General features: G+C 32.2%; 3 protein-coding genes across 3 annotated transcripts; 2 read left to right on the top strand and 1 right to left on the bottom strand.

Moving 5' to 3' along the window:
- The first annotated feature begins 3665 nt into the window (after nt 1–3665).
- On the top strand, nt 3666–28949 carry LOC113848161 (CHD3-type chromatin-remodeling factor PICKLE). Its single transcript, XM_027477556.1, has 31 exons — nt 3666–3812; nt 6479–6616; nt 6699–6853; nt 7094–7246; nt 8428–8675; nt 8785–8880; nt 9013–9149; nt 9222–9431; nt 9566–9673; nt 14820–14870; nt 14981–15080; nt 15948–16090; nt 16215–16318; nt 16461–16599; nt 16915–17084; nt 17991–18057; nt 18141–18263; nt 19089–19198; nt 19279–19360; nt 20411–20611; nt 21154–21307; nt 21409–21514; nt 21634–21708; nt 22813–22874; nt 22996–23072; nt 24101–24231; nt 24555–24666; nt 24751–25014; nt 28071–28203; nt 28405–28478; nt 28623–28949. Exons 1-31 carry the CDS (start codon nt 3666–3668, stop codon nt 28947–28949), a joined length of 4197 nt encoding a protein of 1398 aa, XP_027333357.1.
- A 7217-nt stretch (nt 28950–36166) lies between these two features.
- On the top strand, nt 36167–40101 carry LOC113848157 (brassinosteroid-related acyltransferase 1). Its single transcript, XM_027477553.1, has 4 exons — nt 36167–36625; nt 37249–37429; nt 37469–37731; nt 39604–40101. Exons 1-4 carry the CDS (start codon nt 36167–36169, stop codon nt 40099–40101), a joined length of 1401 nt encoding a protein of 466 aa, XP_027333354.1.
- Nucleotides 40102–40805: 704 nt separating this feature from the next.
- LOC113846746 (two-component response regulator ARR12) lies at nt 40806–46145 on the bottom strand. Its single transcript, XM_027475344.1, has 6 exons — nt 45823–46145; nt 44939–45091; nt 44071–44469; nt 43682–43758; nt 42414–43592; nt 40806–41202 (listed from the first exon to the last, which is right to left on the bottom strand). Exons 1-6 carry the CDS (start codon nt 46010–46012, stop codon nt 41140–41142), a joined length of 2061 nt encoding a protein of 686 aa, XP_027331145.1. The 5' UTR covers nt 46013–46145; the 3' UTR covers nt 40806–41139.
- Nucleotides 46146–64319: the final 18174 nt, after the last annotated feature.

Here is a 64319-nt window from a genome sequence, read left to right as displayed (position 1 = left end):
AATTTTATAGTTTTTAATAAATTTTAGTTTAAAAATATATTACTAATATTATCCAACTAAGAAAATTTGTTCTTAATTTAAAAAAAAGTGATTATTTAATTACAATACAACTTAAATAAAAGAAATACTAATAAATATATTTGTAAATTAGATATGTAAACTACAACATAATTTTAATTTTTTTATTTTTATTTTATATTATAATTTTTGATTCAACATATTTTTTTATATATTTTATTATACTAATTTATTTTTTTTATATCTACCATATCTTACTTAAAAAATTGACTTGCAATTTGATATTAAATGTTTGGTGATAAATATTATACATACTTTAATAATATTTTAATTATTATTTATAACACGTTGACTAGATATGTAATTTTTAAATAATTTAACTAAAGTGTAAGTTACAATAAAAAGATAATTTATGATAAAATTTTAAATACATACTTCGATATATTATTTTATTTTTTAACTATAATGCTGTATGAATATTTGATATTATATAACAATCAATACTTTAACTCCCATGCACAAGCATCTAGAGTAGAATTTCAAGAATTCATAAAATCTGTTTTGATTTATGAATATTATGAGTTGCTTTGAGAAAAATAAAAGTTCAATGTAATATTTGACTAGCCATAAACAAATTTTCAATTAATTTAACTTGCTGGGGGATGACCTTTTTTTATAATTTTTTTTAAATTTGCACAGTACTGTACATGATACAAAAATATATATATATTTTTTATTAAAAATGATAAAACTTAATATAATTTAATATAATACTATTATTAAATGCAACAATTTTAATACAAAATATTATATGTTATTTAAATTAAAAAATAATAAATATATTAAAAAAACAAGATTTCATTATGATTATCGATGAAGTTGTACTTCAATTTGATTGAACAGAATGAATATGAAATTCAAGATAAAAAAAAATGTCAAACATATTTATATAAACAAGATAAATATGTTTTTAACCTTTATTTTCTAGCTGCATATTTGTCTTGAAATCTATTACTACTGTTACAATTAATAATAATAATAATTTTTGTGACAATTTTTTATTTATAAAAATAAATTCAAATTTTTCTACTTTTTCTAAAATTAATTTATATTAAATAAAAACATAAAAGTTTAAAAATAAATTACATTAATGTTTTAGATTTCTTTCCATAAACTACGTGGATGAATAAAAAACTTTAATGTGCATGTCTGATCACATCTGATGATAAATCGTGTCCAGTCATATAAAAATTGTTTTCATATGAAAACAATTTAAAATTAAACATTTAACTATTGAATATAAGTACTAACTAAAAGGCATGATCTGGACCCTCACACCATTTCAAGCTTCCTAGACTAGTCACTGTTCTACTACACTACTGCTACTAGCAGGAGTAACTGTGGCTCTTGCCATCCCTCTCTATCTTTCAGACCGCTTCTTTTAGATTCAATTTTCTTCCTTCTCCATTTTTGAAGCTCCAACTTCCTAACATTCTTATCCTCTACGGGTACATTATGTTTCTGTTCTCTCTTCAAATCGTTTCTTATTAGCTATAAAAATACCACCGGTTTTACCGCCTTATAAATTCTTCCGTTCTCGAAAAACTGTCATTGGAAACGGTGCATGGCCTCTGATTACGCTCTAGGGTTCCTTTCTCCATCGCTTCTGCGAAATAGGAACTGCAAAGCGTTCAGCGTCCATGCGTGTTCGTCAAGAATCAGCATCGTGATGGCTTTGTGGATGCATGCTTTTTGTTTTTTGTTTTGTTGTTTTTTAGTTTTACTTGAATCCTTGCTTTTTGTGTGGTTTAAAGAGGTTTTGCTTGCTTTGAATCGTTTTTAGTGTTTTGTCTCTCTTGTTTTGATCTTTTGTGATGGTATGAATGTACGTGGTGGGTGAGGTTTACCTGCACAAACTGTTTTATTTCAAGATTTGTTGCTAGGGTGATTTGAAATCAAAATGGAGATTTTTTTGTCTTGTTTATGTTAGTGAAAAGTATGGATATCTAATTGTGCATCCAGCCCATGTGTGTATTTTTGGTTACATGTGTTTACGTTTATGGTTGATTTGTGGTTTTATTTCTTCTGATTTGTGGTTTTACTTTCTGCGTGAACCATTGTGTTTCATCTCAGGCAGGTTACGTCATTTAATTTTCTTGAATGGATAGTCCATTTCCTTGTTGAGATGTTTAGAAATCCACCATACATGGACTGACCTGTGACATGGACAGCTTGAACCTGGTTATTGATCTAGATATGATACGAAAGTGTTGATTTAATTATATGTATGCTATTCTACTTTGTTTATTTGATTGGATATCCTAAATGATCTGTCCCTATTGTTTGCTTCTCCATCTGGATTATAATCTTATTGAGTGGAGATGGATTATAATCTTTTAGAAGGGAAAGAAAATAATTTCAGAACTCTATATGGAGATTGTTATGGAAAGCTGTAAAACTTGCAGTTTTTATAGTAAAAGGATTATTACTTAAGATTGTTGCACAGATGAAGGCTCATGTATCTGTTCGAAAAGATATGGTATGATACAGTATGATATATTGCTGGGGCAATTTTTTAAAATATAGTATATAGATAAATAAGATATTTTGATGAGGTATGGAAAACTATATTAAATCAAATATCCAAAATTATAGGTATAAAGATAAAATCTACTGGTAAATTATAGCCATTCCTAATGTTACAATTTAAATCACCTATATATTGCCATTCATTATTTCTCCATCCCTCAAAATTTCCTACCCCTTCACCAGAAATCCTTTCATCAGTTCGGCTGAAATTCACTAAGTCCTTCTTGATTTTTCCCTTTTGTTCTTCCTGCTGTCCCTCCATCCTTCAGCCAAGGATTAGCTCACTTTTTTCATATAAATGAACATGGGAAAAAACTATGAATTTTCCAGAAAATGGTAGCTGCCATATGATTTGTATATCTGCATATAAATATGCATATGATATGGGTATGACATCAATTTTGGAGTAAAAGGGCAAATCTTATGTTTTAGAAATAATGTACCTGATTTTGAGTTACAGGAATTCAAAGCACAAGAATTTCTTGACTGTCTGTGGATCTTAGAGATTTCTCAAGAATCATGCACAATTATTCAGCATCTTATTGGTCATTAAAATGCAATGCTTGAAAACATAAACTTTTAGGTTTTCACTAAATTGAACTAATTTTAAACCACGTTGCTTGTCCAAGGACTACAATTTTCTTTTTCTGCAAACTTTGGTCAATGGTTATTCCTCTCAAAATTTGTCGTTGACATTACCGCCATTCCTAGGATGCATTTATGGAATGCACAAACAGTTAAGCATGCATTTATTCAGTTTATAAATGTTGTAAGCAACAAACTTGTTGGTTTATCTATTTAAAGTGTTCTTTTGGTGAGAAAAGAATACTGTAAGATAATTATTTTATCTCTGGACCTGTGTCTCTGTGATTTTGATCTAATTGTTTCTGTTTATAAGATAATATCATAGTTAACTTGCTAGGCTAGTACCCTGTCTGCCATGATGGGTACTCATTGGTCGAATCTTGATTTCTATGGAGGGTTTTGGTTGATATTAAAAATTGATATAGTGTTCTTTTTTCTTGCTAATATGAAAATTTATTTCTTTTTAGCAGAACATGAGTAGCTTGGTTGAGAGGCTTCGTGTAAGATCTAATCGCAAACCAATTTATACTATAAATGAGTCAGATGATGATTCTGAGATGTTGCCTAGAAAACATGATAAACCTCAGGAAAAATTTGAGAGAATAGCTAGAAGTGATGCAGTAAGTTACCTTCTTTAATTTGATTGCTTTTTTAACATGTCCTTTTTAAAAAAATTGTGTTTACATCTTTGCTATTGTACTGTTGAGTGTTTAGAGCAATACTAAGTGGGTGATTGATAGTTAATGCTATTTTGCTGTGACTGAAGAACCCATATTTGACTTTTCAGTCAAACTTGATATGTTCTTGATAAATTTCAAAAAAATTGGACAATTCTTTTACATACTTTTTTCTCCCTTAAATAACACTGTGTAATTTGGTATGGAATCTATGATTTCTGATACATTTTATGTATCTAATAGTCCTAGTATAAAAACTTGTGTAGAATTGACTGTGATAGAGATCACTTGAAAATTATACATAATTATGCTACACCTCATTGAGTTATTATAAAGCAATGCTTGAAAACCTCCCTAGGTTGAACTTCTTTTAAACCTTTTGTTGCCTATCCAAGTATTACAAAATTTTATTTCTCTAAGCTTTACTCGTTTCTTTTAGAATTGACATTACTGTCATTCCTAGTATGCATTTAAGGAAGGCACAGGCATATGCATTTATCCAATTTATAAATGTTGCAAGCAACAGCCTCATTGGTTTTTTTATTCAAAATGTTCCTTTGGTGAGAAAAAAATACTATAGGATAACAATTTTATCACTGGACTTGGGTCTTTTTGATTTTGATCCCTTTGTTTCATACATTAATCTTACATCACAGTTAGCTTTCTAGGCTAGTACCCAACAGCCTCATTGGTTTGTTTATTCAAAATATTCCTTTGGTGGGAAAAAAAATACTATAGGATAACAATTTTATCTCTGGACTTGTGTCTTTTTGATTTTGATCCCTTTGTTTCATACATTAATCTTACATCACAGTTAGATTTCTAGGCTAGTACCTGGGTCTGCCATGATATTTGTTCCTAGGATAAACCTTGGTTTCTTTGGATAGTTTAAGATTAAAAACTGATAGTGTTCTTCATGTTTATATGAGAATTTCTATCTTTCCAGGAAAACAATGGTATGTTGGTTGAGAGGCGTTGTGTAAGATCCAATCGCAGGCCAATTTACAATATGGATGAGTCAGATGATAATGCTGATGATTTGCCTACAAAACATACGACAACTCATGAAAGTTTTAAGAGATTTGCTAGAAGTGATACCGTAAGTTATTTTCTTCCCGTTTTGCTTTAAGTATTTTCCATGTTTGTGCTAAATTTTCTTTACATCTTTGGTAGTTTAACTGTTCAGTGGATGACTGATGGTTAATGATATTTTGTTGTAATGCAAGAAACCCTTATCGAAATTTCCAGTCAAACTTGAGATGTTCTTGATAAGTTAATTAAGTTTTAGAGAGGTGGACAATTCTTTGCATGCTGTTTATTGGTGACGAGTGTAGTGGAGGAAATTTTTGCCTTAAACTTTTTCTTCTAACACTTAGTAATTTTAAATGGAATTTATAATTGCTGATACAAGAACTTTGATATAAAACATTTGCAACATAGATTTAGCCCTTTGAGAAAAAATTTGGAGGCTCTTTTTTTTTTTTTTTGTGTTTTATTTGTTTATTTGATGCTATGACTACTAGTCTCATATGTTTACTTTGTTCAACTGCTGATATTTGTAGTGCCAAACTTTTAGTATTTGTGCTGAATACAAATTTTGTCTGGAGAGTTTCAATATTTTTCTCCATATGCATATTTAGAGGATTGGAAAGAGTAGATGGGGCATGGTCTTTTCAAGTCTGCAATGTATGCTTTACTTTGGTGCTTATGATAAGAATGGTGGATGTGGATAACTCTTAATTGATATCTCATTTATGGTACAATTTGGTCTTAGCTTTTGATGCTTTGATAATGGCTACTTAAAATTACTTTGGTGCTTATGATAGGAATGGTGGATATGGATAACTCTTCACTAATATCTCATTCATGCTACAATATGGTCTTAGCTTCTGATGCTTTGATAATGACAACTTAAGATTACTTTGTTTTGTGTTTTCTTTGTTGTTTATTCTGATATTTAGCTTTTCAATTTCCCCAACAAGGTTATCATATCCTTTGTTCTTCTCTTTGGTAAAGTTTTTTATTTCTATTCTCTTATCATATTATTTATTCAATTCAATTTATTAAGATTGAAACGTTTTGTTCTAGAGCATCAGAAATATTATTCTCATTAATCCAAGTTGAAGTTAGTTACAAGTTTTTATTCATAAATGTTTGCTATCTGGCTTTAGGTTTTGTCTATACTTGTTTGATGTTGTATCTAGGGATGGGGATGGATTTAGGGGAAAAAGTTTTTACAAATTCTTTATATATATATATATATTGAATTTTTTAAAATGTAAAACTACATATAGTTATAAAATTTAGTAACGTAATTATGTACATTTATATGACCAACACAAATAATAGATAGTTAATTCTTTGAGTATATTGACTATAAATGAGATAATATTTATTTCAGTGATGTTTTGTCTTAAAAGATCTCTTTATTACATACCAAAAAAAAGTATAACATGCACATTGGAGTTATTTATTTTGCACCCCCCCACCCCCCCCCTTTTCATTTAAGTTCTGGATCTGTCCCTAGTTGTAGCTTCGTACTAGTAAATTTTTCACATCTTCTCTTTCTCATCCCTTGTTTTGATGTTTCTATTCCTTTCTAATAATAGAAAGAAAATTCATGTCAAGCTTGTGGAGAAAATGGAAATCTTTTGATCTGTGAAACATGCACTTATGCTTTTCATCCTAGCTGTTTACTCTCCCCACTTAAAAGACCTTTTCCAGACAACTGGAGGTGCCCGGAATGTGTAAGTCTTTGACGCTTTTAGCAGATGTTCTGCATGAGTGGCAGCTTTACAATTATACTTATAATATCTCCTTCTTTTGCAGGTTAGCCCGCTTAATGATATTGACAAGATATTAGATTGTGAGGTGAGTCCCACAGTAGCTGGTGCAAGTGATGTCACAAAATTGGAGTCAAAGCAAAACTTTGTGAAACAGTATCTTGTTAAGTGGAAGGGACTATCATATTTGCACTGCACATGGTAAATTTATTAAAAATTGTTTACTTTTGTTATGTCCTAGCTTCCCATGGTATCTTGTGAACCTCACATAGCTTTCTATTCCTGGCCCTGATTCTTGCTCTATCATTTACTGAATCACCACAAAGTACTATGTTTTTCAAGTTTTGCTTTAAAAGATTGCTTTTTAGGCTTTTATTTTGCATTTGATCTATTATCACTGTGGTTATTGTCCATTTACCAGATACAATTTCTTTTCTTTAGGGTGCCAAAGGAAGAGTTTCTGAAAGCTTTCAAGAGTTATCCACATATAAAAACCAAAGTAAACAACTTTCATCGTCATATGGCATCACGTGATGAAGATTTTGTTGCCATTCGACCTGAGTGGACTATGGTTGATCGCATACTTGCTTGCAGGTTCAGCTATAAGAAACTATATTTTCCACCTCCATTGTTTTAAACATAATTTGAGATGATATGTTCTGAATTATTGGACATGATTTTAAACATTAGATTGAGTTGAAAATCATTTATTTCAGAATGTTACAGGAGTTGTGGCAGAAGAGCAGTTGTTAGGTTTTATTCAAACTATCATTCTTGACTTTATGTTCAGTAATTGTTGACCTAGAAAGTGAGATTGTGTTGCTGAATGCTAGAAAAAAACTGCTTCTGGAGGTGGGGGAGTTGAATAGTTTTAAAATCGTTTTGTAAGTTGGGTTATGTTTTTAGGTAGAGGGTATTTTTTTGTCATCTTTATTTCACCACCATGTTTTTCCTCTAGTCCTCATTGTTTTGCGTTTTGATGAATATCCTTGTGATTGTTCAGTTTTTAAGATGTCAAAGTAAATTTTAAAAAGTGATGAATGTACAAGGTAAGTGATTTGACTTTTTAAAAAATTGACTGATCACAAGAAATGTGGTAAAGAGTGTATTTAAAAGAATGTTTTACTAACATTTCTCATTTCATATTTTGTCTTTCTTTTCTCGATAATGCTATCATCATAGGTCTTGAAATCCTACATCGACTATAGATGAGACTAAATAAGTGCTTATGAAGACTAAAGCAACCATAACTTTACACTAACTTTTGGAGTTGAGTTGGGCTTAAAACTCAAATTCAACATGGTATCAAAGCTAATTGTAGATCTGATATTGGGCCAACCTTGATTGAAAAAAAAATAAATCTGGCCTCACGAAGCTCTGTGGATTTCCAGTGCAACTTACCTAGTCTTGTGGCTTTTCCAGTGCCACCTACCTAGTCCCGTGACTTATCCAGTGTTATATTAAATAAAAAATAGTCCTGCAATTTTCACGCTCTTGATGTCCAAATCTTGAGTATGAGGGGGTGTGTTGAAGTCCCACGTCAACTATATATATGACTAAGTAAAAGCTTATAAAGACTAAAGAAATTCTCACCTTACGAGTAAGCTTTTGAGGTTGAGTTAGGCTTAAAGTCCAAATTTAACAATAGGTTTGTCATTGACTCTTAAGAGAATGGTGACCCTGAATTATGCTTTTCAATGACTGAGAATGTTTCAGAATTACTTTATGCTGCTATCTTCGACAAATTCAATGAATATGCTGTCTAAATGGTACAGGGGTGCTGATGATAAGAAGGAATATCTTGTGAAGTGGAAAGAGCTTCCATATGATGAATGCTACTGGGAGCTTGAGTCAGATATCTCTGCATTTCAGTCAGAAATAGAAAGATTCAATGTATTTCAGTTGAGGTCCAGGAAAATTTTTTCTGGAAAACAAAAAAGTGGTGTTAAGGGTGGGGCTAAATTGAATAAACAGAAGAAAGAATTTCAACAGTACGAACATAGCCCTCAGTTTCTTTCAGGGGGTATGTATTTTGACTTGTTTATTCTTCTGGCAATGGCATGCTTCATATTTATTTTGTTAGATTTGGATGATCTTGATCACTTGATTTCTTATTCATCATCTAAATGAAGGTACACTGCATTCATATCAACTTGAAGGATTGAACTTCCTACGATACTCTTGGTCTAAGCAAACCCATGTTATACTTGCTGATGAAATGGGACTTGGTACTTTGTCTCTGTTTCTCTCTCTTATCCTCAGTCTTTTTATTCCCACCTTTTTTATTTGTTTCCTCTCTCGTATTAATTTAGAGTTTCAAGTAGAAGCATCACCTTAATAGCTGAGTTTTTCCTCGTCAGGAAAAACCATACAAAGTATTGCTTTCTTAGCATCCCTTTTTGAAGAGGATGTTTCTCCACATCTGGTGGTTGCTCCACTTTCAACTTTGCGAAACTGGGAACGAGAATTTGCTACTTGGGCACCTCAAATGAATGTTGTATGTATACAAGACTTAGCTATATTTCCATTTTATGCATTCACGCTTCTAACTAGATGTTGGTTTCTGTAGGTCATGTATTTTGGATCTTCCCAAGCTCGTGCTTGTATTAGAGAGTATGAATTCTATTTTCCAAAAAATCAGACGATAAAAAAAAAGAGATCTAGACAGATAGTTAGTGGAAGCAAAGAAGAAAGGATAAAATTTGATATCCTGTTGACATCATATGAGATGATAAATTTTGATACAGCATCATTGAAACGAATAAAATGGGAATGCATGGTAAACTTCTACTCATCATTCTAGCACTAGAACCATAAAAATAAATTTGTCATTTGCCTCTAGTGCTTACCACTTGATTTCGTTCTCAAATTTACTTTTGTACATAATGCTGACAACTTGACATCTACATGCAGATAGTTGATGAGGGTCACCGTCTTAAAAACAAGGATTCTAAATTATTTTCTTCATTGATGCAATATTCTAGCAGACATCGTGTGCTTTTGACAGGAACTCCGCTTCAGGTTTATTTTAAATTATGCTACTATGCTATAGCTATAGCTGATTTAGGCCCAATTTAGATAAACTTCTAGAGAAGTTTTAGTAGGAGAGAAAAATCAGTATAAAAAATAAATAAAACTCCTTTTACAAGTTATATATATATTTTTAAAAAATTCTGAAAAATTCTCTTATTTAACTTCTCTAAAATTTGAAGAGAAAAGTTATTTTTAACTTATAAAGAGTTTATTAATTTTTTATAATGCTCTTTTTTCTTAAAAGGGTGTTACTGCATGATAATGTCTTAACATTTTTTAGCATTGGTTAATTTGATTGTGTTTGGTTTATTTAAAAAGATTTTACTGCTAAGAATTTATTTTCTCAAAATTGATTCATTCACTTAAAGGTTTTTTTTTTTTTTAATTTGGATTCATATATAAAGATAGACACGTTTTAAGGGTGTTTAATATATCCAACATAATTTTTTTGGTTACTTTAATGTTCTTTTTATAATATTGATATAATGTTAATGCTAGTTTATGGAGAGGTGGAGGGATAGATCTATGTAACAGAAGAGAAAATAACAAAAAGATTAATGCAAATAGAGTGTGTTATTTTAGCTATAAAAATTGGTATCCCAAAATAAATATATTGTTAGATGTTTCTATTGGTTAGGAATAAAGTCATAGTACTCCTTTAAGTGCTTAGATAGTTTTCTTCATATGAACTAGTTTTTGAGAGTGAGTTAGGCTTAAGTTTCTTAATATAGTATTAGAACTTATCCAGTTTGAATGTGAGACTGCCTATAAATGTTCAATCATGTTAGGTTACTTGCAGATGTTTAGTTCTGCAAACTTCATGCACCAGATGGAAATGTGTTAAGATGTTCTACATTGGTTAGAAATATAGCCAATATACTCTTTATAAGGGCTTGTATAGTCCTCTTATAAGTTAATTTTTAAGAGTGAGTTAAGCCCAAGTTTCTTAATAGATACAATTCCTCCTAAGTTATAACTCCTATTCTAGGGGTTTTACTATGTGCCACTAAGTCATGAAATACTTTCCTATCTTCTCTGTTTCCTATTCCCTTTTCTTATAGTAACCCCATACTACATAACAGACTTCTCACTCACTCTCTAACTACCTGCACGTTGGCATTATTTCTCCAAGAATAGACACGACATATAATGGGCCTGGTGGTACCCTCATCCATGATCCATTAGCTGACCCTCTTCCATATTTTCATGCAGAAGCCTAACATGGAGCTATCAAAAGTTGAGCCTTTTCATCATAACCCTAAACCCTAAACACTCCATTTATTAATCAACAATTAAACTAGAGAAGTTATTTGAAACTCAATTCTTTCAATGAGAGCTTAACCTTGAGAGCACAGCAACATAATTACAGAATTTTGCATTTTGAATGAATCTTTGTATGTATGATAGCTAGATTTCAGTATTTATGCAACACTACTTGGTTCTTTTCTCATAATGGTGTATTGGCACAATTTTTATTTTTTCATCATTTACATAAAAAGTATATTAAACTGTTAGAATTTATTAAAATCTTGTAAATATAGTAACTATATATTTTGTAATTATGTACTCTTCCTTATAAATTTGAATAACTCCATTTTGTCCTAAAACACACAGATTCAATATTTTCTCCCTCAACATGGTATCTAGAGCCTAGAGCGGCAATCCTAATCACTTTTTTTTTTCCCGCTGGACCCCTGTTCACCGGTGCCTTTTCTTTTCGGCATCGCCGCCACCGTTCACCACTATTCTGGTGCTGCCACCGCTGCTGTCTGACCTTCAATCACTATGGCAACCCCGCTGTGTGGTTGCTTTTATCAAATCAGCCGAACCCCGTTGACGGCGCCTTCATCAAAGTCCTCACGTGCCCCATGCACCACCTCTCCTCTGTTGGTTTTCTTATGTGCCACCTTCTCTCTCCGCGCATGACGGCGCGTCCGACGTCTTTTCTTGGTGCCGTCGACTGGGGTTTGCTTGCCCCTCTCTCCTTGACTTGTATCCGGTCTCTGTTAGTTGTTTGGACATCTATTCGACCTTGTTTTGTCCTTTTTCGCTGCTGTTTGGTCATTTTCTCTCTCTTCTCGCTGACTAATGGCTGCCTCTAGCACTTCCAAAGCCGACACTCAGTTTTTTATCAACTATGTCACTGCACCTCTCTCTTTTGAGTAGTTGGATGGTAAGCACTACTCCTCCTGGGCTTCTTACTTTGAACTTTGGCTTGTTAGACAAGATTATGAGACATATTTCACCCAAATAGCAGATGATGTCCCGGAAGTTGACTGTCCTATATGGAAAAAGGTTGACGCTCAGCTGTGCTGTATCATTTGAACCACCATTCACCTATCTCTTTGTGATGTCTTTCACACTCACAAAACCTGTAAAGCTGTTTGGATACAGGCCCAACAACTCTTTACAAATAGTTCTCGACAATTCTACCAAGTTTGTGAATACCTCATGACTATCCTTAGTGCCCATCAGATTAAGGATTCTATGTCGACCTATCTTGGCTCGGTATCTAGCCTTCTTTGTGAGTTCAACGAATTGCTTCCTCCCGCTGCCACTTCAGATGCAGAACTTGACAATCGTAAGAAGTTTTTCATGTCCTTGGCTCTATACAGTCTGTCCCCCGAATATTCTCATGTTTGTGATCAGATTTTGGAGAGCCTCACAGAAGCTACTATGGACAGTACTTGGGCGACCCTCCTTCGTGTCCCTCCCAAAACCTCCTCTAAACCTTTGCTCCTTACTCCTATTGACTCTTCGGCTTTGGTTTCTCGCAACACTAACCAACCTCTACAGCGAAAGGGCAGCAAAGGACGTCCCTAGTGTGATATTGCCACCGATCGGGACACACAGACTTTACATGGTCGACCTCCTCGCACTACCCAGGTGGCCCAAAGTTCTGTGTCTCCTTCATCTACTTCTGCTTTGCCGTTGGCTTCAGATCCACATGCATCACCTTCTTATGACGATCGTCAGGCCTCCGGTTCCACTGCTGCTGTTGTACACATTGGTAATTCCTTCATTGGTCTCTCTCACTCTTTAGGCCCTTGGGTCCTTGACTGTGGGGCCATCGATCACATTATTGATAATAAATTCTTTTTTTCTTCACTTTCTACTTTTGATTATTTACCTTTTGTTATCATTGCAAATGACTCTCAAATTCAGTCTCAAGGTGTTAGTGTTGTTCATCTTCTTACCTTTCTTCCTTATCTTCTATTTCTATTCCTAAGAATGTAGGTGATGCATTTGCCCATCCAAGATGGCAACAAGCTATGCTTGATGAGATGTGTGCATTACAGAACAGTGAAACTTGAGATCTTGTTCCTCTACCACCAGGGAAGTCAGTTGTTGGTTGTTGGTGGGTGTATATGGTCAAGGTTGGTCTAGACAGCAAGGTTGATCGGCTTAAGGCCCGTCTCGTCGCCAAAGGTTATACTTAAATTTTTGGATTGAATTATGGCGACACTTTCTCTTCCGTGACCAAATTGCCCTCTGTGCGACTATTTCTGTTCATTGCTGCCATTCGTCATTGGCCTTTCTATAAATTGGATATCAAGAATGTTTTCTTACTTGGTGATCTGCTCAAGGAAGTGTACATGGAACAACCTCCTTGTTTTGTTGCTCAGGGGAGGGGAGTCCTCTGGTCTTGTATGTCGACTACGGAAATCTTTATATGGCCTCAAGCAGTCACCTCGAGCATGGTTCAACATATTTAGTATTGTGATTCAACAGTTTGACATGACTCAGAGTGAGACTAACCATTCTGTCTTCTATCGTCACTCACCTACTAGTTGCATCTACCTAGTTGTTTATGTTAATGACATCATGGGTAGTGATCATCGTGACATCGCACAGGTAAAGTAGCATCTCTTCAAATATTTTCAGACAAAAAATCTTGGCAAACTCAAATATTTTTTAGGAATAGAAGTAGCACAGTCCAAAAATGGGATCATCGTTTCCCAAAGAAAGTATGCAATAGATATTTTGGAAGAAATAAGAATGTTAACTTCCAAGCCAGTCTACACTCTCATGGATCCCAATGTCAAGCTTCTGCCAAATCAGGAGGAGCCTCTTCTAGATTCTAAAAGGTACAGACGATTAGTAAGAAAGCTGAATTACCTCATTGTTACCCGTCTAGATATCTCATTCGCAATGAGCATAGTAAGTCAATTCCTCAATTCTCTATGTAAGGAACATTGGGATGTAGTGACTCACATTACATCAAAGGAGCTCCAGGAAAGGCTCTTTTGTATGAAGACAAAGGACACACTCAAGTTGTGGGGTATTTTGATGCAGAATGGGCATGATCTCCCATAGATAGAAGGTCCACTTCTGGATTTTGTATATTTGTCGGAGATAACCTTGTCTCTTGGAAAAGTAAGAAGTAGAATGTTGTAGTTTGGTCCAGTGCGAAAGCGGTGTATCGAGCTATGGCTATAGCGAGTCAGGAGCTTATATGGCTCAAACAGTTGCTTTAAGAACTAAAGTTCGGAGAGGTCACACATATGTCACTTATATGTTATAATCAAGCCGCCATGCACATTGCCTCAAATCCAGTATTACATGAAAGAATAAAACACATTGAAATTGATTGCCACTTTGTCAGAGAGAAAGTCATGTCCGGAGAAATATCTACTAGTTTTGTCAATTTCCATGATCAACTAGCAGACATATTTACTAAGTCACGAAGAGATCCTTGGATTAACTACATATGTAACAAGCTTGGTGCATATGACCTATATGTTCTACCTTGAGAGGGAGTGTTAGAATCTATTAGAATCTAATAAATATAGTAATTGTATATTTTGTAACTATGTACTTTTCTCTATAAATTTGAATAACTCCACTGTGCCCTAAAACACATGGATTCAATATTTTCTCTCTCAACATAAACTATTGTTCTTTCTATGGCGCATTTAATTTCTGTTCTAGTTCTGGATCAGCAACTCTTCTTATCTAAAGTGCATGGCTAGATTTTTCTAGTTTTCTATTGAAAGTTGCTTATGGTGACTTGTCTAATAGGACTTCATAACTTTTAGTGCATATTATTGATTTATATATCCTGGTAACATGTATTTCCTTTTTTCTATTGGAAATTGAAAACCTACTTGACAAATTGTTTGATGCATTTCAGAACAATCTGGATGAACTTTTTATGCTTATGCACTTCCTTGATGCTGGGAAGGTTGGTATGAGGACTAGTTTTTAAGACAAAGCATGATCATTAAGTTATATGATAAACTCATGAAAGTCAGGAGTATCTTATTCATATGGTCTTTGTTTGGCTTCTGGTAGTTTGGAAGTTTAGAGAAGTTCCAGGAAGAGTTTAAGGACATCAATCAAGAGGAGCAGATTTTGAGACTTCATAACATGTTGGCACCGCATCTCCTGCGAAGTATATATCTTTCTTTTTCTTGAATAAATCACATATTTCACCTGATTTGCACATCAGGATTACTGCTCATGCTCAGATTTGTTATATAGTACTGAGTCTATTGGTTGAGCTTATTTCTTATGTTAATTTTTTGTTGCATTCTGTGTTCCTTGCTTGGATGATGGTGAACGTGTTTTTCCAGCTAGTGGTGATCATCGGATTTTGTAATTTGTTCAATATGTCTAATTGATCAGATCTTTAAGTATAACTGAGAAAAAGGAATAAGTCTTTTTTCTCATATCTCTGACCCTTTTTAAGATTACTTCAAGAGAATATATAACATCAAACATCTTAGTAAGTGTTAAGAAAGTGACTGGCTGTTTGTTTGCTTAGGATGTAGATCACATTTCAAATTGTGGAGTATCCCATTTCATTCTGTGCACTCTCAAATAACCTTTTTCTTATAGAAATTTGTCTGTGATCACTTAGAAAGAAGTGGTAGATCATAGCAGAAGTTTTAGGTCTTATTGGAACTGTAGACCATTAGATCAACTTGAAGTAGAATGGTTGGCTGGCAGTTGTTGAAATGGTCTGTATAGGAACTGGCACAAGAAATTTTTTAAGATATTGATTTTATTGAAGAAAAAAATTGATGTTGAGTTACTGAAGGGATACTAATATTGTTTGGTTTCCCTTGTCCAAATGAAGTCCATTAGTTGCCGTAGATTCAGAAAATTTGATTTGATTTATGTAATTTTGTCATGGTAGAAGGCTGTTCCTTATTTGCTTCATCATTCTAAAGTTGTGATAATATACTTAGTAGTCAGTATTTTGCTTATATAAGATGAATATCTGAAATGTTGATTCAAACTTTTTATGCCACTGCAGGAATGAAGAAAGATGTCATGACGAAACTGCCTCCTAAAAAGGAACTTATTTTACGTGTTGAATTAAGTAGCAAACAGAAAACATACTATAAGGCAATTTTGACCCGTAATTATCAGATATTAACTCGCCGAGGTGGGGCACAAGTAAGATTCATGTTTTAGTAACTATACTTTTGAGTGGTCCATTCTTAACCTTAGCTTCAGAAGAAAAAACATCTTCACAGTATTGGTAATTTAGGATTACATATTTTGTGTGTTCTTGAATCAGATTTCTCTAATCAATGTTGTTATGGAACTGCGCAAGCTCTGTTGTCATCCCTACATGTTACAAGGAGTTCAACCTAATCTTGATGATGAAAAAGAATCATACAAGTAATCTCTTATGCTATTTCCTCTGAGTACCATTACAGTTTTCTGTTTGAAACACACATTACTCTGCTTTTAGCGCTAAATCCTATGTCTGTTTTTATATAGAATTGAAAATTGTTAACTTTTTTTCACATTTATTTTACAGGCAGCTGCTGGAATCATCTGGGAAGTTGCAGTTGTTGGACAAGATGATGGTGAAGCTTAAAGAGCAAGGACATAGAGTCCTGATATATTCCCAATTTCAGCACATGCTTGATTTGCTTGAAGATTATTGTTCTTATAAGGTAGTCATTTGATGATATTCTATGACCTAAGATCGAAGGTGATAAGGTTTCAAAGACTGATTGAGTGAAAATGAACTCAGCCTCAAGAAATTTATATCACATAATCAATACAGAATACAATTTACAGGAGAAAAATATTAAATTCTAACTCTACTTCCTTAGTTACAATGTATCTAGGCGACTTGGTAAGTGAAACAGTCATTATGTAATTTCCTACACTATGTTACTGAGCTTTTGGTTTTTTCAGAATCTGCACTAAGTTGAATTTTTTTGTGATATTGACTTTGCATTGTTTTTGTATTGTTTTTAAATTAGCACTGGCTGTATGAAAGGATAGATGGCAAAGTTGGTGGAGCTGAAAGACAAGTACGCATAGATCGGTTCAATGCTAAAAATTCTTCAAGATTTTGTTTTCTTCTTTCTACTAGAGCTGGGGGATTGGGGATAAACCTTACAACAGCTGACACAGTTATCCTATATGACAGGTGAACCATTAAATTTGGCAACTATTTTTCCTTTCATTTTCTTCTAAATCTATATTCTTTTATTGAAATAAATAGTTAACAAATTGGCCATGAAAAATTTGTGGTTTGAAGTTTTTTTTGTTTACTTTTTTTACGTTACAAATCTAAAGTTAGTTTATTATGTTAAGAATCTGATGGCCAGTTATTCACAGTCCTTGTTTCTTTTTCTGAGTGATTGCCATCTTATTGCTGTTGGTAATAAGCTGATAAATATTTTCTGCTGGACTCTGTGTTTAAACACACAAACTAGAAGATTTTATTGAAAGAATTTCAGAATTAACCTGAAATTGTAGTACGGAAAAGTAACACAGGCCTAGGCCCTGAGAAGGAGTTTCCTCCTTCAAACTGACTTCAGCAATTTAACACAATGAATCACAAATCTGTCATGCCTCCTACTTAGGAAACAAACACATAATGGCCATAATACAACCCTTCACGTAACTGTACTATATTTAAGAAGTGCACAAATAATTGCCGTACCACATCCTTATCTGTTCTATCATTTTGTTTCTTTCTTTTTGGCATTATATGTTAATATTATGAATATGACATGTGAACTGCAGCTGCTACGTTACCTTTTGCTCTATTACCCTCCTTGATAAGTGCAAGGAATGCTTGTATAAAATGCTTGACAATTGTTTTCTTTAGCTCATTTCTTTACGGTGGATCTTTACAAATTACAGTACTGCAGAGAAGTATACTCATATTCTTATAATTAACAGTTGGCACTCTGATTATAGTCCTTTTGATGCTGATAATCTGTATGATGCTGAAAGATTTATTTATTTATTTATGTATTTGTGTTTATTGTCTAATTTAGTCCAACTATTTTCGACTGTAATTTCTAATCCAACTGACACTCTACAGTGATTGGAATCCTCATGCTGATTTGCAAGCCATGGCCAGAGCTCATCGACTTGGACAAATTAACAAGGTTGTAGCTTGTTTTTCATTAATATGCAGTTGATAATATTTGACTTGAAATGTCACATACTAACAGTAGTTCTTGTGTTATAGGTGATGATTTATAGGCTTATAACAAGAGGAACAATTGAAGAAAGGATGATACAGATGACAAAGCAGAAAATGGTTTTAGAACACCTAGTTGTAGGGAGGCTAAAGGCTCAAAATATTAACCAGGTGAATAGTCAGTTTTTTAAAATGATGTCCCATGTTTTCAAAATTGATGACAACAGTTTTCGGTCCCATTGCCAAAGTCACATGTATGTAATTCATATTGCTTAGGTGCTATTTTCTTAGTTCTTTTTCTTATTATTTTTAAATAAAAAACAACGATATTGACAAAAATTACAGAAACTGGATGTAAATGGATGTGGACTGGTTGTTTAGCATTTGGTCTTCTGTCTTAGGAACAGAAATCTCTTCTTTTGTCAAATGAATATTCATATATGCTCTATTATAGCCATCATTCTAATTACCATTCACTGTCTTGTTTGTTTTATCTTCTAGTAAAAATATTGATAACATGTTGGTATTATCCTATTATTCATTATATTTGAACAGGAAATATCTGTGTTAGTAAATAGCTGCCACAGCAGATAGTGATAGTGGATATAAGGGAATCTGCTGTCAAAATGCAGTGGCGTGGTAGCAGTGCCATGGCAAGCCCGATGGTCATGATTTCAAATTTTTATTTCTCTTTAGGGGATATTTGGGAATTGGGAGGGATGGGAAGGGGAGTTACAAAAAGGAAATAAAAAAGGAGGGAAATAAAGAGTACCGGGGGGGGGGGGGGGGATAAGTAATGAGTTTTCTTTCTAGTTTTTGTGAGTTTGATTGAGTCTGAGATATGCATACCATTTTTCTAACATACCAATGTCAAATCTTGGTTAGGAAATTTGAGTTAGAAAATTTGAGTTCTTAATGATAAATTGAATTATATCCAATTATAAAGCTGTATGTATGAAGGTTTGATTGTAACTATTATCTGTTGATTGTTCTTAGGAAGAGTTAGATGATATTATAAGGTATGGCTCAGAAGAGCTATTTGCTGATGAAAATGATGAAGTGGGAAAATCTCGCCAAATTCATTATGATGCTGCTGCTATAGACAGGTAATCAGGGACTTTTTATCACTTGAGTAAAATATGATTAAACTTAAGAATTTTATTTCATGCGTATTTCTTCATAATAGATTGCTGGATCGTGATCAAGTTGGAGATGAAGATGCTACTTTGGATGATGAAGATGAAGATGGATTTCTGAAGGCCTTTAAGGTTGATTCTATCATATAATCCTGCATATGCCTTGTGCTCCTAATTTATATTGTACCTTAATTGCTTCATTTTGTTTGGTGGTGATTTGAGATTTAACTGATTTCTACTCCATCATTTGACATTTTAAATCTCTTGAAATCTTATTTTTCTGTTTTAATAAATACTTAAGCTTCATTATCTCACCATGACACGTTATATTTGGTGTTGGTACTTATTTTTATATATATGTTCTAGCCATATTCTAAAATCCATTGGTTCATCATCATTATTTGTTTTCCATGGGTAAATAAATGAGGTTTTCTATTTTCAATCATGTGTCTTATTGCCTTGGGGTCATGATTTGCTCAAAAGCACTAGTGCTTGCATTTCTTAGTTCATTGTCTTCTTTTATTTCTTGCTTTATTGGATACCTTTAAGATTCTTATTTCACACACACACACACACTCTCACACATATTATTATTTTTCCTCTTCTTTTGAAATTTCTTTCCTTCAGTTTTTGTAATGCCTTAATTGCAACATTTGTTTTGTATAACTTCTGAATTAGGACAACATTAGAACATGTTGGAAATAAGATATCCTTTTTTTACCGATCAATTCAAGTCTTTTTGACTGTTAAAGTGATAGTTTCTTCCCTTCTTTATTATATTTGTAAATGAAAATTTTCTTGGGCTTGAACTATGTAATAACTACTGCAAGTTGAAAATATTCCAAATAAAATAATGTTAAAGTTTGGAAATTTAGAAAATTGATAACTTGACATAAGTGTGAAAATGAATTTGAATAGTGTTAAATCCAGAAGCACCATTTTCTTCAATGTTTCTACGAAAGCAAATTGTTCCCAGTGGTACTGCTTCATACTTCAGGGGTCCAGGAAAAATTTATGTAGCTAGTAAAATGACTTCAATTTTTTGTTTGAAGAGAATTCACCCTATATTTAACTATAAACACCTATTTTGCTTTTATTATAATAACAAATAATTGCTCATAATCTCTTTGTTCTCATTTGGGTTCTTTGCTTTGCATTGACTAAATGGATTATATGTTCTAGGTGGCAAATTTTAAATATATTGATGAAGTTGAGAGTGCAGAGGAGGGGGCACAAAAAAGAGCAAAGGAGAATCAATCATATGAGAGCAATTCCGAAAGAACAAATTACTGGGAAGAGTTGTTAAGAGACAGATACGAAGAACATAGACTTGAAGAGTGTAATGCCTTTGGCAAAGGGAAGCGGAACCGCAACAAATTACCGGTATGTTGCATGGGTATTAATGCTGTATTAATCAATGAGAGAATTTTTTATAGGTAATTACTACGATGCCTTGTAAATTAAGATGACATTCTATGCCCTCTCACACATGGAAAAATTATTACCGTTGATTTTATGTTTAATATATATAACATATAGTGGGAGTTAGTGTTTTATTTGAAAAAGACAAAAATGTCCTTTAATTTTTGAGATATTAAAGGAATCACAATTGTTAATTTAAAGAGAGTATAAAATTCCCTCTCAAATTTATAGGCACTGTAGTAAACACTTTTTTTTTTTATATTTTTTTTTGTCTTTAATGAGTTTGTGCATGATACATTCAATTGTTCCATTAGTGTTTTAATGTTTGTTTCTATTTTATTAGTGTTATGGAACCTGTTTCTTTTTCTTTTCCTTGGCTGATTTTTTACAACTAAATATTGACATCTAGGATTTTGATACTTGAAATTGTGTGTGCACTTTTTTTCCTCATCTTTCAGTTGTGCTTTTGTTAAGGTTGTATCTGCAATTCCCTGACTTTCCAGATGGTTTCTTATGAGGAGGATGGTTTTAATGGTTTGGAAGACATGAGCTCTGATGATGAAGAGGACAAATATGAAGAGGATCTTACGAGTGATGACTCAAAATCAACTGGAACTACTACTACTACTAGAAGACCTCTCAAAAAGAAAGCTAGAGGTACATATCAGTATATACATATTGAGTATTTATTGATATTTGATAATGATGACTTAGATTACCTGTTCTTGACTGTTAATTTTTCCTTTACTCATTTACAGCAGATAGCACAGAGCCACTTCCTTTAATGGAAGGTGAAGGGAAATCTCTCAAAGTACTTGGTTTTAATCAAAATCAAAGAGCTGCTTTTGTTCAAATTTTGATGAGGTTATCACCTGATTGTTGGTTTATGGTTATGTCTAGTCTCTTTTTTAATCTTATGTATTGGAGAAAGGGTTTTGCACGGAAATATCTGTGGTTTATCTCATTTGGTGAATCAATTACAGGTTTGGGGTTGGTGATTTTGATTGGAAAGCGTTTACTTCCTGCATGAAACAGAAGACTTATGAAGAAATCAAAGAGTATTAATCTGATATTTTTCATTTATTTGTTTCATTTTATAATTTATAGTTTTACAGTTTTTTTTAACATATGCTCTACAACACACAATAAAAACCTGTATATCATATATTTTTATTGAAAATCACATGATATCATAAGATCCAATGTATTGATAGCATTAAATGCTAAAATTTTCAATAAAAACTTTTTATTCATTGATTTCTTATTGTGTGCCATTGAGCATGCATTAGAAAAACCAAGTATTATTTGGATTTATGCCATGGTTTTTTTATTGCTATAAAACTTGAAGATTTTTATGGTATATATTTATTTCTTTTTGTGAGGGGGTATTAGGTGACACTTGAGCCCGTGTATTCTCAACAGAAAAAGAAAATAGTAACAGATAGATACTGATAACAATAAATTTATGGATTTTAATTACACTGATCTTTTATATACATAAGTATCTTAATAGTGTTGTATATGCTCAGTCAGAAAATATGATGTTATTGGCTACAAATTGCGTGCCTCTACTACATACTAGACGTGGGTGAACTGCATATCTTCAATGCTATTTTGTTGTCATACAATTCGTAGCTAATTGTTTTTGTTAAAAACAATTTGGCTTAAATAGCAGTACTAAAAATGTAAGGGTAGAACAAGATGATAAAAGAGAGAAGATTTTTTTAAATCTAAGTACAATTCATCAAATTTGTGGCCTCCCAGATTATTATTTGATTTATCTTTTCATATATCACTTTTAAATTTTGAAAAATACTGGATATGTTATTTTACTGACAATTTACAATATGTATGTGCATAAATTTGAGGCATAAGCATTTTTTGTTCTTGGATGACTACATCAATGACCAGCATGCAGGTGCTGGATGTGTATTTGATTGGAAAAAAGCATTTGTAAACTTGCTCTGCACAATGGTTGAAATGGGCAGTTAGAAACTATTTACTATATAATCATTTTCATAGTACAGTATGATATAGCTTTTAAACATTGTTTAATAACTTGTTATTATGTGGTTTGTATCATGCCTTAAACATTCTATGTGAGTGAATGTGACTTGTATATATATATATATATATATATATATATACACAATATTGTACAGGTATGGAACACTTTTCTTGTCTCATATTGCTGAAGATATAACTGATTCCCCTACATTTGCAGGTAATAGATCCTTATTGCTGTAATATTTTGTCAGTTTTTTATTTTTACCCTTTGTTTTTTCTGAGTTTACTCATTCCACCACATCTCATCCCCCTTGGTGCTAATAATAATGTGTCTTTAGATGGTGTTCCAAAAGAAGGACTTCGAATACCAGATGTACTTGTAAGGATTGCTGTTCTGCTCTTGATAAGGGAAAAAGTAAGTTCAAATAAAATTTCTATATTTTGAAACTTAAAATTGCTTGTTTTTAGTTTATTATTTTTGGCATTATGCTCTCTTACTGGCCCCCTTACACCCAATATAAAATAATTTATGACAAGTTTCTAGAATGGAAATCTTGTTTAAAACTATTTACACTTTAGGACTGATTAACCTTGTTAGGAGGTGGGTAAAACGAGTAAATCACTGAATGGCTTAGGGCCCATGTGGTTTACTATCAAAATCAATGTTCCGCACTGACACATGTTCCAATGTAAAATCTGTAGCTGAAATTAATTTAGGCATACATTCCAATCATGTTCAGTAATTCAAAATCAATTGTATCAAATTAAATTCTCCCAACATCTAAGAAAATAGACACATAATCACTTAATTAACTACTTGTGTGTGTAATTGTTCTAAATTAGAAATCTTTTACCAAGAATTCCCTTCTTGTAATGATCCCAGAAAATTGTCATGCCTAAAGTATATTTCATGAGAATCTATATTTAGTTTGACCTTTATTCTATTTACATTCTTCTAGTTGTTCCCTTTAATATTTTGCTTTCCAGCCTTGTTCAAGTTGTTTATTTGTGGTTGTTTCCAGAAGAACCTAGGCTTAGGGATATTAAATAATTGGTGGCTTCATCGATTTATGTAATATATAAGGACCAAAGATCCATTGACATAAAGATATTTTATTTCTCTTCTTAAACTGGTGGAGAGGTAGAATAGAGTTAGTTTTATTATTTTTCCTTTTTTTATTGATCGTGAATTGTTGATCAATTATATGTGAAAAAAGTTATATATATATATATTGTCATTCATATATGGAAATCTGTGATTCTCATATTACTTCTATATGTATGTTGTATAGTTTTTTTTAGTGAAATTAAACTTTATGCATCTAATTTATTACTTTATTTGTTTTTCATTTTGTTGAAAGGAGTGGTGATATATAACTTCGAAGTTAATATTTCCTCTACCTGATGAATGTGTTTTCTTTTTCTTGGAATGTGGAATGACAGGTGAAGTTTGCATCAGAAAATTCTCAGACTCCACTTTTTTCAGATGACATCTTAATACGCTATGCAGGTTTGAAGGGTGCAAATATATGGAAGGAGGAGCATGATTTAATTTTACTGCATGCTGTGTTGAAGTATGTCTTTTAATAGATAATTTTCCCTGTCATTGGCCAACTGCATTGCATCTCTTTCTGAAATGTCTTTCTATCTCTCTCTGATTGTACATAGTTTAATGTAAAAGATGTTCTAGATGCTTGTTATTAACTCTTAAAATATTTAGGCTTAAATACCACAATTTTATTATACATTTCTACTTAAGTTGTGTTTGAATGTTACTATTTCTATTTCAATTTATGATTTGTGAAAAATTAATTTGAAGGATTTTGAGTTTACTGCCTCATAACCTTTAGGTATTTTAATTGATATAATTTTTTAACTTTAATTATTTTCAATAAAGGCATGGCTATGGAAGGTGGCATGCCATGGTTGATGATAAGGATCTGAAGATTCAGAAGGTTATCTGTCAGGAGTTGAATCTCCCCTATATAAATTTACCAGTTCAAGGACAAGTTGGTTCTCAAGTCTGCACCAGTGGACATATGTCAAATGTGGAATCCACACACAACCAATCTGGTGAAAATGGTAGGAATGAGTCAAATGACATAGCAGCTCATGGTGCAAATATGGAAAATGTGAAATTGACATGCAACCAATCTAGGGAGAGTGGCAGGAGGAGTGACATGGAAGCTGATGGTGCACACGGTTCTGGTGATGCTAGGAACCAAGCACAGTTAAATCCTGAGTCCTCCACATTGTATCAGTTTAAAGATATACAAAGAAGACAGATTGAGTTTATAAAAAAAAGGATACTCCTATTGGAAAAAGGTCTCAATGCTGAGTACCAGAAAAAATACTTTGTAAGTGAATTAATACTTTATGGCTCTCAAATTTGAAAATGCTGATTGATCATTTATGTTATACTTGTATCTGGAATTTCCTTGTGTGAGATATAGTCAATAATAAAAAAAAGCCAACAGCTTAGTTTTGCTAGGATCTAGCCTTGTAGCTTGGTTGAGATGAAATCATGAAACCGAAAAAAAATGAAGAAAAAGAGAACATTTCTGTTTTATTTTTGCTTATTATTTTTAAGGGTTGGGCTGGGGTGATGAAAAGTGATAGGAAAATGCAGGAATGGAGGACAAGGTTTTTGGATCAGAACAAAAATTACAAAACAATCATAAGAAAACATCAGCCCATTAGCGCCCTGCAATCCAACAAATTAGACCCCTAAAAGGACTATTAGCAGAAACTCGGAAGAATGGTAGTTAGGCAAGCCCATCCCAGATAAAATTTGATCACAAATTACTTTTCTTGGAAACTTGGGGAATCACAAGTCCAATGCACTGTAAGCAGGTTCCTAATACTTTATTTCTTCCAAAATCCCCAAAGTAAATAGTAGGGAAGTGCTCCAAAGAGTTTATGTTCGAGATGCTGACACACAGATCCCTAATTTGCAAAACTTATTCTTATGCAATTTGAAAATTTAATATAGATTAGAAGACTTAATCTTAGGATAGTAACAGATCTCTTTGCATGTATAACCAACTTGAGAATACCCAAGAACCTGTTCTCTGGGCATTGGTGCTCCATCCTTTAGATGAATAAGGTAGATAATACCTGAGTGCAATTGTCAATAACTTTTGTCTGTGTTCAAATACTCTTTTTTGTCTCATGGAAGGGGCAGGTCACGATTTGATTTATCTCTGTAGGTTTTAACAGCTTCGGATTAAAGTGGTGAGCTGCTTTTAATATTTTCTAAAAAGTTATTTCCCTCTGGTTAAGATGAGAGAAAACAAGAAGGCCTGAGAGGAATTTCATGTCTCAACTACACCACGAGATGTATATTTATATTGATAACAAGAATTGTAATCATAGTTGCAAAATTAAGGATAAATATACGGTTACCTAATAACTATAATTATATGGATACTATTTTCTTAAATAATATATTTTCATATATTTAACACTCCCCTCAAGTTGGAACATATAAATCATATACACCGAGCTTATCACATATGTAATGAATATGAGGACCTCTTAAAGAATTTGTGAACACATCTGCCACTTGATCATTTGAATTCACAAAATTTGTGGCGATAACTCCGGATAAGATCTTTTTACGAATGAAGTGACAATCAGTCTCAATATGCTTTGTTCGTTCGTGAAAGACTGGATTTGAGGCAATGTGTAAAGCTGCTTGATTATCACAAATGAGTGTCATTTGTGTATCTTCTCCAAATCTCAATTCTTTAAGTAGTTGTTCAGCCATATAAGTTCACATGTGACTGAAGTCATGACTCGATATTCTACTTCTGCACTAGAAAGAGAAACCACATTTTGCTTCTTGTTCTTCCAGAAAATTAGATTACCTCCAATTAAAACACAATAGTCAGAGATGGACCTCCTATTATGAGAGCTTGTATAACCTGCATCAGAATATCCAAAAATCTTATCATGACTCTTGTCCTCGTACAGGAGACCTTTTACTAGAGCACCTTTGATATACTTCAAGGTGCGAATCAATGCATCCCAATATCCTTCGCAAGGAGTGTTGAGGAACTGATTTACCATACTAACAGCAAAAGAAATGTCAAGTCAAGTAACTGTGAGGTAATTTAGTTTACTAACCAATCTTCTATACTTTTCTAAGTCAACAAGAGGCTCCTCTAACTTGGTAGAAGTTTAGAATTAGGATCCATAGGAGTATCAATAGATTTGGCCCCCATTAAACCTATTTCCTCCAATATATCCAATGCATATTTTCTTTGAAAAATTACAATACCATGCTTGGATTGTGCCACCTTTATTCCCAAGAAATATCGAAGTTTTCCAAAGTCTTTTATGTGAAAATAATGACATAAGTGGTTCATCAACTATGTAATGTCATGATAGTCACTGCCAGTAATAACAATATCGTCCACATACACAACCAAGTATATGCATCTTGTGATTGAATGGTGATAAAAAACTGAATGATCAGCTTCACTTCGAATCATCCCAAACTATTGGACAACGATGCTGAATCTACCAAACCAAACTCTTAGAAACTGTTTAAGACCATACAAGGATTGCCAAATACCACAAACTAATCCTAAAGACTCCCTCCTGAGCAATAAAATCAGGAGGTTGTTTTATATAAACTTCTTTAGCAAGGTCGTCATGAAGGAATGCATTTTTAACATCAAGTTGATGAAAGTTCCAGTGGCGGATGACAGCCATGGACAAGATCAAGCGCACAAAGTTCATTTTAGCAACCGAAGAAAATGTGTCACCATAATTCAAGTCAAAGATCTTAATATAGCCTTTTGCCACAAGATGAGTTTTAAGGCGATCCACTTGAACATCAGGACCCACTTTGACAGTGTATATCTATCTACCTGCAACCAATAATAGATTTACCTTAAGGAAGAAGAACGAGGTCCAAGTGCCACTGCTGTGAAGCGCACACATCTCATCAAACAAGAAGGCATGAGAAGAATTTCGTGTCTCAACTACACCACAGGATGTATATTTATATTGATAACGAGAATTGTAATCATAGCTACAAAATTAAGGACAAGTATATGGTTACTTAATTACTATAATTATATGAATAATATTTTTTTAAATAATATATTTAAATATATTTAAAAGATACTATTTCCCTAGATAATATATTTACATATATTTAACACCTCCAACACCCCCCATGTGTTAATTTTATGATTTTAGATTGAATTACATGTTTTATTTTCAACTATTACCATCATTTGTTATGTTAATTTAAATCCTTAGTCATAGCTATGGTAATGCTTTAACTGCGAAGGTTCCTTCTTTACCTAGTGTAGATCACACATTACTGTATAATGCATGGTTTGTCTTAAGAGTTTTGCTCCACTTGCTAGTTAACTGACTACCTTATGAACTTCTGCAGGGTGATTTGAAATCAATTGAGGTGGCAAATGAAGAATTTAAAGGTAAACCAATGGTTACAAATGTACCAAGTTATACATTTGGGGAGACTGGTACGCAAATGATTGATCAAGTGCCTCAAGTCAAAGCAATAGGTATTATACTATGTTATTAGCTTCGTCTCATGGTCAGACCGTACATTTGATAATTTTGCATCAGACAATGTATTAACGTGTTCTCTATATCTGTCATTTTGTGCTTCGGTATTTTTCTTTGAGGAACTTTTCTACAAATTTTCTGTGGCTAGTTGCATTCCCAAATGGAAGACTCATTTTCGTTCTTCCATTTTTCTGCAGGTTCAGAAGAAATTTCTGTTTCTGCATGTAATAATGATCCACATCGATTGGAATTAGTTCATCTTTACAATGAGGTAAAATTAAAAATACGTTTGTATCACCAGTCTTAATCATTGTTGCTTTCTTTATGAGGTATCACTGCATGATGTAACAAAAGGTGGGAAACAGTTTTATGCTGATTTTCTATATCAACTATCTTTCCCTCTCTATATTGGCAGATGTGCAAGACTATGGAGGAAAACACCATAGATTTAAATCGAACACCTTTGACAAGTGAATTGACAGAAGTCACTGTTATTAAGAACTTGCATCAACTAGAAATCATTTGTGAAGATGTCAACAGAATTCTAAATCAACAAAATCAACCTTCTGAAGTGCCTATGCTAAATTCTGACAACAAATCGGATATTTTATCAGAGACTGGAGTTGTGGGCTTTGAATTGCTTTCTACTCCTCAAGATGAATGCAAACCTAAACATGTGGAAATGGAATCTGAACCTAAAAAAGAAAACAAGCAGGTCCAGCCTCGTACAAGAGATGTATAAACTACCTAGTATTCCAAAGATGGGGAGCAGTTATCTAAAAGGATGGACGAAAACAGAATGAAACAAAGTTGAACGGCACAAGAGAAATCTGTTGAGATAATTTAATGGGATGACTATACGCAATAGACAGATCTTTGTCCTACCTTTTGGCGTAATAGTCTCAATTTTTTAACTCATATAGGAATATATAAAAAGGAAAGGCACCATAACCATATGGTGTTATATATCCCTTGCTTCAGAATTCATTGGAAATTGTTTATGTAGTAGCTTGTAAGAGGTCCCTTTTTTTATGAATTCCGACAGTTTGATCCATTGTATGGTTATTTACCTAAACTTATATTTGAAAATGTTGTGTTTATCAGTATTAGAGTATAGTCAGCTAAGCTTGAGATCTGTCTTAGTCATACTAGTTAGTCCCGTTAGTTGCAGATGGCTATTACAATTCAGTTAATAGCTCTTGTTACAGCTCTCAGTTACTTGTAACTATGTAATTAGTCATCTGTGTATGTGTGTATGTCACAGAAACTAGAATGGATCCTCTTCATTTCCTATAGGAAATTGACAAAATCTTAGCCATGAATTTTTTAAAAATATTAATTTTTAAACAAAATTTGTATTGTAATAATGTTAATTGTTAGATAAGGAAATAAACAAGGAAATAGAGAGAATCTCAACAGATTATTTTTATCAATGATAATAATTTAGATTTTCATTTCTTTTCAAATTAAAGCTTATTTCAATTCAAAACCACGGTAGATGTTCAAGTCAAGAGAATAATAATAATAAAAAAAAGATCTTGCTAACCAGAGCACTTAATGAATTAAAAATAAGTTTTTATTAAATTTTATGTTGAATTGCATTGAAAATTATAGATAGGTATATACATTATGTTTTTTGACAAGATTTTTTTTTTATTCTTTGATGAATTATCCAAAGACAATTGCCAGCATTTGCCTAAAAAAAGAGTATCTTCCAATCATAATCTTAACATTTGTACCCTCTATGAAATAAAATAGCCGAAGTTTACATAATTGAAGCCGTGAACTTTCTTGTCAAGGATTTGTTGAACAATTTAGTGTAAGTAATTCCATGTTAGAAGCATCTGCAGGTACTCTGTTTATCAGATAAGAAAGCATGGTCCTAGAGCTTGAGTGACATGTTGGCCTAAGCAAGGAGGGTAGCTCATAGTTTCGTTTAGACTTTGACGTCATGAATGTTTGTATTATCAGTTTTTTTAATGAGTATTTAAGGACATACAATAAAAAATAAATAAATTATTAAATTTTATTGAATATTGTAACATTTTGTAGTATTGTACAGTTTTCAATGTTTTGAATCTTGTGATTTTCTTAAAACTTACATTCTTATTGTATATTTTGAGAATATGTTAGAAAAATTGTGTAATTTAACGAGTCCAGATTTCCGTACAAGAACCCTTCTCTTCCTTAGTTTTGCCGCTTCACTTAACTTGTTGGGCTTCATCTGTCATCATTCATTCTCATTTCTAACCAATTGCCAGTTACACTCAATGCATGAATAAAAAATGGGTCCAAGTTTGGAATTTATACACCTTTGTTGCAGCCCACTTCACTTCTCACTTAATTGGAATCGAGTACTATCCAACGAACTCTAGCAGACATGCAATGGCATGCAGTCATACAATCTAATTGCATGTGATGCACTTCTTTGCAAAAATATTGGGTCCCCAATGCCACTTCCACCTCATAGAAGTGCTATTCGTTGAAATTGGATGTATTGGGTAAAGGAAATCCAATTGGAAGCGTAAATAAATGAATATATAAAGAGATACCAGATATGTTTCGGAACATTAAATTTCAACATGTAATTGTTGTATCATCTTCGCAATTACGTATATTAAATTTTATATAATTTAGTTATTCAAAGTTTGGTATATTTTAAGAATATATTATCTATTAAAATAAAATAATAAAATAAAACATTTATTAATGTTATTTTGTATAAAATTTTGTAAAATTGATTTAGTTAATAAAAATATTTAAACTTATAGTTGGTTGAAGAGGTAGCATATATGCATTCCTAAGTGTTCTCACTCACAAGTGGTTAATACAATAGCTAAATGTGAACAATGCGTTCCGAGAACCTATGGATATACTCTACTTAATTGAAAGTTCCAATCACCACTTCAAGGATTCGTTGTGACAATTTAACCATTGTAGCTTTATCGCATATATAATCCAGTACTTAATCTAACTAGATTAAGTGTATTGAACTCGACATAAAAGTGCTAAACAAAACCCTCATTGTTTCTTACGTTTTTTATATGATCAATTTATTTGTTACAGTAATAATCAATCTTTACATTTGTTATACTTTTTTCATATCCTATTTTTACTATGTCAAGCACAGGACTTGAGAAGTATTGCAGAGTTTATTTGAGGCTTGGTTAGATAAAAATGTAGTTAAAAAACTTTCATTCTTTTCAACGATCTTGAGATCAAGTTCTTCAAATGATTTGGCCTTGTATTGGAAAATTTGTGCTTTAGACTTATCTTAAGATGCTGCATCCAGATAACATACAAGACGATTATTAAATATAATTTTTGCCTCATCACCTTTCACCGTTAATGTGCACTCTATTAATTAAAACATGGGATTAGCGCTTCATTTATTTCCTTTAATCATAGATTATTTGTTGTTATCCAAACTTGAGGTCAAGAAGATCTTAGTTCTAACACCATTGTTATGATTTAGTGTCATTTGACATCATGGTAAGGATATTGTATTTAGAGAAGAGAGACAAGGTAGCATGACATGGACATTAAATTGTTATAAACTTGTTAAATTAATTATATCGATTGAAAAAATAACATGACTTTCTTAGAATTAAATGAAATAAGTACATTGATTATTAAAAATCTTTTCATCAACTCACTAATTCACAAGTGTAATGAAGTTGTAGAATTTATATAATTTTTAAACATGTAAAATTTCATTTATAATATTTTATTGAAGCATAAAACAATAAGCAAATGGAAAAAGAATTATGAAATAGAAAGTCATATATAAACATGCATTAGAATATTATTAATGAAAAAAATAGAATAATTACTAAAAAATTAAGAAAGTAAGAAAAAAATTCAACCAAATGATTTGAAAGACATTGAAAATATCAAGTTAGAACAAGAAATAAATGTATACTCAATAGTTTTATAAGTGTGACAATATAATTATGCCTCGTGGAAGTAAAAAATCATGTTTTAAATATCTTAGTTTGATTTTAGAGGGTGATATATAAATAAAAGTGTTGATATGGTATAAGGAAAAATAAACCGTTAAAATAGTAACATAATTGTTCACCCACTTCGAAAACAACAATAATATCTTACACAATATCTGTAACTTTTTTTTTTCCTTTTTATTATATATATCTTTTACTTCTTTTTTATCTTTCTCTTCCTTTCATCTCGATATCTCTAAACGAAATGTACATAGAAAAAAAATATTCCTTCCAAAATTACATATTATAACTAGATTACTTTGATACCTACGGTTCAATTTATTTGTCATTATATGACTCCTAACTCTCAAGTAATTAATATCCTTTTGGGAATTAAAATAAGTGCATCATGATTTCACAATGACAAATGGAGCAATCGGAAATTAATAATGTTCAAAAATCAAATCTAAGCTGATTTGGCATGGATTGTATATGATGATCTCGCCTTGCAAATGGAAGAGTGCTCACAGAAGACTTTTATGTGTCTCTTTCACCATTCCACGTATTACAAATTGGCAAATGTGCATATCATCAATGCCTCACTTGAGAGCCAAGTTGTGGAATATTCAATATGTAGTTTTATTGTATGAGTGTGTTTGGCAGATGAGTTGTTACGGGGCTTAAGAAAAAATGCATTCTATGTTTTATGTAAAAAGAAAACAAAACAAGATAGAATATTAAAAAAATGGTACATCTTGATTTTAGTGAAAAAAGAATAAAATTAAAAAGGATAAGTTAGCAAACTTTTGGTTTCATTCTAAATATTGTATTTCATATTATCTACATGTTAAACGTTAACTGAGGGTTGGTCCAATCAACAGAATCTTCAAGAATGTAAGGTAACAAAATATTATTATATTTTTAAAAAGTAAGCAATTTATAAAATTAATTATTTTAACTTTTTAAAAAATTAAACTAATTACAAATGTTATTAAACACTATATCTATAAGAGTACGTTATTATTGTTTTTTTTTTTTCATGTAAAATAACAAAATTGATATCAACCTTTTGCTTCTTTGATTGACATGATGATATTGATATTTGGTCGGTGGTCATTAATATCTTTCATTTTAAACACTAAGATATCTAATCGTGTCCCTTGTTATATTGTTTTTTAATTAATTAATTAATATATATATATATATATGCTTGACAATCCTTTACATCAACGCATAAAGTAGATAGAGTTACATAATGAATGAAGTCTCTGCATTATTAATATTAAGGTTAATAATTTAATATACCATAATATTGTATGCCATATGATGATACATTCATAAGTGATCATATATTGATGTACACATTCGTATGTAGGCTGGCATCATGTACGTTAGACGCTCATATATTGCAAAAGATATATAGAGAATAAATTCGTAGCATATGTTTGATTAATTTAGATTTAGGAATCATGATCGTTTCAACTTAGTGCAAGAATGAAAACTTACTCCTCTAGCTTGGCATCTTTTTGAAATAATAAGGATACTAAAATGCATGATGAGAATATAGGAGAAAAAAACTACAATATTCCTAATTTTTATATGATTTTTTATTATGAGAATAACTAATTAAAGAAATATATATAGTCGATTTAGGCATCAAGACCGTACGATTTGATTCAATGGTTTTGGACTTGGGGGATAAAAAATGTGGCCATGGTAAGATCTATGACTGCTTTAGGGTATGAGACTCCATTTTGTGGTTCCCGTAGTTTTTAGTTCCACTTCCGCTGAATTCTTTCAACATATAACAAAAGCTCAAATTGATATATATATATATATATATATATATATATATTTCCTTGTGTTTTGCATGCATGTTAACTGTGTATATGAACATGTACATAAGCTCCTAGTGCTATACAAGTAAAGTAACATCAGGCTATAATAATTATTACTGCCACTAATATTAGTTTTGAACTTTCAACACACTTCATTCAAGGAGTTATGTTAATTTGATAACCGTTAAGTAAAATTTTGGTTTCAAATTTTAATTTTATGTATATATAATTCACTAATTCTTATCTTATGGTACTTAATGTAGAAAAATAAAATAAAATAAAATAAAGTTGAAGGTGCAAGCATAGGAAAAAGAAGGGTTAGGGTTTTAGACTAAACAATTAATATAGAAAGCCAAGAAATTAAAGGGTGGATGATAGAAGAAGAGGGGGAAAAAGAAAGTGAAAAGCTAAACCTGGAAATGAGGCAAATGCTGGTAAAGTTAGGGACAAGAAGACAAGGCCTGGGCTTGAAATGCACGCATGCTTTGCCTACTAACAGCAATATCCCTACTCACCTCTCCCTAACCTCTCACTCTCACTCTCTTATCTCAGACACGCCAACCTGTTTTTCCAACAAGCCTTCAACCCCACTTCCCTTTGCTTTCTTTCAACTCAGCAGCTATCTTTTCACCCTCAAAGAAAACAAAAACAAAGTTTTGTTTCCTTTTTCTTTAATGCCTTTGTTGGTCGCTATTAATTGTTTCCCGTGAGCTTTATCAATGTTAGTGTACGCATTACATAACCTCGTTCATCTTGCAATCAACCAACTAAAGTGCCTTACTACTCAACTAATGAAAGCCTTAGAAAAAGCAGTTATTCATCCACAGTAATATTCTTCAATTTGCACCATTATTATAGTGCAATCATGCGTGCATTGTTTTGGAATCATTATCGTTATTAATTGGAAAAGGTTACTTTCAATTATTAAGATAGGAATAAGAAACTAAAAATACCAAGATTTTATTGAATAATGTATTTATTATATAAAATATAAAAAATATTTTAAATACTTAAAATTATCTCCAAGAGTTGACATTAACAAAACTATTATTATTTTATTGACGAAATTCCTGAACAGGATTGTTACATACATGATTATATAAAATTTATCATTTCGGAATTCATGTTATGTAGTCTATTTATGGAGGCATTTCAGTAACAAAGAAAAAAGAATGTTATTTGTTAACATACGTATAAAAAATGTCAAGTGTTAAAACTATTTTTGTTAGCATAATTAATCTTCATCAAATAAAAATTAGATTATTTATGATAGATATTATAAGTCTACATTGACATTATAATACATTATTCTAATAATTTATATACTGAATATATATTAATACTTTGTACCAAAAATTTGTTCATTAATGAGATATATCATATTGTTAATATAAATTTACGATGATTAAATATTTTTGTAAACGTTTTTAACTTAATTTGTTAAGTTTAATGCGATCAAAGTTACTTATTATATTACCCAATTTCGTAGAATATCTGTGTACCATGATCATTTTCCAAACTGATGAAACCGATGAAATCACCTGTGAAAAGTAGGAGACTCTTGGACTGCATTTTTCTTACATCTGATCAAATTCTAAATTTGGCCTTTACTTCCTTTTTCTGTAGCCGTTTTATTAGTAAGACTTTAATAAATGCTCCACTTTCTGATGATAGAAAAGCAAAATTGAAACAAAAAATTAACCATGGTTGGGTATGTTGGAGCGTCCATTAAGGTCCCACTTGAAAGACAATCAATCATCTTGAAGTTAGCATCATATATGTACAGGTAGAAGGTCATTTTCAATCTGCAGTGGGAGCCAGATCATATAGTCGGCTACACACTAGAACTCCTCCTTTTGCACACACACTACAGTACCATGCAAAATATTGAGTAGTCAGAAAGAAGATATGCATCTAGCTATATCACTAAATTAACATTAACATTATTCTCATTAATGAATAATAAAATAAACACCTTCAACAAGCTTAACAAGAAACTATATCAATTAGTTCTCTCGTATAATATAAGAATCTAGCTACCTATAATTATCTCTTCTATCTCCCTCTATAAATGTAACCCTTTGCCTTCTATATATTTCATCACTCATCACTTGTTTGAAATAAACCAAGTAGTTGCACATAAATTTACAGCAATAGTATCCCATTTATTTCAATTAATCATGGCTGCACGACATGAAAATGATCCTAGCAGCATAGTTTCCATTTTAAGGATTGTGTCTGTGCATCCCAAACTTGTGCAACCTCAAAGGGTTTTGACTCTTTCAAATTTGGATAGGCAGTGTCCAAAGCTCATGCACTTGGTCTTCTTTTATAATAACTTACCTCACCAAACTTTGAAGGACTTGTCCCTCAATTCAGTGTTCTCCAACTTGAAATCTGGCTTGGAAGAGACCTTGACTCTATGGTATCCAGGTGCAGGTAGACTCAGGCCAAACCAAAGTGATGGCAAGCTCAACCTTTGGTGTAGCAACCAGGGTGCAGTTCTGGCAGAGGCTGAAACCCCCCTTAAAATCTCACAACTTGGAAACCTCTCTGAGTACAATGAATTCTTTGAAAAGCTGGTTTATGAGCCAGCTTGTGATGGGAATTTCTCCAACATGCCCTTGATTGTTGCTCAGGTGAGAAACATATGTGTACACAATCTATGTAAAATATGATCTCTAATAGCTACTACAGTTACATATGTAATTGCAAAGTTGATGACACACAAGAAAATTAACCTGTTTAGGGTTTTGTGGTTTTTTCCTGTCCATATTACCTAATTGATTTCTGGCTGTTCTAATTTGTATACCACTAGGTCCCGGGAATCTCTCTTCTCCCCAGAAATAGTTATAAAGAAATCTTGGGATTTTTTTTTTCTTTTTCGCATTATATATAAGTATGACAGAAGCTAGGGTTTGTCCTTGTGGTTCCATAAAAACATGGGACATGTTCCCTTCACACAGGACAATAAGGCAGGTCGCAAAATCTTCTTGTTTCTGTAATTTATTAGCTTACAACTATATTAATTCTTATCTTTCTTATCATTTTTATGACGGGCTCTTTTGTGCCCTAAGTATCTTAATTATGCAGCCAAATCACGCAACTTAAGTAGTATATATATTTATCACAAGAAAGTTGTGAGAAAAACAAAATATGAAAAGATGATTGATTAGCTTCTTTCATATATTTTTTTTTATCAGCAATTAGACTCTTTCATTTATCAAAACAAAAAACTAAATCATCGTTTTGATCAACACAGGTTACGAAATTTGGTTGTGGAGGGTATTCAATTGGTATTGGTACAAGCCACTCTTTATTTGATGGGCCAGCAACCTATGACTTCTTGTATGCATGGGCTTCAAATTCTGAAATTGTGAAAAGAAGGAGAAATGGTGAGCTTCCAAAACCAGTGCATGAGAGAGGAATACTACAAATTAGTAGTCTCCAAACCCCACGAGGGACTATGAACATTCCTTTAGACTCAAGTTTAAATGCTCAAAAAGGAAGGGCGATGGCAATAGATCACTTATATCAACTAATAATGCAAGCAACCAGCGGACAAAAGGGCTTTCCAATGCAAATTGGAGTTGGAGGAGGACTCTCTAATCAAAACAAGTGTGTTCTTAAAACCTATCATCTTTCTGGTGTAATGATAGATGACTTGAAAAGGAAACACTTCTCCATGCAGAGAGGTTCTATTCCCTTCTCAACCTTTGAGGTTCTTGCGGCTCACCTTTGGAAGGTAAGTAAATTTCTCAAATCAAAAGGTCTGTGATGTATGTTTGTTTTGAGTTCATTATATGACAGATATCTGACAGCTTGAGACACATGTTTATTTCTCGCCTGATTTATGTAATTGAATAACTACTAAAAAGTATGATATATCATTATTTTCCCCCAAAAACACATTTCAAATACAAAGGACACATCCAAAAACATTCCTCCAGTGGTATAAAATATATTACTAATATATAAATAAGGATAGTATGTAGGCCTCGTTGAAACTAAAACAAAATAATGGCCTAAATATATTTTTAATTCTTACAAATATAGTTAAATTTAGTTTTAATTTTTTATTTTTTTATTAATTTTAGTCCTCGTAAATTTTAAACATTTTATAAATGATCTTTGCTATCATGTTGTAAGGATATGATCTAGGTATATGTCACGTTTATAATTATCTGAGGTAAATATGACATATTTAAATGCACGTTTTATAATCAATAAATAATATAATAATTTTAAAAAATTTATAAAAATTAAAACTAATAAAAAATATTTTGGAAGATTAAAGTTATTTTTTATTATTTATAAAAATAAAAATCACTCTTAAGAAAAAAATAATAATAAGGGGTAGTATTATGTTTCAATTGATTTGTATTTTGCAAATTGTAGAAAAAAAAACAGGATAACATCTCTCTCTATATATATAATATTAAAATATTACATTTTATTAATTCAATTATTAAATTATGTTGTATTATTTTAGATTATTTAAATATCATATTATACACACGTTAAAAAATAATGTGATTTCAAGCGAAAAAAAAATAATGTGATTAATTAATAAGTAATTTTAAATATATAAAATTTTAATAGTAACAAAAGTTATTAAAAATTAATTTTGCTTCCATACACATACAAAATTAATATATATATATATATATATATATATATATATATATTATAATAACATTCACTACAATATTTTGAAGGTGCAGACAACATTTTTTTTACCCACAACAAAAAAATTGTTTCCAAACGCACTAGATCAAGTCTTATTTATTTAATATCTCAAAAACTGCTGTCATTTATTCTATTTAGATAATAATTTTACAATTAGCTAGCGTGGTGAAAAATTATGGTCAAAATAAATAAATAACAATTGTTTAACTTTTAAATAACAAATTTTTACAATTAAAAAAATTTATTATTGTAATCAAAACAGGAAAAAAAATATTATATTTATTAGATCATTCATATTATCCTAACATTAAATAAGTTTAATTATAGGATAAAAATTATGCTCACCTTCCTAAAAATATGTAAATTACACCGCTTTTTTTTTTTATATGAAAACTACACTTAATTCAAATGAAAAATTAATATATACATTTTAGTCTATTTTAAAGTGAATGATCCTTTTTTATCATTTTTTGTGACACTTAAGCATTATCGACAGTTAGATTAATTTAAACTTTAAGACTTTAAAAACTGAAATGAAAATTTAAGTGAAATTTCAAAATCAATAAAATCAATATTTAAAACACCATTTTGTTTACTGAGTCGTAAAATCGATAATAAGATACTTAAAACTAGCTTTCAATAACATTGGAAATTGCAAGGAGAAGGAAAATATCTTTTAGAGGACACGATCGGTTCATAACACTGACAGAGACTCATTCACATTAAAATAGATTAACAGTATAATTTACTAATCTTTTAGGAAAAGATAATATGATTTAAGCATCTTTCAACAACAACAAAAAGTATTTATAATTTACTCCTTAGCTATAATAACATGATATGAAACACTACATATTAAAGTTTTATTTTGCTAATAATCCAACCATTCAAGAGTAGTACAAACTATGGTGTTCATTTTGAATAATAGGCAAGGACCAAAGCCTTAGGGGTGAGGAAAGAAAAGCTAGTATGCCTGCAATTCGCTGTGGACATAAGGAGCAAGATGATACCCTCATTGCCAAACGGTTTCAGTGGAAATGCTTATGTTCTTGCCTCCATTATGATGTCAGTAGGAGAATTGGAACAAGCAAGCCATGAAAGCATCATTGAGAAAATAAGAGAAGCCAAGAACAATGTTAATCATGGCTATGTTAAAGCCTACATTGATGCACTTGAAGGACCACAAGCTTCTTCTCTCCCCCCACTGAAGGAGCTAACTCTGGTTTCGGATTGGACTAGGATGCCATTTCACAACATTGAGTTCTTTCATGGAAAAGCAACCTCTGCATGTCCGCTAGCCACTCCTATTCCACAGGTTGCATACTTCATGCAGAGTCCTATTGATAACTTTGGGGTTGATGTGAGAATTGGTTTGGAAGCAGAAACCTTAAGTGCTTTTACTCAAGGCTTTTTAAGCAGAGGGTGATAAAATTTCTTATGGATATATTTCATCATAATATTGGTGTTGTTGAGGGCTCCTAGGATAACTTTTAAATTGTCTTATGAAAAGATAAATAGTAAAAGCTATAGGATACACATTGTAAGAAATGTTAGTAACACTGCACCTTTTAAATATACTCTTCATTGTACTTTTTTTGTTAAAGAGTTATTTTTTAAGAAGTTAAAACACTTACTTCGAAAGAAAATTATTTTTAAAATCATTTTAACTTTTTAAAAAAAGACCATTCATAAATTGTATTGAAGAGTGTATTTAAAATACTAAATAAGTTACTGACATTTTTTTATACACTATTATATAATTAGAATAAATCCTCAGAGTACTCTTAATATTGTATGTCTCAGTTATTTTACTCCCTTATTAACTTCTTTAAATTTTACTTTTTTTTTTCTCTATATTAATGATATTAAGCATTAGCACAAATGGTGTTTATCAATTTTTTTTACTTTAGTTGTTAATGTCATTCACAATAGTCCTTAATATTAAAGTACAAAAAAGTAAATGTATTTTTTTTTTTTCAAAATGAAATGCTGAGGAATAATGATAACTTTTCTTATCATAAAGGATTGTTCAAATATGCAAAGGTCAGAGGCAAAATGTCATTCTATAAGCAACCATGCAAGGAAGCGTTTATTGCGGAACAAAAAATGAATTCTATTTCGTGTGGGCAATTATTTGCATTCATAAAGGGAAAAGCCCGTGTTTATTGTCAACATTAACATTTTATTCTTGCTTATATGGACCACTAACCTTTGCTAGAAAAGCATGTCTGAGCAAAACTAAACATGGCTAACTCCATAATTCGCTATAGGGCCCATAAACAATAAAGCATTGTCACAAAGTGAGATAGCCCTTGTTGAAAGTAACAATCTAGAGAATCAAAATCTATAGAAAACTATGCAGAGGACAAAATTGGGAGAAGAGGGTAAACAATGAAGACTTATCACACTTCAAAATTCCTCAACAAGCATGACATGATGCACCAATATAATGCCAAAGTTTGTGTCACATAGATATCCCGGCAGAATAATTATTGTACCCATCCAATAATTCCACCTTGTCTTGTTTCTGCATCACATGACAATGTTATTAGTAGATATGGGCATGGACTGAAAGGTCATGTACAAAATACAACACCCCAAGGAACATCAGACAAAGAAAAATTGATCACAGGTTAAATAGTAAGACAACTTTAATGATCACCTTATTTTTTAAATCATGGATGTGCATGTAAGATCGTATGATACAAGAGAAATAGACAAGTTCATTAAAGCATAGCTTGCATAGCTTATTTGAAGTACATATAACAATATTCCCTAAGTTCTGTTTAATTCTTAGCTAAAAGGGCAATTGAACTGATGGATCTATATCTAGCATCTCGCCAAATATCCTTCAGCATTAAGGGAAAGAAAAACAAAATTTGCAGATCCAATTTCCACAAGTGTACTTATTAGATGCTTTAGAAAATTCAATGTCTATACTAAAGACAATCAGAAAATTTAATAAAACAACATTCAATTTTGACATGGATGTGGATCCACTTAATTAGCAGAGTTTCAACTAGGAATTCCTTGTAGGAGGAAAATAAAATTCAATCAGACTTCATCATAGTGAAGCCTGCTAATATGAATTATTTATTCTTCAAGTCAGCTTTGATGTAGTAAAAAATTTCCAGAGAGTTATTAGTTAACATCCCTAAATATGGCATTGTGAGCACCCCCTTGAACATATAAGGGAGCATCATAAATAGTTCATTTAGAATAAGTTTTTAAAAGAAATGAAAAACAGACCAATATATCCAAAGCATCAATTTCTACAATATAAAATCCCGAATTGGCAGCCAACTATCATGTAAGCATTGCCCTTTCTTTAATCCCACTAATTACATAATATTCAATCAGATAGTAACAACAGAGTTTAGCAGGACCTACATACAAACCATTACCTGTGTTATGACAGTAACGTATATATTGATGCTATTAGAAGTCATGTATAAATTGTAAAACTTTGAAGTTAGAGAAAAACAAGGTCAAATAGATATCTTTCTATCATTTTGCCCGTGTTGGGATCAACTAAAATCAAAATATCGATACATGCTCAAATCAATGGGAAAACAACGAAAAAGTTTTGCGATCACACGTAAACAGAAACAACCAAAATATCTTGCCCATGTTTTTAAGTCACTATGTGACAATTGATTGTAGTTACCATCTTAAAAACAATAATCATACCAAGATATCTCTAGTAAAACCTCATCAAATTGCATAAAAAATGATTACCTGTTTCATCATTGCACTGGCCAAGTCTTCCAGTGAACCGAGATTACAAGTGGTAGGAATGTTTTGGGACTTCTGCTGGTTCATGATGCACCCCTGATGTGGTTTCAATGAGGCTTCTTCAGTCAATTCCATAACTCCGCTATGCTTCACTTGTAAGGGACCACAAAAATTGAAGTCCAAGTTTCCATTGAAGGTTGAGTTTGTAGAAGTATGGCCTTCTGGACCAACATTACCATTCACTGAAATCATAGAGTCTACTGAATTACCAATAGCATGTGAATGATAACTACTATCTTGATTATGATCATTCCACCCTTGAAATGGCACATTATTGCTTATTTGTCCTGGACTACTTGTAAAAAGGACTCCTTGGGAGTGCATAGCAGGGAGTGAATCATAAGATTGACTCGACATTGAAGTAATGGATGAAGTAGCACTCAGATTCCCTCCATGCAAGGTTGTAGAAGACATGTTATCTATAGAAGACATAGAAGCCTGTCTAAAATGTTCCCTTGGAGGGTAAAAATTTGTCCCAGATGACTGCATAGAACTTGACCAAATATCACTACACCTGCCATTATCCAGCAAAGGGAGAGAAAAATGTTGAGAGGCTACTGAATATATTCCATTCCCTAGTGTGTTTTGAGGATTTGCTTTCAACATCATGCCATTGTTTGAGATATCCAAAATTGGAGAAAGTGAGCAACCCGTTGTTACTTTTGATATTTGATCTGGAAGTTTATTTGTGATGGCAAAAGTTGGGTTAGCATCAATAAGTGGGATCAAGTTTTGAATAGGACTAAGACTAACATCCTTATTGTGTCGCATTGGATCAATCCCTACAGACATTGGCATTGCCTGAATAGGATGGAAATTAAGTGGATCATTTATGGAGTTGTTTAAACTTTGTGCATGCCCCAACTGAAGAGTTTCTGAAGTAGGCAACCCATTCACATTCAGACCAACGGAAGTGTTCATTCTACCAATCATCCCAACAGGTGAAAAGGGCCTGAAAGCATTGTTATAAAACTGTTGTGGGCCACTCAATGTCTGCAAATGTCCAACACCACTCAAAGAACCCATTCTCAAATAGGATGTATCTGCACTACCTAAGGCTGCAACCATATTAGCCTGTTGGTTTGCCACGCAGCTAATTCTTTTCAGGTAAAGTCTATATTTCTGCAGCCATTGCCAAAAAAAAGGTGAGATTCACTAAATGAAAGAGATTATGTTATATTAAACTATGGCAGAAAGGATAAGAAAAATGCCTGGAGGTGGCTTGCCACATTCTCTCTTGTAAGCTTTTCAACATTCATCAAATCGAGAATCTTTTTAGGTACAGCCTCTGAAAGCAAAATAATATTATCATGAGCTACACAATTCATGATGGAACACTTCATGGCATGGTCTAAAACATGAGTAATTATCATGTTTGTGGCATGATATTTTTACCCCAATGGGACTTATGACAACGAAGAGTTCAAAACAATGCTGAACAGAATTTTCATACCATAATATTCTGAATATGGAATTACTATGATCTACCTATATATTAATAACAGGATAATAAGAAAAATGAAACAAGAATTGGTTTGCCTCTAGTAGAAATTGATAAAAATTATGTTTGGTATTAACATAGAGAGATTGAAGAACATACTGTCAACGCCTAATTGATTAACAGCAGCAACAAACTTGCGGTGCAGCTCCACGGACCAAACAACACGAGGCTTCTTTTGGGTTGATGATTCCTCATTGTCATGATCACTTTCATCATCCTCATCATCATCTTCATCCTGATCCTTCCTTTTCTTGGAAGGGTTTCCCTTTTGATCAGAATTTCCTGTTGCTGCTGACCCTCTTTCATTGCAGCTATCAGAATTGGGTCTGTCTTGGTTGATAATATTATTCAACTCCTTTGAGACAATCTTCTTCCTCCTGATTACATGTTGCCAAATGTTCTGTAGCTCCTCAATTCTAACAGGTTTCAGCAGATAATCACAAGCTCCATGAGTAATTCCCTTCATCACCATCTTTGGATCATCATTCTCAGACAACACTGAAACCAAACATTTAATAATGTCAGAAGTTCAAACAACCAAATGAAGCTGCAATACATAACAACTAAAGAAAATCTTCCTAAGTTTACTCTAAATTTATGTACCAAAGTTTCATATCAATCAATGATGAACATAGTTGTTAAAATCGCATGATTCACTAGGCTAAAGATTTGTATCATGTGATGAATCGCATGAATTGCAGACGATACATGAATGACTAGGTGCAGTGAAATTCTATATCAAACACCATTCCAAACACTTCCTTTTATGCTCCATGAAACAAAACTCAAATCTTACAAATATCACATAGGTAAAACCTATTCAAAGAGCATATCATAACCAAAAGCTCAATACTTGAAAAATCTAAACATATTAACTATCTAACTTCATTAATAATTATAACATTGAGGGCAACACTTGAAAAAAATAGAACAACAATTGAAAATTGAATATAAGACTACTGCTTACTTATGACAGGTAGGTCCATCTCAAGCCCCACGAGCTCAAGCAGCTTAAATCCATCCATGTCTGGCATGTGGACATCACTGATAACCAGGTCAAACTTGTCTTTGTTTTCTCTCAACAATTCCAGTGCCGTTATTGCATTTAAAGTTACGGTTACTGCAAAATCCATAACAAAATTAAATATCACTCTGGCAAAGCAAAATGGCAAAATACGGATAAAACCAAGACACAAAATCTAAGGAATGGTAATTAGAAAAAGGGGGAAAATCCAATGACAGGAAAAGTGTTGCATCCTGCATCCAATGAAACCATTAATTCTATGATACCAAAGAAGCAACAAAAGATCAACAAAAGACTAAACACAGAGAAATAGATAATGATGAAATTCAAAGTGAAAATTCTGCCACCGTAAGAACATGCTGTTAATCTAGAGTAATTTAATTGATCTCCACGTTTCAGAAACAATATCATATAAAATGAAAAAAAAAACAATTTAATTGATTCATACAAGTATATGTGATCGAAAAAGAAGAGTCAACGCCTTTGACATTAATTTCTCATATATACACGTAAACATACATACATCCCTGAAACTTATGGAATATCCTACGATAACATTTCTTACATAACATCAAACTAAAAAACATAAATATACAAATATCTCCAAAACTTATGGAAATATCCTATGATACGATTTGTTACATGAAATCAAACTAAAAAAACTTAAAGACACTCAATTAGACAAATTCAAGTTTAGAAAACAAGATAAAATAAAATCCTTTAGTATTCCAATAATAATATCCAGGCCAAAAGAAAACATAAAAGAGAATTGCCACATCCTTAACAACATAAAAATAATTAAAAAAAAAAGAACAGAAGAAGCAGACCATTGTATTGACACCTTCGGAGCAGAGACTCCAAAACCTTGAGACATGTTGAATTATCATCAACAGCAAGAACACGCATTCCCACAGGAAACTGGTCATTGAGGTCGTCCATTGTATGATCGTCATCCACCATCATTTTCTTGCAAAAGGGTGTTAACGTGCAACTATTAGAGTCTCCCTTTCTTTTCATGGCTCTAAAGCCAAAACCCAGAACAGAATCTATGAAACAAAGGACCTTAAAAAAAAGACAAGATTTTAAGGAATAATATCGTTGACAGAGAGAAAAAGAAGGAGTGATGAAGGGAAAGAAAGAATAATTAAAAAGTGGGTGTGCATGTTTGTGAGGTTTATATATTGAATGAATTTTATGAATCCACAACATAGAAAATCAGAATCTTTATCTTTATAGATGAGTTTTGGTGGCAAAATTTGTAACGAGTTTTGGAGGTAATTTTTCTTCACTCTTTAACATAATAATCTTTTTTTTTTTAAATAACTAATATTTTTATTAATAATAATATTAATATATTTTAATTAATTTTAAACTTTCAAATAATTTAAATATTATTATAAAAATTTTATAAAATTATTCTTATCATAATATTTGTTTATATTTTATATGTGACTCATAAATTTTATATTATATCAACATGTATAATTTTAATTAAAATATAAATTTATTTTTGTATTCAATAAAATTATTCTTCTCTTTTATTTTTTATTTAAATCTTAATTAAAATTTTAAAATATATAAAATATATAAAATTTGTATATAACAATTTATTTATCTTATTTTTTAATCTATTTATATTTAATATTATTTAATATAATATAATTTTATTATTATATATTTTTTACATTTAAATTATAATTTATAATATTAATATATACTAATATACAATATAAAAAAATTTCTGTGACATATAAACATATTTATTAATTTATAATTAAATTATTATTAATAATATTTATAATATTTAAAGTCACATATAAATTATTTTTAACTGTTATATTTATTTTTATAGATAATTTATTTTTAAAAATAATTAAAATTTTTATTTAGTATTTTTATCTTTTTATTATATTAAAAATAATTAATTTTATATTTAAATTATAATTATTTTAAAATTAAATTATATATATTTAAATAATAAATATATGATTTAATAATAAGAGTTTAAATTATAATATTTGACAGTAGTTTCAGAAATATAAAATAGACTTATTTAATAAAAGAATTAATATTTTTTATCTTTAAATTGTGTGTTATATAATTTTGTAAGATAAGATATATAATTTTATTCCTTCAATAATTTTTATCTTAAAAAATTTTAAATATATTAAAATTTATTTATTTTTATTATGATCATTATGTTGTGGTATGTATGTATACATGTTAAATTATTACAAATTAATTATAAAAGTATTTTTAAACTTTATAGAATTAAATTTATAATTTTATAAATTAAAATAAATTTGAATTTAATTCTTTTACTTTTAAAGTTAATTTATAAATATTTAAAAGTATATTATAAATCTTAATAAAATATATGAAATAATTTTATTAGTAATAATATTAATAAAATATATGAAATATTTTATATAATTATTTTTTATTTTATAATTATTAATTATAATATTATATTATAACATAATAATTTATAAAACTATTTATAAAAATTATTAAATTAATATTAATATTTTATTTTCAAATTTAAAGGCCACCCATTCTTTTATAATTACTTAATTACAAAGATATTTTTTTAAAAAAAAATTACCTTATATAAAATTAGATCAGAATTTGCTTTCAAAACTATGTTAATTATAAAATTGCCTTATATTTTATAATTATTAATTATAATATTATAATATAACATAATAATTATACTATAGCAGTTGAAAGAGAAAGATATAGAATCTTGAACTATATGGTTGGAGTTGTAGCATGGAATATGGACAGTGAAAGATGATTTAACAACGTGAATATTGGTTGAATTATGGAAAAGATGGGGATGGACCTTCCTTTTTATCCTTAGATACCACAAAGAAGAGAAGAATCGCCAATTCAAGATTTTCATCGAAAATTGAAGTCCACGCGCTCAGAAGAGAAACATTTGATTCTTTACTATTTATTGTTAGCATGTATTAAGGATTTTTTATGGCCGTTGTGTTAGGTTACCTTAGTTTTCTTGTTTTTCCTCCGAGTATCTCTTCATTTATGTTTCTTGATTCTTGTCGTAAATATTTCAAGTTCATAAAGTATTCGAATTTTCCTTATTACCCATCAATCAAGCTTTATGACATAAATCCGAATCTTTATTTTAAACATTATAAATTAAATTAGTTTTTACAGATTTTAAAAATTAAAAGTTTTTTATATTTTTAATATAAAATAAAAATAATCATCATCGTTTTACAAAACAAACTTTGCTAGTATTTATGTTTTTTTAGTAAATATGAATCATACGAGATGTAGTGTTTCTGAAATATTAATTTTCTTGTCTAAAAGTTTATTCAATATTTTCTGTACTACATATTATATAAATTCTTATTCTGTATATTACAGTAATTTATTTATTACACTTTATGACAGATTAATTTACTTTTATGGTAATTAATTAAAAATTTTAAATCTGATTCAAACATAATTACTTTTTAGGAAACATATTTGTTGTCTAAAAAAAGAATTTATTTTTTTAAAGTATTTAATTATGTTAAAGTAATTTATTAAAAGTTTAAAATTAATTAAGATATGTTAATATTATTATTAATAAAAATATTAGTTATTTAAAAAAAAGAAATAAAATATTTAAATTAATTTTAAATTTTTCTTTTAATGCATGCAGTAAAAAAAAATTTAATTAATTTTATATGAACTAGTTTTGTTACGTAACAAATATAGTAATATCAAAAGTTAAAATAATAATAAAATTTATTCATTTAATCTATTATTTATTATTAATTAAATTTCAATTAGTAGTTTCTAATAATAAAATTTAAAATAAACTATTAATATGAAAATTTAAAACTATGGTAAACTTTACAAGAATAAATGCATTAATATATTAATATTAAAGTTACAAATATTAAATTAATATTAATTCTTATTATTTCATTGTTATATGACCTTTTAAATATATAAAATAATTAATTATAATTTATTCATTCTATTATTCTTCATGAATGATCCTATATATTAATATTAAAATTAAAAAAAACGTACAAATATGTTAATATATATACACACTAAATAAAATATAATTTCTTTATCTTTATTAAATATTTTACATCTGATCATATAACTCTTATTTTTATTATTTTTATAAGCAAAAACATATTATTAAGAAAAATGAGTATAAGGGATACTTCATCATGTATACAAAGTTAAGGCAACTGCTTAATATACATCAACAGCTCATTTAATCAATTTATATACACTACTTGCCCCTTATTCAAACCATTTTCGGGACCTATATTTGGTAGCATCTATAATCTCTCTAACATCTAACACATTATTATTAAAGATAATATTACTTCTATGTAACCAAATGCTCTATGCCACAACTACCCAAATAGTTGCTACATACCTCTCACCTTCATTCAAAGTCTTCATGCATCAAACATAATATAAATTTTTTTTAGAGATTTAACAATAAATAAATTTATCAATTGAAATTTCTTTTCAATTTGAAGATGATTAAATTTATTCAAAACAAATTACAACTTTCATATTGTCTTCATCACAGACTAGTGGACGAATCTCTAGACCTAAAAGCAGTTATGTTATAAAAGGCACTGATGCCATGTCCTTTGCTACTGGCTGATTTTAGTCCTAAAGTTAATCAAGAGGCTAAACTTGATCTATCTTTCCGACTTAGCCGAACTTCTCTCACCTGGAGTGACCAAAGGATATTAGGATTCAAGCTCTGAACCAAAGCTAATTGTTTTCTCTTTGGTTGACATCGATAAGGTAATGCGTCCTTGGCTTCTACTTAATAGTAGGGCCAAGCAGCATTTTGAGTTGACAAAGTGTCTTTCAAATCTCTATTTGTGTATAGTGGTTCACATTTCTTTTCAAGAGTAATTACCATAAAATATTTCATGATATACACATTGTCTTTATGAAGTAGTTTTTCATAATGTGATATAATATCTAACAATACAATGAATCCTTAAATTCTGAAATAATGAGAGAACATGAAGGAATTAAATAAGTTAAATAAAAAGAAAATTTTATGCACTTTGACTAAAGAAATCTAAAAGCTTTACTTTTTCATTGACTAAAATTATGTCCATGCTATTGACTTGAGTTTTGTTTGGTGGTTTTTACAACAGAATCAGTCTTTTTAGAGGATTCTTTTGGAGTTCCAGATTGCTGAGTTGATGACTCAACAATTTGGATTGCCTTTTGAGTCGATGACTCAATGGGGGTAGATGACCCAGAAGAAGAGGTATTTGGGTCTGCCGAAGCAGATTGTGATTTTGATTTGTTTAAAGTCAGAGCTAATCTGACTTTGCCGCCTTTAGTGGTTCCTCCCCTAGAAAGAGAGATTTAAGAGAGAGAAGCTCTGAGAGAAAATCTTATTGTAAGCCTTCTTCCTCTTTGAGATCTTTCAATAAAATTTGCTGTTTCAAATTAAAAAAAAAAAAAAATAAAAAAAATAAAAAATAAAAAATAACCAGATCCAGTTGAATAAGTTATAAATAATTAACAGATGTATTGTTACGGAACCAAATGAGGGTGATGAGCCAGATGTTTTTATATCATGTCTAGACTCTTACGCTCTTTCTCTCGTATTTCTTTTCGTTCTGGCTCCAGTTCCTCCTCCTCCTCTCCAACTAAAACAAATCTCTTTAATGACCAGGAGAACCATTCTCCTGAAATCACACCCAAACACAACCTCTTCGACGAAGAAGTTCGTTTTGAAGAGATCAATCAAAGTATGGATGACTGGACTATTCCAGTCATTCCTCAGGATACATTATATGTTCCTGAAGACCAACCCAAGAAAAACAGTTCTGATTATATTATCAAGACTGTTGAAAATAATATCCCTTTAGGGAAAGGCATAGGAGAAGAATTTCATCTCCTGTCCAAATCCTCCCTCTATGACCATAAAAGAAAGTACAAATACCTTCACATAGGATGTGTTCAGGTAGCAATTAAACCTTTGATAGACATAGGCATAGATGCTGCTGTCTTAATTTGTCTGAGAGATACTCGTCATAATAAGTTTGATGATTCTCTTATAGGAACAGTTGAAACCAGCCTCGGTCAAGGTCCGATTTATTTCAACTGTTTTCCCAACAAAACTGTGAGTCTTATGGATGAACACATCCTAGACTCCTTGTTTCTCAATATTTGCTTTCATGGGTTAGACATGAAAGAGGGATCTATTCCCGCCGCTTTGATCTATAGGATTCAGTATAAGATCATGAATTCTTGTGCTTCTAGAGTCCTCCTCAAGCCTCAAAAGGGAGAAACTACTTTGTTTATCACTGATATGACAAAGGCTAATGTTTCTCTACCTAGAGTTATCAAATGGGATGAGGTTACTCTCCCAGAAAAATGGGTGATGGATAAAGCCTCACCCAGTGTTCCTCGTCCTGCTCCTCAAATTCAGGATATCTCACAGGACAATTCTGGAAAGGTTGAAATAACCTTTGATAGGAGAAACTCTTTCTCCTCAAGGATTGATGCTTATAGTAATCGATCTGACTTTGTTTCTGCTAGAAGATCTTTCTCTTCTAGATCTTATGTTAGACCCGATATTCCTAGGTCTGTTAACCATGACCCATCGCTAAATCTTCAAGGTTTAGACACTTCTTCTAGGATTCCTAGAAATGTTTATCAGACTTCTGAAAAAGAAGACGAAAATCAGAGTATCCAATCTCCAACTTACTCTTCCCTTAATGAGTCTTATGATGTTATCTCATAAATTCATTATAGATAAGGAAACCCTTAGGAAAGATTTTTACTCTGAGGAATGGAAACCTCAAAGAGAGTGGTTCTTTCAAAATTATAGGGGAAAAGACAGGTCTGCTATCCAAGAGAAATTCTATCAATTTCTCGAAAAGGTCAAACAAAATATTCCATTCTTTGATTGGTATCATGCTTATACCATTCGAAATAATATTAATTATCCCTGGCAAGAAGATGTTATTAGCACCTCCTCTGCTAATGTTATAACCTGGCAAATTAAAGATGGACAAATAATCCAAAGTGATTTACCGCCCACATCTCAATACCAATTACCCAATTTAAAAGACAAAGGCGGTAACCCTGTTACTGCTACCCCTTTTAAGTCTAAAAATCCTGACGAGTCTATCACTCCTCATGACATCCAAGGTCTCATGGAACAGGCCAACTATACCAATAAATATCTCCAGGTAATAGGTGAAAAAATCTCTATTAATCCTGTTAAACCTAAGGTTGAAGAAATGGCTTCTTCTTCTTCTCAACTTCAATTAGAAAAACCCTTGTTTAAACCTTTTAAAATTAGTGCCAAAGCTAAGCAAAAAATCTTAGAACTCAGGCAAAAAGAAAAGGCCAAGGTAAATGAAGAAAACCAAAATGAGTTGCTTAGTAAAATAACTAGCCTCCTCACTACCATTCCTGACACTCCTCAACCTTCTGAAGAGTCTAGCGCTAAACCAAGGACTAGGTCTCTTACTAAAACTGTCAATACCATTTCTAAGGCTGATTCAGAACATTATTCTGAAACAGATTCTGTCTTAGCCATCAATCCAATTAACAATTGGAAAAATTCTTCCAAGCTTTATTATAATAGGGCTACTGCTCCTGATCTTGTTTTAGAAGAAAAACAAGATTTTATTCAAAGTTTTAATTCTAATGATATTTATATTTGGAATATCGATGGATTATCTGAATATAATATCATTGCCAAACTTCAAAATATGTCGGTTGTTGCTATGGGATATTTTACTAATCAAAATATGCCTGAAGACACCATTGTCTATATTCTAGTCGCTGGCTTTACGGGCCAACTCAAAGGCTGGTGGGATAATTATCTCACTGAAGCTGACAGAGATAACATTCTCTCTGCAGTCAAAATTGATGATAAAGGGAAAACCATTGTCAGTGATAATGAGCGTCTCCCCGATGCTGTGTATACGTTATTATACACAATATCTCAACATTTCCTTGGTGATCCTTCTCTTTGGAGAGAGAGATCCGGTGAGTTACTTTCAAAACTCAAATGTGATTCCCTAGAACATTTCAAATGGTATAAAGATACCTTCATGTCTAGGGTCCTTACTAGGGAAGATTGCAACCAAGCTTATTGGAAAGAAAAATATCTTGATGGTCTTCCTAAAGCCTTCGGAGATCTTATTAGAAGTAAACTCCGAAGTCGTTCTCCCACTGGAGAAATTAATTATGATAATTATGATTATGGTCAGCTTACTGCTATTATCATCCATAGCGGTATTAAAGCCTGCCAGAAAGATAAACTCCAAAAAGAGCTTGCCAAAGAAAAGGCTTTGAGCAAGAAAGAATTAGGTTCATTCTGCGAACAGTTTGGTCTTCCATCCTGCTCTCCCAAAAGGAAGAAACATGCCCCTAAGAAAGAGGCTGTAGAACCGTACAAAAAGCCCTATAAGCGCCGGTACAATAGAAAACCCAGTCCTAAGAAACAAGGGGATAATGTCATCCCCACCAATATTCCCAAAAAACCCAGAACAGGCATAACTTGTTACAATTGTGGTAAACCTGGCCATATTAGTAAATATTGCAGGTTAAAGAAAAAGATTAGTAGTCTCAATTTAGAGCCTTCCTTAGAAGACCAAATCAACAATCTCCTGGCTGATACTTCTGATGAGGATTCTATAAAAGAATCCGAAGAAGAGGTCAACCAAATTCAAAATGATGACCAAGCCTCTTCTTCTGACAGTGATGAAACTCCAGAAATCAATGTTTTGACAAAAGAACAAGACCTTCTTTTTGAAGCTATAAGCTCTATTTCGGATCTTCAAGAAAGAAAAGATTTTTTAAACAAGTTTAAAGAGGTTTTAGAAAACAAAACTAAACCTAAAGAATATTTCACTTCAAACAAATTTGATATTACAAACATTTTCAAAAGATTAGAAAAGAATTCTAGTATTAAACCAACCACCATTCAAGATCTCCAGATTGAGATAAATAATCTCAAGAAAGAGATCAGAGAAATCAAAGAGCAACAACAAATTCATCAAATTATCCTTTCTCAATTAGATGATGATTCTGACAATGAGAAAGTTGAATTTCCTGAAAAAAATGATTCAGTGAAAGATGATTCTGATTATCCAGAAGAAACTTTTATGTGCTTGATCAACAAGGTCAAAATACAAAAATTTTATATTAATATCAGAATCGTTATTGATGATTTTGTTCTTGATACTTTGGCCCTTTTTGATACAGGTGCTGATTCAAATTGTATCTTAGAAGGTCTAATTCCTACAAAATATTTTGAAAAAACCTCTGAAAAACTCAGCACTGCTAGTGGTTCAAAGCTGAAAATTAATTACAAACTTTCTAAAGCCGTGATTGAAAATCAAGGGCTTAAGGTTGAAACAAATTTTCTTCTTGTTAAAAATTTAAAAAATGAAGTTATTTTGGGAACACCGTTCATAAAGGCTCTTTTCCCTCTGCAAATTTCGAAAGATGGCATATCCACTCGTTATTTAGGAAAACAAGTAACCTTCAAATTTTCTAATAAGCCTTTTACAAAAAATATTAATTCCATCCAGAACAAAATTAATCAAATCAATTTTTTAAAAGAAGAAGTTTCTTTTGCTAATATTGAAAAATATTTATGTAATTCTTCACTTCAGAAGAAGATCCAAGCCCTTTTAAACAAAATCCAAGCTTCTATATGTTCTGACCTACCCAGCGCTTTCTGGAATAGGAAAAAACATATTGTCAGTCTCCCTTATGAATCGGGATTCAAAGATACCCAGATTCCCACTAAAGCCAGACCAATTCAGATGAATGAAGAACTTCTTCATTATTGTCAGAAAGAGATTACTGATCTCTTAGACAAAAACCTTATTAGGAAAAGTAAGAGTCCTTGGTCTTGCTCAGCATTTTATGTCAATAAACCTGCTGAGATTGAGAGAGGTACTCCCAGACTTGTCATCAATTACAAACCTCTCAATCAAGCCCTTCAATGGATTAGGCATCCTATCCCCAATAAGAAAGATCTTCTTAACAGACTTAATTCTGCTAAGATATTTTCGAAATTTGATATGAAATCTGGATTTTGGCAAATCCAAATTTGCGAAAATGATAGGTACAAAACTGCCTTTACTGTTCCCTTTGGGCATTACGAATGGAATGTTATGCCCTTTGGCCTAAAAAACGCCCCTTCTGAATTTCAAAAAATCATGAATGACATTTTTAATCCTTATTCAAAATTTGTCATCGTTTACATTGACGATGTTTTAATTTTTTCTCAATCCATTGATCAGCATTTTAAACATATAAATGTTTTTATCAATGTTATTAAACAAAACGGTCTCGCCGTTTCAAAATCAAAAATTAGTCTTTTTCAAACTAATATCAGATTCCTTGGACATAATATTCACCAAGGTACTATTATTCCTATCAGCAGATCCATTGAATTTGCTGATAAATTTCCTGACAGGATTCTTGATAAAACCCAATTGCAAAGGTTTTTAGGTTGCCTCAATTATGTAGGAGATTTCATCCCCCACCTAAATAACATTATCAAGCCTTTACATGATAGGCTTAAAAAGAATCCTCCCTCTTGGACTGACGTCCACACTAATGTCGTTAAAGAAATCAAAACCAAAGTCAGGAAGATAAATTGCCTATATCTTCCCATCCCTCAAGCCTTCAAAATCGTTGAAACTGATGCTTCAGACATAGGTTATGGAGGCATTCTTAAACAAAAAATTGAGTCTCATGAGCATATCATTGCATATACTTCAAAACATTGGAATTCTGCACAACAGAATTATTCTACTGTAAAAAAAGAAGTTTTGGCAATTGTTTTATGCGTCTCAAAATTTCAATCTGATTTATTAAATCAAAAATTTTTAATTAGGGTAGACTGCAAGTCTGCCAAAGAAATTTTACAAAAGGATGTTAAAAATCTTGCCTCAAAACAAATCTTTGCGAGATGGCAAGCAATTTTAAGTGTTTTTGATTTTGATATAGAATATCTCAAAGGCACTTCAAACTCCCTTCCTGATTATCTTACCCGTGAATATTTACAGGATAAGTAAGATGCCTAGAAAGGCAGTTACCCCTTCTAGGGGAGGAACCACTAAAGGCGGCAAAGTCAGATTAGCTCTGACTTTAAACAAATCAAAATCACAATCTGCTTCGGCAGACCCAAATACCTCTTCTTCTGGGTCATCTACCCCCATTGAGTCATCGACTCAAAAGGCAATCCAAATTGTTGAGTCATCAACTCAGCAATCTGGAACTCCAAAAGAATCCTCTAAAAAGACTGATTCTGTTGTAAAAACCACCAAACAAACCAAAGCAGACTATGCTCTCCCAATTAGTACGCTTTTAGCTGTCCAACAAGGAAGCTTGAATAGCCTACCAAATAAATCTTGGGCAGACATTGCCTCTGAAGAAGAAATGGAATTAGATTTAGCCAGCCTAAACACTATAATCCAGTCCTTCAACCAAACCCAGAAAACAATAACCAATAGACCAGAAGGGACCCTTGACCTTCAAAAAGGAAAACAAAAAACTTCAAGTCCAAGCCATTATATAGCCAAAGGAAAATTCTCCTCAGTTATACAAATGGAACCTGAATTTTGGGACAAAAACCCATACAAGGCAATTACCAAAGTTTTCCCACCAGGGTTTCATTTCAGGCCATATCAGGCTAATAAAACTAGACAGTTTTATGAGTTTATCTTAGTAGATTCAGATTCTGTTTCCATCAAACACTACAAAGACCACAAAGACCCATCAGTCACAACCCATTCGACAATCCAGATCCTGAAAGTCTTAACTCCAAAGGCTTTTGGAAAAAATTTAAATTCTTATAAAAAGTTTTCCCAACCATTTGATCCAGCAGGATACAATTATTGGGATTACATTGACGCTTGGACAAGAACTTTCTGGTTCCAGAATAAACTTAACCGACATTCTTGGTTAATATATTTTAAAAAGAATCAGAATTATGACTTTCCAAATTGGTTCCTCCAATGGTGGGATTATTTTGGGCCAATAGAAGAAATCCTTCCCACCCCTGTCAAGGAAGGATACAAGATCTACAAAGGCAGATATCTGCGAGAATCAAGAATTCCAGCAGATCTTAAATACTTCTCTGACTTTGCCCTGGCATGGGTATTCTCATGGCAATACAGATATGGCAAGACAGAGAATGAAGACACTCTCCCTCTATTGCATAGGTATTCCTTTGTAAAGTGGTGGAATCAATTCAATGCAGATCATGCCGGACCAGAAGGAGTTGCTGAATATTTTGGGAAAAATCCCAAATTATTAAATCTTGCTGACCCAGCAACATTTCAATTCCTTAATCAGAAATCCAAAATTGCAGCATTCTTATCAGGATGCGACACCAAAGAAAAAATGAAGAAAAATCTTCAAGATGTTCTCCTGTTATTGCAAAACCAAGAAGAAGGAGAAACTTCTAACCAAGATGCCAATATTGAAGATAATCAGAATGAAGATGATTGTTTCGGTATTGATATCCAAGATCTTTAGTAACCGGTACTATAGTGAATAGTTCCAGTCACCAACCGGAACTATAGAAATAGTACTTTAAAAATTTCTATATAAGGAGGCCTCGTCTATATTGTGAGGCACCCTTTCATTTAGCAACATAAGAGAGATTTAAGAGAGAGAAGCTCTGAGAGAAAATCTTATTGTAAGCCTTCTTCCTCTTTGAGATCTTTCAATAAAATTTGCTGTTTCAAATTATTTTCCTCTCTTCTCCCTCTTAGCCGGTCCTGTTCGGACTACCGTCGCTCCGGCTTTCTTCTCTTCTCTCTTTACTAGATCTGTGTTGGTTTTACCACCGTTCTAGTTTCTTTATGAGCTAACTGTTTTACATACTGCACTTTTAATTTCTGCATTTTCATTTAGTAGTCCTGCTACTGCCTACTTTCCTTTCAGTCTTTTAATCTTTTAATCTTTTTATTTTTTCCCTGGTCCACTTCGGGTTATCTGGTATCAGAGCCTGATGGGGAAGTAGGAATATAACTGTTAATTGTCTGTAACTATGTTCTTCTGGATCTGGACTTTAAATTCCCTTATGAAATTTCTGTAACCATGGTTTATAGGCTGGACAGCTGACAGGCCCTTCGGGTGAGATCAGTAATGATCGTCCCTGTCTGTAACAACGCCACGAACTAATGGTACTGAAATATTGCTTTTGTACAGTTCTGCATATCTGAAAATCCTTCACTGGAAGTACAGCAGTTCTTCGTTCTTTTGAATAGGGCTGTAACAGTAAGTCCCGTATGGTTGAAAGGGCAGTAAGGCTAATTTGACGATGCTGTATTCAAAAGAAACAAAAAGAACATAAGAAGCTGGTGGCTATAGTAAAAGAATTTTCAGAATTTTGTAAACAAATCATAAATTAAAAAAAAAAAAAAAAAAAAAAAAAAAAAGGTCCAAAAATAACCAGATCCAGTTGAATAAGTTATAAATAATTAACAGATGTATTGTTACGGAACCAAATGAGGGTGATGAGCCAGATGTTTTTATATCATGTCTAGACTCTTACGCTCTTTCTCTCGTATTTCTTTTCGTTCTGGCTCCAGTTCCTCCTCCTCCTCTCCAACTAAAACAAATCTCTTTAATGACCAGGAGAACCATTCTCCTGAAATCACACCCAAACACAACCTCTTCGACGAAGAAGTTCGTTTTGAAGAGATCAATCAAAGTATGGATGACTGGACTATTCCAGTCATTCCTCAGGATACATTATATGTTCCTGAAGACCAACCCAAGAAAAACAGTTCTGATTATATTATCAAGACTGTTGAAAATAATATCCCTTTAGGGAAAGGCATAGGAGAAGAATTTCATCTCCTGTCCAAATCCTCCCTCTATGACCATAAAAGAAAGTACAAATACCTTCACATAGGATGTGTTCAGGTAGCAATTAAACCTTTGATAGACATAGGCATAGATGCTGCTGTCTTAATTTGTCTGAGAGATACTCGTCATAATAAGTTTGATGATTCTCTTATAGGAACAGTTGAAACCAGCCTCGGTCAAGGTCCGATTTATTTCAACTGTTTTCCCAACAAAACTGTGAGTCTTATGGATGAACACATCCTAGACTCCTTGTTTCTCAATATTTGCTTTCATGGGTTAGACATGAAAGAGGGATCTATTCCTGCCGCTTTGATCTATAGGATTCAGTATAAGATCATGAATTCTTGTGCTTCTAGAGTCCTCCTCAAGCCTCAAAAGGGAGAAACTACTTTGTTTATCACTGATATGACAAAGGCTAATGTTTCTCTACCTAGAGTTATCAAATGGGATGAGGTTACTCTCCCAGAAAAATGGGTGATGGATAAAGCCTCACCCAGTGTTCCTCGTCCTGCTCCTCAAATTCAGGATATCTCACAGGACAATTCTGGAAAGGTTGAAATAACCTTTGATAGGAGAAACTCTTTCTCCTCAAGGATTGATGCTTATAGTAATCGATCTGACTTTGTTTCTGCTAGAAGATCTTTCTCTTCTAGATCTTATGTTAGACCCGATATTCCTAGGTCTGTTAACCATGACCCATCGCTAAATCTTCAAGGTTTAGACACTTCTTCTAGGATTCCTAGAAATGTTTATCAGACTTCTGAAAAAGAAGACGAAAATCAGAGTATCCAATCTCCAACTTACTCTTCCCTTAATGAGTCTTATGATGTTATCTCATAAATTCATTATAGATAAGGAAACCCTTAGGAAAGATTTTTACTCTGAGGAATGGAAACCTCAAAGAGAGTGGTTCTTTCAAAATTATAGGGGAAAAGACAGGTCTGCTATCCAAGAGAAATTCTATCAATTTCTCGAAAAGGTCAAACAAAATATTCCATTCTTTGATTGGTATCATGCTTATACCATTCGAAATAATATTAATTATCCCTGGCAAGAAGATGTTATTAGCACCTCCTCTGCTAATGTTATAACCTGGCAAATTAAAGATGGACAAATAATCCAAAGTGATTTACCGCCCACATCTCAATACCAATTACCCAATTTAAAAGACAAAGGCGGTAACCCTGTTACTGCTACCCCTTTTAAGTCTAAAAATCCTGACGAGTCTATCACTCCTCATGACATCCAAGGTCTCATGGAACAGGCCAACTATACCAATAAATATCTCCAGGTAATAGGTGAAAAAATCTCTATTAATCCTGTTAAACCTAAGGTTGAAGAAATGGCTTCTTCTTCTTCTCAACTTCAATTAGAAAAACCCTTGTTTAAACCTTTTAAAATTAGTGCCAAAGCTAAGCAAAAAATCTTAGAACTCAGGCAAAAAGAAAAGGCCAAGGTAAATGAAGAAAACCAACATGGTATCAGAGCCTGATGGGGAAGTAGGAATATAACTGTTAATTGTCTGTAACTATGTTCTTCTGGATCTGGACTTTAAATTCCTTTATGAAATTTCTGTAACCATGGTTTATAGGCTGGACAGCTGACAGGCCCTTCGGGTGAGATCAGTAATGATCGTCCCTGTCTGTAACAACGCCACGAACTAATGGTACTGAAATATTGCTTTTGTACAGTTCTGCATATCTGAAAATCCTTCACTGGAAGTACAGCAGTTCTTCGTTCTTTTGAATAGGGCTGTAGCAGTAAGTCCCGTATGGTTGAAAGGGCAGTAAGGCTAATTTGACGATGCTGTATTCAAAAGAAACAAAAAGAACATAAGAAGCTGGTGGCTATAGTAAAAGAATTTTCAGAATTTTGTAAACAAATCATAAATTAAAAAAAAAAAAAAAAAAAAAAAAAAAAAGGTCCAAAAATAACCAGATCCAGTTGAATAAGTTATAAATAATTAACAGATGTATTGTTACGGAACCAAATGAGGGTGATGAGCCAGATGTTTTTATATCATGTCTAGACTCTTACGCTCTTTCTCTCGTATTTCTTTTCGTTCTGGCTCCAGTTCCTCCTCCTCCTCTCCAACTAAAACAAATCTCTTTAATGACCAGGAGAACCATTCTCCTGAAATCACACCCAAACACAACCTCTTCGACGAAGAAGTTCGTTTTGAAGAGATCAATCAAAGTATGGATGACTGGACTATTCCAGTCATTCCTCAGGATACATTATATGTTCCTGAAGACCAACCCAAGAAAAACAGTTCTGATTATATTATCAAGACTGTTGAAAATAATATCCCTTTAGGGAAAGGCATAGGAGAAGAATTTCATCTCCTGTCCAAATCCTCCCTCTATGACCATAAAAGAAAGTACAAATACCTTCACATAGGATGTGTTCAGGTAGCAATTAAACCTTTGATAGACATAGGCATAGATGCTGCTGTCTTAATTTGTCTGAGAGATACTCGTCATAATAAGTTTGATGATTCTCTTATAGGAACAGTTGAAACCAGCCTCGGTCAAGGTCCGATTTATTTCAACTGTTTTCCCAACAAAACTGTGAGTCTTATGGATGAACACATCCTAGACTCCTTGTTTCTCAATATTTGCTTTCATGGGTTAGACATGAAAGAGGGATCTATTCCCGCCGCTTTGATCTATAGGATTCAGTATAAGATCATGAATTCTTGTGCTTCTAGAGTCCTCCTCAAGCCTCAAAAGGGAGAAACTACTTTGTTTATCACTGATATGACAAAGGCTAATGTTTCTCTACCTAGAGTTATCAAATGGGATGAGGTTACTCTCCCAGAAAAATGGGTGATGGATAAAGCCTCACCCAGTGTTCCTCGTCCTGCTCCTCAAATTCAGGATATCTCACAGGACAATTCTGGAAAGGTTGAAATAACCTTTGATAGGAGAAACTCTTTCTCCTCAAGGATTGATGCTTATAGTAATCGATCTGACTTTGTTTCTGCTAGAAGATCTTTCTCTTCTAGATCTTATGTTAGACCCGATATTCCTAGGTCTGTTAACCATGACCCATCGCTAAATCTTCAAGGTTTAGACACTTCTTCTAGGATTCCTAGAAATGTTTATCAGACTTCTGAAAAAGAAGACGAAAATCAGAGTATCCAATCTCCAACTTACTCTTCCCTTAATGAGTCTTATGATGTTATCTCATAAATTCATTATAGATAAGGAAACCCTTAGGAAAGATTTTTACTCTGAGGAATGGAAACCTCAAAGAGAGTGGTTCTTTCAAAATTATAGGGGAAAAGACAGGTCTGCTATCCAAGAGAAATTCTATCAATTTCTCGAAAAGGTCAAACAAAATATTCCATTCTTTGATTGGTATCATGCTTATACCATTCGAAATAATATTAATTATCCCTGGCAAGAAGATGTTATTAGCACCTCCTCTGCTAATGTTATAACCTGGCAAATTAAAGATGGACAAATAATCCAAAGTGATTTACCGCCCACATCTCAATACCAATTACCCAATTTAAAAGACAAAGGCGGTAACCCTGTTACTGCTACCCCTTTTAAGTCTAAAAATCCTGACGAGTCTATCACTCCTCATGACATCCAAGGTCTCATGGAACAGGCCAACTATACCAATAAATATCTCCAGGTAATAGGTGAAAAAATCTCTATTAATCCTGTTAAACCTAAGGTTGAAGAAATGGCTTCTTCTTCTTCTCAACTTCAATTAGAAAAACCCTTGTTTAAACCTTTTAAAATTAGTGCCAAAGCTAAGCAAAAAATCTTAGAACTCAGGCAAAAAGAAAAGGCCAAGGTAAATGAAGAAAACCAAAATGAGTTGCTTAGTAAAATAACTAGCCTCCTCACTACCATTCCTGACACTCCTCAACCTTCTGAAGAGTCTAGCGCTAAACCAAGGACTAGGTCTCTTACTAAAACTGTCAATACCATTTCTAAGGCTGATTCAGAACATTATTCTGAAACAGATTCTGTCTTAGCCATCAATCCAATTAACAATTGGAAAAATTCTTCCAAGCTTTATTATAATAGGGCTACTGCTCCTGATCTTGTTTTAGAAGAAAAACAAGATTTTATTCAAAGTTTTAATTCTAATGATATTTATATTTGGAATATCGATGGATTATCTGAATATAATATCATTGCCAAACTTCAAAATATGTCGGTTGTTGCTATGGGATATTTTACTAATCAAAATATGCCTGAAGACACCATTGTCTATATTCTAGTCGCTGGCTTTACGGGCCAACTCAAAGGCTGGTGGGATAATTATCTCACTGAAGCTGACAGAGATAACATTCTCTCTGCAGTCAAAATTGATGATAAAGGGAAAACCATTGTCAGTGATAATGAGCGTCTCCCCGATGCTGTGTATACGTTATTATACACAATATCTCAACATTTCCTTGGTGATCCTTCTCTTTGGAGAGAGAGATCCGGTGAGTTACTTTCAAAACTCAAATGTGATTCCCTAGAACATTTCAAATGGTATAAAGATACCTTCATGTCTAGGGTCCTTACTAGGGAAGATTGCAACCAAGCTTATTGGAAAGAAAAATATCTTGATGGTCTTCCTAAAGCCTTCGGAGATCTTATTAGAAGTAAACTCCGAAGTCGTTCTCCCACTGGAGAAATTAATTATGATAATTATGATTATGGTCAGCTTACTGCTATTATCATCCATAGCGGTATTAAAGCCTGCCAGAAAGATAAACTCCAAAAAGAGCTTGCCAAAGAAAAGGCTTTGAGCAAGAAAGAATTAGGTTCATTCTGCGAACAGTTTGGTCTTCCATCCTGCTCTCCCAAAAGGAAGAAACATGCCCCTAAGAAAGAGGCTGTAGAACCGTACAAAAAGCCCTATAAGCGCCGGTACAATAGAAAACCCAGTCCTAAGAAACAAGGGGATAATGTCATCCCCACCAATATTCCCAAAAAACCCAGAACAGGCATAACTTGTTACAATTGTGGTAAACCTGGCCATATTAGTAAATATTGCAGGTTAAAGAAAAAGATTAGTAGTCTCAATTTAGAGCCTTCCTTAGAAGACCAAATCAACAATCTCCTGGCTGATACTTCTGATGAGGATTCTATAAAAGAATCCGAAGAAGAGGTCAACCAAATTCAAAATGATGACCAAGCCTCTTCTTCTGACAGTGATGAAACTCCAGAAATCAATGTTTTGACAAAAGAACAAGACCTTCTTTTTGAAGCTATAAGCTCTATTTCGGATCTTCAAGAAAGAAAAGATTTTTTAAACAAGTTTAAAGAGGTTTTAGAAAACAAAACTAAACCTAAAGAATATTTCACTTCAAACAAATTTGATATTACAAACATTTTCAAAAGATTAGAAAAGAATTCTAGTATTAAACCAACCACCATTCAAGATCTCCAGATTGAGATAAATAATCTCAAGAAAGAGATCAGAGAAA

Source organism: Abrus precatorius, unplaced genomic scaffold (assembly GCF_003935025.1).
Source record: "Abrus precatorius isolate BTA unplaced genomic scaffold, Abrus_2018 Scaffold8, whole genome shotgun sequence".
NCBI lineage: Eukaryota > Viridiplantae > Streptophyta > Magnoliopsida > Fabales > Fabaceae > Abrus > Abrus precatorius.
This window is presented reverse-complemented; position numbering and strand designations above follow the sequence as displayed.

Coding starts and splice junctions, on each gene's coding strand:
- LOC113848157 (XM_027477553.1), top strand. CDS start 36,167: ATGGCTGCACGACATGAAAATGATCCTAGCAGCATAGTTTCCATTTTA. Junction 36,626..37,248: donor TGCCCTTGATTGTTGCTCAG/GTGAGAAACATA, acceptor TGATCAACACAG/GTTACGAAATTTGGTTGTGG. Junction 37,430..37,468: donor AGGAATACTACAAATTAGTA/GTCTCCAAACCC, acceptor ACATTCCTTTAG/ACTCAAGTTTAAATGCTCAA.
- LOC113846746 (XM_027475344.1), bottom strand. CDS start 46,012: ATGAAAAGAAAGGGAGACTCTAATAGTTGCACGTTAACACCCTTTTGC. Junction 43,759..44,070: donor TAATCAATTAGGCGTTGACA/GTATGTTCTTCA, acceptor TTTTGCTTTCAG/AGGCTGTACCTAAAAAGATT. Junction 43,593..43,681: donor ATGTGGCAAGCCACCTCCAG/GCATTTTTCTTA, acceptor CAATGGCTGCAG/AAATATAGACTTTACCTGAA.
- LOC113848161 (XM_027477556.1), top strand. CDS start 3,666: ATGAGTAGCTTGGTTGAGAGGCTTCGTGTAAGATCTAATCGCAAACCA. Junction 15,081..15,947: donor GGCACCGCATCTCCTGCGAA/GTATATATCTTT, acceptor ATGCCACTGCAG/GAATGAAGAAAGATGTCATG. Junction 24,667..24,750: donor ATTTACCAGTTCAAGGACAA/GTTGGTTCTCAA, acceptor GGTAGGAATGAG/TCAAATGACATAGCAGCTCA.